Source organism: Trichechus manatus, unplaced genomic scaffold, assembly GCF_000243295.1.
Source record: "Trichechus manatus latirostris isolate Lorelei unplaced genomic scaffold, TriManLat1.0 scaffold00064, whole genome shotgun sequence".
Classification (NCBI taxonomy): Eukaryota; Metazoa; Chordata; class Mammalia; order Sirenia; family Trichechidae; genus Trichechus; species Trichechus manatus.
Genome location: NW_004444000.1, coordinates 6,739,811 through 6,811,077, shown reverse-complemented (window position 1 = coordinate 6,811,077; position 71,267 = coordinate 6,739,811). Strand labels below are relative to the sequence as shown.

Here is a 71,267-nt window from a genome sequence, read left to right as displayed (position 1 = left end):
ATGTCAATTTTCTCTGTCTCGGTTATTGTGCATGGCCGTGACCCTACGTTTACTACAACAGAGAGTGGATTCCTGGTTCTTACCTATCAGACCAGTGAGAACACCTTCCAGGCAGGCCAGATGTGATTTCTGCTTTCACTTTTGTGTGGGCATTCCCCTTGTATTGTCTTTGACATGCAGGTCTTTGTGATATCCATCTGTATGTATGCAAGCATTCCTGCAGTTTTACCTGCTTCATTTTTTCTTGGTCCTAATTATCCTATCTTTTGGAATCTTTGGGACTTCACTCAGCATTTGGGAAAACATTAGTTCATATTCTTGAGCCCACTTTGATTCCCTAACTCTTGTGAAGTGCTAGCTACTCTGGTTATTTTTCCTACTTTCCTCTGGATGATCATGTTGCCAGTCCCATTATCTGTAACACTGATTGGTTGTTCTTGTTGTTGAGTAGGCTCTGACTCATGGTGACCCACATGTACAACAGAACAAAAATGTCGCCCCGCCTTGCACCATCTTTATAATCATTGGTATGCTTGAGCCCATTGTTGTGGCTACTGTATATTTTGAGTGCCTTCCAACTTAGGGGGCTCATCTTCCAGCACTGTATTGGACAATATTCTGTTGTGATCCATAGGGTTTTCATTGGCTAATTTTCAGAAGTAGATCTTCAGCTCTTTCTTCCTTGTCTGTCTTAGTCTGGAAGCTCTGCTGAAATCTGTCCACCCTGGGTGACCCTGCTGGTAATTGAATTACTAGCGCCACAGCCTCCAGCATCACAGCAACACACAATTCACCACAGTACGACAAACTGACAGGTGGATATTGATCTAATACAAACTTTAGCACAATATTGTCATTGACTTGCTTGCTAAAGAGATTTTAGTTGATTCTAATACACTGAGAAACAAAAACACAAGCAAACCTTTTTGTCCCTGACGCTTGTATTTTCAGTGACTAACTGCCAAGTGTTGAGCTCGGTGTTGGGCACACAAACTTGGGATGATCCCTACTCTCTTGAGGTATTGTCTAATGGGGCAAGACACATGATATGGTCTAATATGGGCGAGACACACGGATAAGCTTGTCCAGGGTTCTGAGTGGAACGCATCTGCAATTGCTACTGTCACAGACCAGTAAGAGTTACTTGCACATTTGTGAGTGATAACGAAGAGGCTTAGGTTATGCTTGCCTGACCATTTTATGGCCAGTAGGTGTCACTGTTGGGACTTGGGATTTATCCTCTTTTTTTTTTTTTTTTTAACTCCACTGTTTTCAGAGCATCTTTCTCAAAAGTTAGACATTTCTACTATCGGGTTGCGCAAGTCTGAGACAGCTGTCCTTCAAAGTTGGACAAATAAAAGAGCTAAGTGTTCACTATATTTCTTAATATAGAGAAAGCTGAAGGAGGTGGTCCTGTGCCTCATCTTTTTAACATAACTTGTGCTTCTCTTTCCTGTGGTCCTTTCTTCACCTCGATTTCTGGTCTTTCTCAGACTCGTTTCTCTCAGTTCAGAGAGTCTAGCAGTGTAGGGTAGCTGGCCAAGCTGAGACGTGTCCAGGACCTGCGACCACCTTCCTCCTGAGGATGCCTTGGCCTCTAGGACGCCATTCCCTCTGGTTAATTACTAATGCATACATTTTCCTCTCATCTTCACTGTTGATTTTAGCCACCAGGTGGGAGTCTCATCACATTTACTTTTTATGGGTGCTACAAGAAGAGAGTTTGAAAAGCTCTAAACAATCAACCACTTCTAATAATGAATTTTCCTATTATTATTATTATTTTTGTTTATTGTTGTAGTTTAAGTGAAAGTTTACATTTCAAGTTAGTCTCTTATACAAAAATGTATGCATACAGTGTTATGTGACCCTAGTTGCTCTCCCCATACTGTGACAGCACACTCCTCCTTTCCACCCCTGATTTCCCATGTCCATTCAACCAGCTCCTGACCCTTTCTGCCTTCCCATCTCACCTCCAGACAGAAGCTGTGCATTTAGACTCTAATAATATATTTTTCGTATTGTACCAACTTACAAAGTGGCATCCATTTCTCCTTGTTTTAGAAAGAAAGAAGGGAGGGAAGGAGGAAAGGAGCTGGAATCTTCAAAATGGAGGGCAGTTTCTCAGAGCAGATGAAATGCTTGTTCAAGGCCATCCAATAACTTAGACCCCAGATTGGGAGTAGCACTAAGCAAAGCTCTGCCCTTTGGCCTCAAAGGATGAGCACAAATGGATGCTTGTATGTACACATGCATGTGAAGTATCTGGTTTTTATAAACGTGCTCACAGTGAATTAGAACATGAAGTGCTAAGAAGAATGCCTGGCATATGCAGTTAAAAAACCAGTTGCCCTCAAGTCAACTCGGACTCATGGTGACTCCATGGGTGTCAGAGTAGAACTGCATGCCATCGGATTAAAAAAAAAAATTATTGTGTTTTTGGTGAAAGTTTACACAGTAAATTAGGTTCCCATTTGACAATTTCTATACAAATTGTTCAGTTACCTTTTTTTACAAGGTGTCAACATTCTCTTTAATTGTGTTCTGGTTGTTCCATTTCCAGTATTCTAGTTTCCCTGCCCCTTTATCTTCTCAGCTTTGCTTTAGAGTAATTGTTGATCTTTCGGTCTCATATAGATGGCTTTTTATTAGAGCACCATACTTACAGGTGATATCTTTTATTTTGTGCAGCATTTTGTTGTTTCACTAAAAGGTGATCTCAAAGGATAGTTTCAGTTCAAGGTTCAAAAGAGTGTCTTGGAGTCCTCCAGTCTCAACTGGTCCAGTTAGTCTGAACTTTTTTAAGAATTTGAGTTTTTCTCCCATTTTGTCTGGGACCATGGATTGTAATCCCATTCAGAACAGTCGGTAGTGGTAGCTGGGTACCATCTACTTCTTCTGATCTCAGGGTAGATGAGGCCATGGCTTGTGTAGGCTGTTAGGCTTGTAGACTTGTTTCTTCTCTGAGACTTTGGTTTTCTTCTTAGACTCTTTTGCTCCTGATGAGTACAGACTAGTAGTTGTATCTTAGATGGCCGCTCACAAACTTTTAAGACCAGGACACTACTCACTTCACTAGGATGCAGAAAATGAACTTTGTGAACTCTCTTATACCAATTAACTGAGTTGTTCCATGAGACTAATGTCCTAAGCCTTCAAACCTAGAAAACCAATCTAGCAAGGTGGTTGGTTATATCTGAGGAGTATCTGTAGTTGTGTCTTCTATGAATATATGTGCCTGCATGCACATATTTGTACTCATGCATACATAAAGGTACTTCTATCTGTGGGCACATATATATACGCCTGTACTTAGCCATATGCCTCTATGCCAACACACATACATATGTGACCATACATTCATTTTCTGGATATTGTTGGTGTTGTTGTCATCTTATATATATAAAATTTTTTAGTACAAGCATCCTTTTCTTTTGAGTGCATCTCAGGTACATCATTTACTTGGGTTGAGCTGTTCTCTCTACGTCCATGTTCGGTGACACTTTTCCCATCACCAAAAAAAAAAAAAAAAAGTATCTGTGATCTAGCGTGTGATCCCCCCTCCTTCCACCCCTCCCTGGTAACCACCAATGAACATTGGTCTCTTTATATGTATCTATTCTTGTCTTCTTATAAAAGAGGGATCATACAGTATTTGTCTTTAACTGATTGACTTATTTCACTTAGCATTGTGTCCTCCAGGTCCATCCATGTTATAATATGTTTCACAGACTCATCATTATTATTCATGGTTACATAGTATTCCATTGTATGTATGTACCCCATTTTGCTTATCCATTTATCCATTGATGGGCACTTAGGCTGTTTCCATTTTTTTGTTATTGTGAATAATTTCATAGGGTTTTCAATGGCTGATTTTTCCAGAGTAGATCACTAGGCCTTTCTTCCAAGGTGCCTCTGGTGGACTTGAACTTCCAACTTTTTGGTTAGCAGCCAAGTGCATTAAGTGTTTCCACCACCCAGGGGCTCCACCTGGCATGTGGTACTACGCAGATTTTTGCTGTTTCCTATCATCATCATCATCATCATCATCATCGTATACTCCCACCTGGCCTGGTAGAATAGTTGTAAGGTAACTGGACTTTTTCTTGGCACCTCTCCCCTCATCTTCAGAGTCTTCCTTCTTCTAGAGTTGCCCAGGGCTCCTGGGCACCTGACCTTCTGCTCTCATGGACAGAAGGTGATCCATTAAGTTATGAACTTTGGTTTGATAGCAAAGCTTACTATGCTTATTTAAAATTTAAGAGACCTGAGGAAGGGGAACCAAAAGAAAGAAACAACTAATGATAGAATTTCAGACATTGTGGCTCGAGCATCAGGGAGAAATCTAGGCCCCTAAGTAATACCTGTCCTACCTACACCTGACACTTAAAGATTGGCTGTGCTCACAAATCCACAGAATTTTGCAAAGGTAGGAAGGACTTTCCCTCATTGGAAGTATACAAGCAATGTCACCTGTAGGAAAGTTAGAAGGGAAGTCTTCGATTGGTGAGAGATAATATTAGAAAATCTTTAAAACCCCATCCATTCTAATTTTCAAATATTTTTGAGTAGTGGAGGAAATGGGTATTTTTTTGATTCTGAATAAGAAACCCAGTGTTTTTGTTTTTTTGCTTGCAGACAGCTAGGCCTGGTGCAAACTGTGCGGCTGTATACCTATCCCACTTCTTGAGATTATAGGAGTTCTTTTCTTTTTTTCAGAACATTCTTTCCTACAGTTCCTTCTGTCTGGAGGCTCATCATGTTTGTTGGCATTAGAGGATTTTCAACAGAGGCATAGAAATTGGAAGGGGCTGAAACCTATAAGATCCTTTTCTCTAACCTCTTACTTTACAGATGGGAAATTTGAGACCTAGCAAGATTGGCATTTGCCCAGAGTCACGCAGCTGGTTAGCAGCAGATTCAGGGCTAGAACTTGGGTTCTTGGTTCAGTCTTCTCTCCATGCCATATCTACTTCCACTTTCTCACGTAGAGCAGAACCTGAGGCTCAGGGACTTTGAGTGACACGGCCAAGGTCACAGAGCCGTCTAGTGGCAGGGCTGGCAATGGAACCTGGGTCCATGGAGTACGATGCGACTTCCTGCTCCAATTCAGCATCTTCCCTAACCCAACTGACAATGTTATTTTCATTCAGGCCACTTGATTTTTGTTTATTTGTTTTTCTTTCTTCAGTAAAAGATCCTTTTATTATGGAAGAATTCCAAGTATTTAGAATTTAGGCATATTTAGTGACTTTTGGAAACCCTGGTGGCGTAGTGGTTAAGAGCTACGGCCACTAACCAAAAGGTTCGAATCCACCAGATGCTCCTTGGAAACTCTGTGGGGCGGTTCTACTCTGTCCTATAGGGTCACTATGAGTCGGAATCAACTTGAAGGCCATGGGTTTGGTGTTTGGTTTTGACTAAGAAGTGTTTCACCTGTGTGGAACTGTCTAAGAATGCAAAAGCATCTTCATATTGGCTTAAAAGATGATGGAGAAATAGGAAAGGCCTTAGGACTTAGGAAGAGAGTGGGATTTGGAACAGCCTTGTGGCAGGGAAGGAAGGGAATAGGGATGGAGATGGGCTGGTACACTTGCATGGAAAAGCATTTTAATCCAAACTTTGAAGGCTTCTCCCCCATCTTGCCTCTTGTGTACACACACACACACACACACACACATTTTTTGTTTGTTTGTGGTGGTGATGGGAGAAGCAATAACCTTTCCACTTCTCTTCTTCCTTATTTTTCTTCTCTTGCTCTCATCTCTGCGGCTCCCTCCCCCATCTTCCGTCTTCTCCTTTGACTTTCCTCAGTTTTCTCCTGTTTTTGAATTTTCTTCCTCTCTTTTCCCTTTTCAGTTCCCTGTTCTCTGTGTTTTTACTTTCAGTAATTCCATAAACCTACTGTGTGCCAAAAATGGTCTTAGGTACATGCTGTTGTTGTTAGATGTGCGGAGTCTGTTCTTTCTCATAACGACCACATGTACAACAGAATGAAACACTGCCCAGTCCTACACCATCCTCACAATTGTTACTATGTTTGAGCCCATTTTTGCAGTCATTGTGTCAACCCATCTCATTGAGCGTCTTCCTCTTTTTCCCTGACCCTCTACTTTACCAAGCATGATGTCCTTCTCCAGGGATGGGTCTCACCTGATAACCTGTTCAAAGTGAGATGAAGTCTCTCCATCCTCACTTCTAAGGAGCATTCTGGCTGTACTTCTTTCAAGACAGATTTGTTTGTTCTTCTGGCAGTCCAAGGTATATTCAATATTCTTTGCCAACAACACAATTCAAAGGCGTCAATTCTTCTTTGGCCTTCCTTATTTTGTTGTCCAACTTTCACATGCGTATGAGGTGATTAAAATATCATGGCTTGGGTCAGGCACACCTTAGTCCTCAAAGTGACATCTTTGCTTTTTAACACTTTAAAGAGGTATTTTGCAGCAGATTTGCCCAATGCAATATGTTGTTTGATTTCTTGACTGCTGCTTCCATGGGCGTTGATTGCGAATCCAAGTAAAAAGAAATTCTTGATAACTTCGATATTTTCTCCTTGGTACAAGGGGCAAAGAAATGCAAAAGACACTTTCTGTGTTCTGATCATCTTTTTCATCAAGAAAGCTCCTAGTCCAGTGGAAGAGAAATATAGAAAGCCAAATAATTATAATATAATGTTGTAAGTAAATGTAGTCACCTGACTTACAATGGGGTTCTGTTCTGACAACTCCATCATAAGTCAGTTCTGATGTAAGATGAATACTTCGTTTTTTTTTAGTTTTCATTATTATTACCTTTTATTATCAGTGTCTTTTTAAATCCAACCTTTATTTGTATTTGAGTGTTGGAACCATTACATATAAACTTACAGATATATTTTAATACATATGTACATAAAAAAATACATGAATCATAAAAATTTACTCCGACGATGAGGAAGAGTTGGACGACATCAGCTTTTTGTCAGTTGTGGTAATAACTCCACTTGTGGAAGGTTCTGGATCATCTGGATTATCCCTGGGAATGGGGATGGTGTTTCTAGTCAGAAAATTAGTAAGGTCCTTTCCTTTTTTTCTTCATATACTTCGTGGTAACATCTTACTGCTTCCTGAATCTGCTAATCAACTGTAACAAAGTGACCAGCATCTGGGTCCACGTTTTCAAGCAACTGAAGCCCCTAATTTAGTTTAGAAAAACTCCAGCTAATACTTTCACTGTAAAAATTTTTGACAACTTCTCTCTTTCCTCTTCTATATTATTTTTTTCTTCAGTACTTCTTTCCTCTTCAAAATCCATTAAGTCCTGATCTGTCAATTCTCTTGCTTCACGATCTATGAGCTGTTCCACATCAGCATTATCAAGTTCTAAATTCAGCGTTCTTGCCATATGGACGATGTTTCCACCAATCACTTCCATCCTATTATCCTGATCAAATGCTTGGAGTGTGTTCACATAGCTCAGCAATTCTTTCCACCTTCCCTGCATACATTTTCCCATAACTTCTTCCCAGGAAGACACAATATTCTCAATATACTGATGGTCATTAAATGCGGTTCGTCATAACTCGAATATGTTGTAAGTCAGGGATCACCTGTACAGGAAAGGTGAATGTTAGGGTTGTATCCTTTCACTATACCTATTCAATCTATATGCTGAGCGAATAATCTGAGAAGCTGGACTATATGAAGAAAACGAGGCATCAGGATTGGAGGAAGACTCATTAACAACCTGCGTTATGCAGATGACACAACCTTGCTTGCTAAAAGTGAAGAGGACTTGAAGCACTTACCGATGAAGATCAAAGACCACAGCCTTCAGTATGGATTAGACCTCAACATAAAGAAAACAAAAACCCTCACAACTGGACCAATAAGCAACATCATGATAAATGGAGAAAAGATTGAAGTTGTCGAGGATTTTATTTTACTTGAATCCATAATCAACACCCATGGAAGCAGCAGTCAAGAAATCAAAAGATGCATTGTGTTAGGCAAATCTGCTGCAAAAGACCTCTTTAAAGTGTTAAAAAGCAAAGATGTCACCTTGAAGACTAAGGTGCACCTGACCTAAGCCATGGTGTTTTCAATCACCTCATATGCATGCAAAAGCTGGACAATGAATAAGGAAGACTGAAGAAGAATTGATGCCTTAAATTGTGGTCTTGGAGAATAATATTGAATATACCACGGACTTCCAAAAGAATGAACAAATCTATCTTGGAAGAAGTACAACCAGAATGGTCCTTAGAAGCAAGGATGGTGAGACTTCGTTCTCACATACTTTGGACATGTTATCAGGAGGGATCCGTCCCCGGAGAAGGACATCATGCCTGGTAAAGCAGAGGGTCAAGGAAAAAGAGGAAGACCCTCAACGAGATGGATTGACACAGTAGCTGCAACAGTGGGCTCAAGCATAGCAATGATTGTGAGGATGGTGCAGGACCTGGCAGTGTTTCGTTCTGTTGTACATAGGGTTGCTAGGAGTTGGAACTGACTCGATGGCACCTAACAACAGCTACCTGTACAGTAACAGAGCTATATGCAAAAAGTCTGGTATACAGAGTAGGATTGAATCAATTAATAAGTTATGAGAATTCAGATAAGATAGTGAAGTCTGTGTTTTGGCGAGCAAGGATCAAGTTAGGAAAGGTTCCATTTGAGTTATATATATATATATATTTTTTTTTAAACAGTGGTTAGATGCCACAAAGTAGGTGGCAATGCCTTAACCATATGCATGTTGTAAGGCCCAAGGGCCTCTTCCATCCTTGTCAAGGGGAGTGCTAACCTTCTCTCCTTTCATACAACACTTGAGTTATATTTTTATTGGATTTTAATGAATGAAGTTCACTATGTACTGGAGGAGGAAAAGCCAGTTCGGAAAGGTAGATGAAGATTATATATATATTTATAAACTTACAAATGTATTTTAATACATACGTACATACATAAATATATACATGAAGACATTAAAGAATCTGGTACGTTTGTGAAAGGAAAGGAGTTTGGTCAATCTAGCAGGTCTGGAGTATAAGGTGCTGCCAAGGATGGCAGGTAGTAAAGCTAGAAAGTCAGCTGGGGCCAGTGTGTGAGGGGTTTGTCTGTTACCCTGAGTTCTCTGAATTTTCTCCCAGGGGGCAATGCAGACTCACTAAAGACTTTTAAGCAGAGAAATGATGCGACCATATTTGTCTTTTCTAAAGACAACTCTAGCGATTATGTAGACTAAGGGTTACGTTAAGGGAGAGATTGGAGGAATGGAGACCTGTTAGGACGTTATTTCAAGGAAGATGATGTGGGCTCGAGCTAAGGAAGTGGCAGTGAACATGGAGAGAAATACACTAGATTCCCCCACACCCGCCTTTTTTTCAATTGTACTTTAGATGAAGGTTTACAGAACAAATCACCTTCTCATTAAACAGTTAGTGCACACGTTATTTTGTGACATTGGTTACCAACCCCATGACATGTCAACACTCTCTTCTTCTTGACCCTGGGTTCCCTTTACCAGCTTTCCTGTCCCCTCCTGCCTTCTAGTCCTTGCCCCTGGGCTGGTGTGCCCCTTTAGTCTCATTTGGTTTTATGGGCCTGTCTAATCTTTGGCTGAAGGGTGATCCTCAGGAATGACTTCATTACTGAGCTAAAAGGGAGTCTGGGGGCCCTACTCTCGGGGTTTCTCCAGTCTCTGTCAGGCCAGTAAGTCTGGCCTTTCTTTGTGAGTTAGAATTTGTTCTATATTTTTCTCCAGCTCTGTCTGGGACCCTCTACTATGATCCCTGTTAGAGCAGTTGGTGGTGGTAGCTGGGCACCATATAGTTGTACTGGTCTCAGTCTGGTGGAGGCTGTGGTAGTTGTGGTCCATTAGTCCTTCGGACAAATCTTTCCCTTGTATCTTTGGTTTTCTTCATTTTTCCTTGCTCCCAATGTGGTGAGATCAGTGGAGTATCTTAGATTGTCGCTCACAGGATTTTAAGACCCCAGGAGCTACTCCCCAAAGTAGAATGTAGAACATTTTCTTTATAAACTATGTTATGCCAATTGAACTTGATGCTCCCCGAGACTATGATCCCTACAGCTCTCAGCTCACTAATTTGGTCCCTCAGGGAGTTTGGATGTGTCTATGGAGCTTCCATGACCTTTCCTTGGACAAGTTGTGCTGGCTTCCCCAATTTTGTGTACTGTCTTACTCTTCACCAAAGTTACCACTTATCTATTATCTATTTAGTTTTTTTCCATCTTCACTCCTCCCCTCTCTCATAGCCATCAAAGATTGTTTCTTTTTTGTGTAAACCTTTTCATGAGTTTTTATAGTAGTGGTCTCATACAATATTTGTCCTTTTGTGATTGACTTATTTCACTCAGCATAATGCCATCCAGATTCTTCCATGTTGTGAGACGCTCAACGGATTCATCATTGTTCTTTATCGTTGCATAATACTCCATTGGGAGCCATGATGTAGTGGTTAAGAGCTCAGCTGTTAACCAAAAGGTTTGCAGTTCAAATCCACCAGCCACTCCTTGGAAACCCTATGGGACAGTTCTACTCTGTCCTATAGGTTGCTATGAGTTGGAATTGACTCAATGGCAATGGCTTTGGTTTTTTTTTTTTTTTAGTATTCCATTGTGTGTATGTACCATAGTTGGTTTATCCACTCATCTGTTGATGGGCGTCTAGGTTCTTTCCATCTTTTTGCTTATGTCTATTCATGTGACCGCTCTTATTTCTCCAGGATATATTCCTAGGAGTGGGATTGCTGGATCATATGGTATTTCTATTTCTAGCTTTCTAAGGAAGTGCCGTATCGTTTTCCAAAATGGTTGTACCATTTTGCATTCCTACCAGCAGTGCATAAGAGTTCCTATCTCCCCGCAGCCTGTCCAACATTTGTTATTATTTTCTGTTTTTTTGATTAGTGCCAGTAATGCTGAGATGATATCTCATTGTGCTTTTGATTAGCTTTTCTCTAATGGCTAGTGATCGCGAGCATTTCCTCATATGTCTGTTGGCCTCTTGAATGTCTTCTTTGGTGAAGTGTCTGTTCATTTGCTTTGCCCATTTTTTAACTGGAATATTTGTCTTTTTGTTGTAGAGATGTTGGATTTTCCTGTAGATTTTAGAGATTAGACCTTTGTCAGATTTGTCATAGCCAAAACTTTTTACCCAGTCTGTAGGTTCTCTTTTTACTCTTGAAGTCTTTCGATGAGTGTGTTTAATTTTTTAGAAGATTCCAGTTATCTAGCTTATCTTCTGGAGTTTGTGTGTTGTTAGTTATGGTGGGTATCCTGTTAATACTGTGTATTAGGTCCTCTAGCATTGATCCTGTTTTTCTGCTATGATTTTATAGTTTTTGGTTTTATATTTAGGTCTTTGATCCATTTTGAATTAGTTTTTGTGTATGGTGTGAGGTATGGGTCCTGTTACTTTTTTTTTTTGCAGATGGACATCCAATTTTGCCAGCGCCATTTGTTAAAAAGACTATCTTTCCCCCATTTGATGGATTTTGGGCCCTTGTCAAAGATCAGGTGACTGTAGGTGGATAGATTTACATCTGGGTTCTTGATTCTGTTCCATTGGTCAATGTATCTGTCGTTGAACCAGTACCAGGCTGTTTTGACTACCATAGCTGTATAGTAGGTTCTGAGCTCAGGTAGTATGTGTCCTCCTACTTTCTTCTTCTTCTTCAGTAGTGCTTTACTTATCCGGGGCCTCTTCCTTTTCCTTATAAAGTTAATGATTAGTTTTTCCATCTCTTTAAAGAATGCTGTTGGTATTTGGATCAGGATTGCATTGTGTTGATAGTTTGCTTTGGGTAGAATTCACATTTGCACAGTGTTGAGTCTACCTATCTATGAGCAAACCAAGGAACAAAATCGCATGAATTGTTTGGTTGTACGTAAGCAGCCTCAGCAGCTACTCTTTTTTTTTCTTTCTTTTTTGGTCATTGTAAATGTCTCTCTCACAGAACTTTTTACAGGTGTACAACTTATTGACACAATTACAATATCAGCTGTTCAACACTACCCTTAATGCAATTTTTCCATCACGGTTAACCCCCCTTTTGCCCCCACCCTCCCATCCCTCGTAACCGCTAAAAAGCTTTGTTCTCTATACATTTGCATTTTCTTGTATTTTTATATAAGTGAGGTCGGTCAGACAATATTTGTCCTTTTGTGATTGGCTTATTTCACTGAGCATGTCCGCTCCATACATACTGTAGCATGTATCAAGATTTCATTTCTACTAGTGACTGAGTAGTATTCCATTGTATGTATGCAGCACATTTTTTTTTGTGTGTAGACTTTTTCTTGAGTTTTTTACAGTAGACATCTCATACAATATTTGTCCTTTTGTGATTGACTTATTTCACTCAACATAATGTCCTCCAGCTTCATCCATGTTATGAGATGCTTCACAGATTCATCATTGTTCTTTATTGTTGCATAATACTCCATTGTGTGTGTGTACCATAGTTTGTTTATCCATTCATCTGTTGATGGGCATCTAGGTTGTTTCCATCTTTTTGCTATTGCGAACAATGCTTCAGTGAACATGGGTGTGCATATGTCTATTTGTGTGATGGCTCTTATTTCTCTGGGATATATTCCTAGGGGTGGGATTGCTAGATCATATGGTATTTCTATTTCTAGCTTTCTAAGGAAGTGACATATCATTTTCCAAAACGGTTGTATCATTTTGCATTTCCACCAGCAGTGTATAAGAATTCTGTTCTCTCCACAGCCTCTCCAAGTATGCAGCACATTTTGTTTATCCATTCTTCTATTGATGGGCATTTAGGTTGTTTTCACTTTTTGGCTATTGTGAATAGTGCTGCAATGAACATTGGTGTACAAGTTCTTCCTGAGTCTCTGCCTTCAAGTCTTTCGGGTGTATATACCTAGGAGTGGAATTGCTGGGTCATATGGTAGTCCTATGTTTAGTTTTTTTTAGGAACTACCACACTGTTTTCCACAATGGCTGTACCATTTTGCATTCCCATCAGCACTGGGTAAGGGTTCCAATTTCCTCACATCCTCGCCAACATTTATTATTTTCTGTTTTTCTTTTTTGGTATCTTAGCCTTCCTAGCTAGAATGAAGTGGTATCTCACTGTGGTTTTGATTTGCATCTCTCTGATGGCTAATGACACTGAGCATCTTTTTATGTGTTTGGTGGCCATTGGAATGTCCTCTTTGGCAAAATGTCTATTCAAGTCCTTTGCCCATTTTATTATTGGGTTATTTGTCATTTTGTTGTTAATTTGTCAAAGTTTTATATACATTTTGGTTATTAGATTCTTAGCAGACGTATGGTTTTGGAAGATATTCTCTCAGTCAGCAACTTGTTTTTCACTTTTTTGGTAAAGGCTTTTGATGAACAAAAGTTTTTAATTTTTATGAGGTTCCATTTATTTATTTTGTCTTGTGCTGTTTGTGCTTTGTTTATTATATTAGAGAATCGATTTTTGAAAGCTAGGCCTGACAGCATTGCCCCTGCTTGTTCTTTTAATAATTCTATGGTTTCAGTTTTCACATCCATGTCCTTAGTCCATTTTGAATTTATTTCTGTGTATAGTGTGAAGCATGGATCCTGTTTCATTTTTACGCATGTGGAAATCCAGTTTTCTCAGCACCATTTACTGAGGAGACTCTTCTTTCCCCATTGAATGGACTTAACACCCTTGTCAAGATTCAATTGACCATAAATATATGGGTTTATTTCGGGACTCTCAGTTCTATTCCAGTGGTCTATTCATCTATTGTTATATCAGTACTAGGCTGTTTTGATTACTGTAGCTTTATAGTATGCTTTAAAATCGGAAAGTGTGAGCCTTCCTGCTTTGTTCTTCTCTTTCAACATTGTTTTGCCATTCCATATCAAGTTGAGGATTGTTTTTTCTATTTCTGTAAAGAAGGGTGTTGGAAATTTGACTGAGATTGCATTGAAGCTACAGATCACTTTGAGTGGTATTGACATTTTAACAATGTTAAGTCTTCCAATCCATGAACATGGAGCATCTTTCCATTTATTTAACTCCTGTTTAATCTCTTTCAGCAGTGTTTTATAGTTTTTATTGTATAAGTCTTTCACTCCCTGGTTAGATTTATTCCTAGGTATTTTATTCTCTTAGATACTATTGCAAATGGAATTGTTTTCCTGATTTCCCTTTCGGATTTCTCATTGCTGGTTATAGAAAACCAACTGATTTTTGTTTGTTGACCTTGTACCCTGAAACTTTGCTGAATTCCTCTATTAGCTCAAGGAGATTTCTTGTGTACTCTTTGGGGTTTTCTATATATGGGATCATATCATCTGCACATACAGTTTTCATTGGCTAATTTTTGGTAGATTTCCAGGCCTTTCTTCCTAGTCTGCCTCAGGTGGGAAGCTGTGCTGAAATCTGTTTACAGTGTGTCACCATGCTGATATTTGAAATCCAGTGGCATAGCTTCCAGCATCACAGCAATATGCAAGCCACACAGTACGACAAACACAGATGGGTGGTAGTCCGTAAAATTAGAGGTTCTCTTTGTTTTTTAAAAATTCTACCCATCTTCTCAGCTTTCCCTATTCCTTCACTTTTCTCTGTTTTCACAAGCCCAAGAGCACTGGTGAAATCTGCCCCATGAATCACCATTCTTGCTGTCTCCCACTCACCCACCAACCTGTGACGTTAGCAGAAGCAGGAAGCACCCTTGGTTGTCCCTTATGGAATGCAGTGAATTTCACCCTGATTGGTTCTCCCAGATGGTCTGCTGGCTAATCTGAAATGTCATGGTGGGAGGTACTGATGTGAAGGAGGAGATTCTTGGCTCGCATGTGTGATGGTTAATGTTATGTGTTAAGTTAGCTGGACTGTGATTCTCAGTGGTTTGGCAGACATTGGACTCCTTGTTATTCCATAACATAACATAATGTAATCACTTCCAAGATGAGATCTGATATAAGGTAATCACCTCCATGATGAGGTCTGCTATGAGCAGCCAATCAGTTAAAAAGGGAGTTTCCTTGGGTGTGTGGCCTGCCTCCAGTATATAAATGGATGTTCCAGCTAGCCTCACTCTCACTCTGGATCCTGCATCTGACTCATCATCATCTGACCCCCGGTTTTGGGATGTGAGCCAGCAGCCTGCTGACTGATCTGATGATTTGGGGTTTGTCAGCCCCTGCAACCATGTGAGTCAGGAGAAGCCTCCAGCCTGACACCTGACCCATGGATTTTGGGACTTTCCAGCCTTTACAACTATGTGAGCCATTTCCTTGAATTAAATCTCTCTCTGTATATTGTCCTCTTCACTGGTTTTTCTCCTCTAGAGAACTCAGCCACATCTTGTACTGAAAATGGTTCTAGAGGAACAAAATCATAAGGATGAGTTTTCTGAATTTGTTTTCAAGTCTAGGGATGACATAGCCTCCAGTAGTAAAGGAAGTACTGCTAATCCATGGATTAGCATGAGGTGGCGATAGAAATACACAAAATATCACTGCCAATGGCTCAAATATTTGTGAGAGACAAGGCTCTGGGTGACTGCATATTTGATACTTTTCTACAGTTTTGTCAGAATGAGAAGTATAAGGAAGCTGGTTGGTTGATCCTACTTTCACTAGACAAAATGGTGAAGGAAAGAGATGAGCTCAGAGCATCGGAGTCACAGCTCAAGCACTGAATAAAAGACCTGAAATTTGCCACTTGTGCCCTGAAAAAAAGCCTAATTTCTTGTATTAAGAGCTGATAGTGCTGAAAACCAAGCCCAGAATCTTACCGTTTAAGAGTGGCTGAATTACAATGCCAGTTGAATTCCCAAACTCAAATGGTGTCTGAAGTTAAAGTGAGGGAATTGATTGGGAATAAATGAGATCCTGAAACTTGGGATGAGACATATGGGCAGATAATCAGGAAGCTGGGGACATTGAGCCACTAAATTTCATTGAATCATTCCTGTCAACAGAACCGGCCCTTTTATTCCCATCTGAAGAGACTATTCCATCTTTGTGTGTGAAGCCACCTTCCCCAGTAAAACCATTATCACTTCCACCATCATTTGATGCGATTAACCCAGCTGTGCCTGAAGAGGGTTTGTCCAGCCTCCGCAACTGCGTGAGCCATCTCCTTGAATTAAATCTCTCTCTATATGTTTATATATATATATGTTTCACTGGTTTTGCTCCTCTAGAGAACCCAGCCAAAGACACGTGGGGAGCAAAAGGGGAGGGAGAGAGGAATCTTTACTTCGAGTGACTTAACTTTGTGGCCTCAACAACCTCAGCTTGAAAGTATTGGACAAGTTACTGAGATGCGACTGCCAGGTTGGCTAAGAAGTGACATTGCTGGATCCCGTCACCTCTTGGCTGTGCACAGTGACAAGGAGGCTGCACAGAGGTATGAGTAGGAGGAAGAAAGAGAGGCAAAACATGAAATGCTTTTTGAAGGAGATGCCATCTGGCTTTTCAGCAGAGCATTGGCGGGAACCCAAGCAGGGGGGACAGTGGGGTCTGCTGGGCACCTCGTGATTGGCTCTGTGACCCATATTCAGCTGCAAATTGGGCCTGAGCCAGGGCAGCCAGAGGCAGCTTTTCTCCTACTACTGGCATGGGTAAAGGGCTAATTTTATGTTCTTCTTTACTTAAACACTAGCAGTTTTGGCCCTCTATTTTCCAATGCCCTTAAGCCTCATGCTTATTGAGTCATGAATGCTCAATTGGAAATTCATCTATCACCTTGGGCTCCCTGCTCCCACCTCTGCTGTTCAAGATACTCACTCACATTGCCCACTTACTTCTCCACTTCCAGAGAGAAACAGAGAGGTGAGAAGCCTGGAGTGAGTTGATGCACCTTGGCTAGGCTAATAAAAGGTAGAGACAGATGAGGTGCAATTCCACGAAACATTTCTCAATGAGATGCTAGACAAAAACTTTGAGAGCAATAGCTTAATAAGTGAGACATCTATCTTGGCGTTGTTGGGCTCAGGAAGACGTGATGGTTGAGACCAGGATGAATAGATGGAATCTGCTGTTGTGCATGTGGCTTGTTTCTGGAGGTCCTGGTTTATGAGAATTGTGTCCCCTAGGACTGGGCTTTGCACAACCTGCCCAACTATTGATGGTGGTTCTGCCTGGGAAGGTCATTTTATTATCCCTTTTGTCTTTCCCTGTTAAAGCCCCTTCCCTTGCTGGCTGCTGTCTGAAATTCTTTCATTGGAACTTTGTTTTGAAAAAGACTTTCATCCTTTTAAGGTGTAAATATACCTGAAAGTAAAACATTGTAAATCTGTTGTCAGTTATTTCCATTTTAATGTAAATGAAAGCTCTGGCAGCAAATTTGGAAAAAGGAGAGTGAGAATGCATGAGAAAAATTAGAGCAACAGAAAAAGTGGTGGTGGTGGGAGAGGGGCAAAGACAAGCGGCCTAGAGGGTGGACGGGGAGTGGGTGTGCTTGGAGGAGACAAGGAAGGAGGAACAGGAATGCGGATGGAAGGGCTCCCTGCCTCTGAGTTTCCACAGGCTAAATGCCTACCCATTGTTTTATTTAGATGAAGAGAGTAAGAGCCTCCCCTCCCCTCAGTTTTTCTTGACAGAACAAATCAAATAAATTGCAAACTCCTGAAGGACAAGACCTGTATCACTTTCTAGTTATAACAATTCTAAATAATGCCGCTCTAAATAAACACATCTGTGACTTCGATATTTCCTTATTGATGACAATAAGAACACTTTCTATTTCATAAGTAAGGAACTGAAAGCTCCAGAAGACTGGGTCATTTAACTAAAAAATAAACAAACATACAAAAATAAGCAAGTTGCTGTTGAGTTGATTCCAACCCATGGTGAACTCATGTGTGTCAGAGTAGAACTGTGCTCCACAGGGTTTTCAATGGCTGTAATCTTTTGGAAGTAGATCATCAGGCCTTTCTTCTGAGGAGCCCCTGGGTGGATTCGAGCCACCAACATTTCAGTTAGTAGCTATCTTAGTCATCTAGTGCTACTATAACAGAAATATACAAGTGCATGGCTTTAACAAAAAGAAGTTTGTTCTCTCACAGTCTAGGAGGCTATAGTTATAACAAGTCCGAATTCAGGGTGCCAGCTCCAGGGGGAAGTCTTTCTCTGTCTGTTGGCTCTGGAGGAAGGTCCTTGTCATCAATCTTCCCTGGTCGAGGAGCTTCTCTGTGCAGGAACCCTTGGTCCAAAGGACATGCTATTCTCCTGGTTCTTGTTTTTTGGTGGTATGAGGTCTCCATGTCTCTCTGCTTGCTTCAGTCTTTTATATCTCAAAAGACATTGACTTAAAACACAACCTAATCTTATAGATTGAGGCCTGCCTCATTAACATAACTACCTCTAATGGTGCCTCATTAACATCATAGAGGTAGGATTTACAACACATAGAATAATCACATCAGATCACAACATGGTGGACAATCACACAGTATTGGGAATCATGGCCTAGCCAAATTGACACACATTTTTGGCAGACACAATTCAATCCATGACTGTAGCTTAGTGCTTAATCACTTGTGCCACTCAGGGACTAGGGTCATTTAACTAGCATCTCCAAAATCTGTAATTTGGGGCACTGACCTGGACTGGTTCCTGCCCCAGACTGCTCTGTCATATAAGGGCTGGTGTTTGAGGCTCAGGTCTTGGCTCAGCCTTATCTGATTTTCAAGTATTTTAACAATTTATCCTGTGTGTTATTAAAAGAAGTGGAGGCCTTTCCTCTTCTTTGGGCGTAGCTAGCTCTTGCTAAACCTCTAAAAAGTTGAAGAATGGGCTTTTGAGAGACTGCAAATCTCCCAAAGTTGTATGCAGAGTTGTGTGTGTGTGAGTGTGTGCCAAAGAGTTTTTCAGTGTTCATGATGTTCTCAAAGGGACCTGTGGCCCCCAACGGGTTCAGAATTGTGGCAGTAGATAAGGTAAATCCTCTTAGTGCCAGAGCACAGAGGGAAGAAAAAGGGAAGTAAATTTGAATGCATTGGAAAAAATGCTGTTTTAATGCAAATTAAATAATATTCCTCTGTTATGGGTGTTTTCTGTGGCTTCTTATAAAAGCTCCAAAGACAGTAGACCCAGTCACTTTGGGGCCATAAAGTTGTTGTTGTTGTTGTTTTAAATTATTGTACTTTAGATGAAGGTTTAAAGAACAAACTACCTTCTCATTAAACAGTTAGTACCCATATTGTTTTGTGACATTGGTTACCAACCCCACAACACGTCAACACTCTCCCTTCTCGACTTTGGGTTCCCTATTACCAGCTTTCTTGTCCCCTCCTGCCCTCTAGTCCTTGCCCTTGGGCTGGTGTGCCCCTTTAGTCTCTTTTTGTTTTATAGGCCTATCTAATCTTTGGCTGAAGGGTGAACCTCAGGAGTGACTACTGTACTGAGTTAAAAGCGTGTCCAGGAGCCCTACTCTCAGGGTTTCTTCAGTCTCTGTCAGGCCAGTAAGTCTGGTCTTTTTTTGTGAGTTAGAATTTTGTTCTATATTTTTCTCCATCTCTGTCTGGGATACTCTGTTGTAATCCCTGTCAGAGCAGTCGGTGGTGGTAGCCAGGCACCATCTAGTTGTGCTAGACTCAGTCTGGTGGAGGTTGTGGTAGTTGTGGTCCATTAGTCCTTCGGACAAATCTTTTCCTTGTATCTTTGGTTTTCTTTATTCTCCCTGCTCCCAATGTGGTGAGACCAGTGGGGTATCTTAGAGGGTTGCTCACAAGCTTTTAAGACCCCAGACACTAGTCACCAAAGTAGAATGTAGAACATATTCTTTATAAACTATGTTATGCCAATTGAGCTAGATGTTCCCCAAGACTATGATCCCCACAGCCCTCAGCTCAGTAATTCGGTTCCTCAGGGAGTTTGGATGTATCTATGGAACTTCTATGACCTTGCCTTGGACAAGTTGTGCTGACTTCCCCAGTATTGTGTACTATAAAGTTAATTGTTGACCCAGAGTAGGCTCAGCTTAAAGGCAACTCATTGAATTTTATTTAAGCTAATTTGTGTGTGTATGTATAAGGAGTGTGTGTATGGATGAGAGACTGGGAAAGAACTATGCATGGATGGGAGACATATTAGGACAGGGTAGGGTGTACTGTGATGTGGTGAGAAAGGACTGTGTGCACATAATGAAACAGGATGGTCTGGGGAGAAGAAAGGCAGGGACAACAGTGCTGGATTGGGATTTAATACAAGATGAATGTTTAATACAAGGTGAACGCTAGGCACTAAAAAGGTGATCTTTGACAAGTCACTTAACGTCTTTAAGATTTAGTTCTTCTTACCAAAAGTGGAGATGTTAATAATTCCTGTTCGCCCTCCCCCGGCAAGTGTTTTTGTGAGGGTAATCAGAGAATATATATCAACTAATTTATAAATCATACAATATTATATATATGTCAAGTATTTTTATTATGAAGGAGAATAAGTTGGAAGAAAACATGGTACTTGGGGGGATGATAGATTTTATCTTGGTGCCTTGTCCACCATTCTGAAGAAGTAGTCTAGAGGTGGTCTTTTACTATTGATTGGGATGAAAGACCTGAGTCCCTAGTTCAAGCTCAATCTTGAAGCTACCATTTTGGATGCCAATGGTGATGGAGAAAGTAGGTGATGGGACCAGTAAAGGAGATAGAAGGTCATTAGGCAGAAAGGATTGATTGCTTTCTAATTTAAGAGTCTAAGGATTTAATATCCATTTCATCTTCATTCTGGGCATTCCTATCTCAATCATTCTGAGAGCCGAAGGTGTGGGTGGACCCTGAACTGCCAAGAGCTCCAAAGTAATTAGCTTTGGTATGTGTGTGTAAATCTATAAAATACATTAGGGAACTGAGGAGCTTGAGATATGAGGGTGGTGGCTGTTATTTAAGACCATATGGTGGGGGAGTTTAGGGTGGGAGAAAGAGGCAGACTAGAACTATTATTTGGTGAGTTTCCCTAAGCTAAGTCAGGACCCTTTGTTCTAACCTCTTAGCATCCAAGAGAACAAGTACAGGAGTTAGGTTCCTGAGGGACATTTGTTTAAATTCTTAGTCCCAGAGGGAAAAAAAAAACAGAGTGGGTGGCTGAGAGGGAAGAACAGAGTTAAATACTTCCTCTGAACAACAAAGAATGGACCCAGGCCCAGGGCTATAATTCATGGGCCTTAGATGAGCCTCCAGCTGCTTCAGCTGTCTCCACATCTGGGACAAGATTGGCAAGGGCTCCAGCAGTTATGCAGCCAGTCGATGATGCAGCTCTGCAGAGTGACGCTCCCTGGGCCTTCAGGCAGCTTCCCAAGGCCTGCGACTTTCTACATGCTGCCTGCTTTGCCCATCTTTGTGACACAATTCCCATGAAGGGCAGATTAAATACATCTGGGGCTTTTAGGGATCTTTGACAAACAATGATAAAGAGGTAAAGCACAAAACACATTACATTCTTAAATCTATTTGCATGTTGCCATGTAAATACTGATCTAAATCCAAATATTATAAAGCCAATGATTTACAGTATCTGATCTTGAGGAGTTGAGAGACCTCTTTCAGCCACTCCCCCTACCCCCGTAAAAATCTTGCCTTGACCATTGAACTTGTTTCTTGTTTCTTCTTCCCCACCCCTATTTTCTCCTTAACTCTTCTCTTCTGATTTAGGGAAATACTCCAGGATGCTTGATTTTACAGATAGGCAGAAGGCACCCTTGGTTCTGATGATGGTGAATAGTCAGGATCTGAAAGAAGCAGAACCCAAATCTCCAAACAGAATCTTTGTGGCTGCCTCCTACTGACCTCAGTGCATCACCTTTTTGGGCTGATCTACCTGGCACCTCCTACACCCACCTGGCTCAGCAAAGCAGTCAACACCTATTGTGGGGACTACCCTGGAGCTGGATATAAAAGAAAAGGAATCCCTGCTTTTGATGAGTTTCTAGCCCACTGTGGCTGTAGCCTCATCTCAGGAAAAAGATTTAACATTTAACTAGCCAAGGGGCAGCAAGCTCAAGTGAATATGCATGTGTTAGACATCAAATACACATATGTCAAAGGATCTGAGGGAACAGAGCAGCCAGAGCTCTGTCAGTTAAATCAAATGGCTTCCTAGAGGAGGTGAAGGATATAGACATGCGTAGAAGAGGTTGGGAGGCCATTTCTATATGGGAGAAATGGTTTATGTAAAGATACACATGCTGAAATAGCAGCTTCTGAGCAGAGGAAGCCAGGCTGATTAATTCGGCCAGAGCCAGGTGTTCTTGTAAAGAGAGATGAGAAGGGAGTTTGGGAGATGGAGCAGAGCAGTGGGCTGGGGAGCTTTAAACAAGTCACTTTCTCTTTCTGGACCTCAGCTGCCTCAACGGTGAAATGAGGGTACTGAGCTACGTGACTGCTAAGGTTTCCATCAGAGAGGTGTAGGGAATGAATGAGTGTGGGAGCACCGTGTCAGACACTCAAAACTCTCCTGTGAGATAGCCTTATCCACGTTGTACAGATGAAATATCTCTCCCAAAATTTCACAGACAGCAAGTAACCAAGCTGAGGTTGGAATCAGGTTGATTAATTCGTTCAGTCTTTATGGAGTGCTCTTCTGTGCCAGACTCTGGGGATATAATGATGAGACCCCACTCTCATTCTGGTTGGGGAAAGACAGAAGTAAAGATCCAAGTGGACAAAATAGGCTTAGATGGAAGACAAAATAAAACATGGAATCATGATCTGGAGCTTTATGACTGGGTGGCCCAGGAAGGCCTCTCTGAGGAGATGATATTTGAGCTGAGACCTGAAGGGCAAGAAGGGGCCAGCCTAGTTGGTGATGGGCATAGAAGTCCAAGCTGACAGAACCTGCTAGGCCCCAGTCTTCCCCTGGGGAAGAGTCGCTTTTTATTCCCAAAGATCTTAAGATCACGGAGGACAGGGGAAACCTAAGGTTGGCGATTGCAGAGTCCTCACATGAAAGTAGGGCTGCAGAGGCAAATCCTTAAACAGAGCTACCAGAGGGTGTTCCCATTCGCTTTTCTCCCTTCCCTATTGGGAATACCAGAATGGATGGTGACAGTAATCATCTTAGAGGGCAAGTAAGGCTTCATTTTATAAAAATAATAGCTGTTAGTGATACTCACAGTAATGTTACACAAAGTTGCTGTTGAGTCACTTCCGACTCATGGTGACCTCACGTTTTTCAGAGCAGAACTGTGCTCCATAGAGTTTTCATGGCTGTGACTTTCCACACACTGTACTCTCCCTTTCACTTACAGAGGAAGAACACCTATCTCTGACTCATTCACATAACGAATTTCAGCTCCTTGCTTCTCAGTTAAGGAGGCGGTCCCAGTAGAATTATGGGCATTTGAGCCATCTTCCTGTTCCAAGGCCCCAGGAGGCTCTTCTAAGAATGGGCCCTTCATGGGGTGAAGATAATGGGCAAAAAGTGCTCTTCCCTGATGGACCAGTCCTAGCTTTCACATCCTTTCAACAATAGAGTTGTTATTTGAGCAGCATTCTTAAGACAGTTCAAAAATTCTTTCACACCACACCCCTTATGTGTAAAATCATTGCATACTCCCCTCTCCTGTCCTCTCCTCTTGTAAACTCAACTCAGATCCCTTTGGTTCTGGAAGGATTTTCTAGGTTTCAGGAGAGACTGGGAAAACTTGCCTTTCTCTACTTACCTTTCTGCCTTGTTGGAAGAAAGAAGTCAATTCTATGGAGAGATAAGGAGAATCTCAGGGACTAGAGCTTGAAATGGGGCGCCTCAGGATCTTCCCAAACTGGGTGGAAACCTGTGGATTGATGGCATCTCCTGCCTGGCCCACACTCAGCTTCCCGCTCCGATGCCGTGTTCAACACTTGGCCCAAGGGTCAAATGAGATAAACTCACGGAGGAAGCACCATCTGATATTTCTGTTGTCCACTGGTCCTTCTGCCCCTCCCCGTCAGGAAAATACACTCTTTCTCTCACCCCTTCAGTCCCAGCCTCTCCTCTTCATGTCCTCCGCAGGCACTAAATGTTTAACAGCCGCTCACCCTCCCCTGAAAGCCCTGATTGGTAGCATTGGTGGCGCAGTGGTTAAGTGCTCAGCTGCCAACTGAAATGTTGGTTGTTCAAACCCACCAGCTGCTCCATGGGAGAAAGATGTGACAGTCTGCTTCCATAAAGATGACAGCCTTGGAAACCCTATGGGGCAGTTGTACTCTGTCTTACAGGGTCTCTGTGAGTCAGACTAGACTTGATGGCAATGGTTTTTTTTTAAAAAAAATACTCCTAAACCAAAACCAAACCCATTGCAGTCTAACTGATTCTGTGTTACAGAGTATAACTGCTCTATAGGGTTTTCTTGGCTGTAATCTTTAAGGAGGCAGATTGCTAAGCCTTTCTTCTGCGGTGCCACTGGTGGGTTTGAAGAATTAACTTTTGGGTCAATAGTTGAGTGCAAACCACTTGTGGCATCCAGGGACCTCTGTAAACACTCTCACCAAGACCTATTTTAAGCTCCTACTGTGAAGTCGTTGAATGCGGAGCTGGGAAGAGATGCAGAGCAGCACACCACAGTGTAAGATTTCCACCTTCTGCTCTCCTTTCTGGGAGCTGTAGGCTGTCCCACAGGCTTGGTGCTTCTGGTGGTTCAAGAGAATGTTCTTATTGTTAGCTGCCGCTGAATCCATTCCAACTCATGATGACCCCATGTGTGCAGAGTAGAACCGCTCCATAAAGTTGTCAAGGCTGTGACCTTCAGAACCAGATCTCCAGGCCTGTCTTCCAAGGCAACTCTGGGTGGTTCAAACTGCCAACCTTTCGGCTAGGAGTCGAGCACTTAATTCTTTGTGCCACCCAGGGACTCCTGTTCAAAAGCATGGATAATAGTAAAATAATTTGTGATGTGGTTTGAGTATTCATTGCCTTTGCTTTTAATTTATTTAATTGCAAGTTTATATAATTTCATTTTCAACAATTGTGTGTTTAACTGCTGGCTGGCAAAATTCCTGAAAATCTAACATCTCCACCAGCTGGCCAGCACACCCCCACCTAGCCGGCAGACCACAGGCCCAGGCGGCCCTGGGGTCCAGAAGGGCCTTCCATGTCCCCAGGGAGTTGCCCTTCCGGCAACAGAACACTGACAGGGAATTTTTGGTTCTGGGGCTTTCAGGGGACCTTTGATTAAGAAATAGCTGGAATGTTGCCATTGGAGCGATGAGGTGGGACTGGCAGAAGGGGGCGAATGGTGGGGCTGCATTCCGAACTTCTGACCCGAACTGCCTTGAGATGAGAAGACCCAGGAAGCGGACAGATGTTTGGCAGGGCCAAAGTGACCGATGTATCGACGCTCTGTGGCACAGCCGGGGGCAAAACCTCCAGCGCCGGGCTTATCCCGCCAACCCACGCCTCCAACCTCAGCTCATCGCCACTCCCTCCCCGCCAAGTGGCTCTAGGCGCTGGAGGCGGGACCGAGTTCTCCGGTGGCCCTTGGAGGGCTGCGAGCTCTGGGAGGCTGGGAGGCGAGCGAGGGGAGGGGCGCTGGCTGGGCCGGCCAAAGAGGAGGGGTCCTTTAAGAGGCTCGCCCAGCCCCAGGCTTGCCGCGCTGCGAGTGGCTGCGGCTTGGAGCAGCGGCCCGGCGCTCCCGCTAGTTCTCGGCTACAAATCTTCGCCTTTGCACTTGACAGCGATTGTACTTGAGCTCCCTGGGCGCGCTTTGCCTGGAAAGGTACAGGTAGGAGGCGCGGGCTGCCCGGTGCACGCCCGTGGCTCCAGGAGAAGTTTCTCTCTCTCCCTCTCCTTTCTAGGAGCTGCGGGCGATCCTCGAGGGTTGGTGGTTTCGGTGGCCAGCTGCAAGGAGACGGTGTCGGCGACCGGTGAGCCGGGCCGAGCCCTTTCTCGAGCCGTAGCTGTGCGCGGCGGCGGCGCCATGCTTCTGCTGGGCATCTTAACCCTGACTCTCGCCGGGCGACCAGTCAGCGGCTTTGAGCCAGAAAGCGAAGTGGTCGTTCCGATCCGACTGGACCCGGACATCAACGGCCGCCACTACTACTGGCAGGGTCCCGAGGACGCCGGGGATCAGGGCCTCATTTTTCAGATCACAGCGTTTCAGGAGGACTTTTACCTCCACCTGACACCCGATACCCAGTTCCTGGCGCCTGCCTTCGCCACTGAGCACCTGGGCGTCCACCTCCAGGGACTGACCGGGAGCTCCCCAGACCTGCGACGGTGCTTCTACTCTGGGGACGTGAACGCCGAGCCGGGCTCTTTCGCCGTGGTGAGCCTGTGCGGGGGGCTACGCGGAGCCTTCGGTTACCGAGGCTCGGAGTATGTCATTAGTCCGTTGCCCAACGCCAGCGCGCCGGCGGCGCAGCGCAACAGCCAGGGCGCGCACCTCCTCCAGCGCCGGGGCGCCCCCGGCAGGTCCCCCGGAGACCCGACCTCCCGCTGCGGGGTGGCCTCGGGCTGGAACCCCGCCATCCTGCGGGCCCTGGACCCTTACAAGCTGCGGCGGACCAACTTAGGGGAGAGTCGCAGCCGGCGCAGGTCCGGGCGCGCAAAGCGCTTCGTGTCGATTCCGCGGTACGTGGAGACGCTGGTGGTGGCGGACGAGTCAATGGTCAAGTTCCACGGCGCAGACTTGGAACATTATCTGCTGACCCTGCTGGCCACGGCGGCCCGCCTTTACCGCCATCCCAGCATCCTCAACCCCATCAACATCGTCGTGGTCAAGGTGCTGCTTCTCGCGGACCGCGACGCCGGGCCCAAGGTCACGGGCAACGCAGCCCTGACGCTGCGCAACTTCTGCGCCTGGCAGAAGAAGCTGAACAAAGTGAGTGACAAGCACCCCGAGTACTGGGACACCGCCATCCTCTTCACAAGGCAGGTGAGTTGATCAGTCGCCTCTTTGGACCAGGGTAGCCCCATTATCTCCGGGTAACTGCCCAAAACAACTCTCCAAATCGCTTTTGTGTCGCTCAATGCCCCCGAGTTTAGTTTCGTTGATCTCATCCGGGTCCTCCTTTGGAGCTTCCAGAAAGGGCCCGGCTCAGCGGAGCTCCAGCTCACGTGCATCGGGGCGGTTTGAGGATAGCCTGCTCCTTGGGAAGGTGTTGGCCTGGGGCGGCCAATCAGTGCCTCCTAGATCAGGCACCTAGGGGCCAAAGCCCAGGAAGTTGCCGCCCCGGAGCTGCAGTTTGCCGCCAAGGTCGATAGGAGGCGCTCGGAGGATGGTGTTGGAGAGGGCGGGAAAGGCCCGCCCCTATCGCATTGGGACGTCTAAGTCCTGTCAAACACCTCCTCCGAGTCTTCTTTTCACTGGCTGTAGAACTGGAAGGTAATCCAAGCTTCCCAGTACAGCGCCTGGCGACATTTCTGGCGGGTAATATGTTCAGTTCTCGTCTCTCTGCCTGGGAAATCCTTGGACTGGGAAAGAGGAATCATTAGGGAAATTTTGTGGGTTGTAGTGAAAGGAGAGACTCAAGTACTGGGGTCATTCTCTCCTTCATTGCTGCTTTTCCTACGTCCATCTCAGCTGGGTCTGTCCTGTATTTTACGGGCTGCCAGTCGGTTCAGAGCAGGCAGGCTAGGTAGGGCACCTATTTGGAGCTGGGACTGTTTCACTTGGAATTTAGAGTTTGACCTGGAGTTGGGTTGGGAAAATCCCTCACAGTTTTCCCATATTCTTGTTAGTGGAAGATGATACGTTTGACCTGCTGTGTGCTACCCAGCGGAGCAGGCAAGGTTGCTTATGCCCACTATTCACTAAAACTTGACTGCAAGTCTGGAACTTTGGCCCCAAAGACCGCTCCAGAGACGCCATTTGTGGGGTTGGGAAGACTGAATATTGGGATTAGGAAGACGGCCACAGACTAAGAAGGCAGCTCTGCTTTTTGCAGTGAAATGGTGTGGGCTGTGAAATGCCCAGTCTGGCACTTGTTTGGCCACAAGGGACGTCCTGGGAGACCACAGCCAGGACCACACAGCCAAGACCAGAGGTGCTTGTAGGAACCAGGCCTTTACCTAATATCCCATCTCAAATAATCTGTGAATCTGTGCAAATTCAGATTTATAGATGCTGGAGTGATTGGGTACTCCGAGGTGTTTGGATTCTTGAGATTTCTCAGGTACAGGAGACTGGGAGGACAGGGGGCATCCAACCCTTCGGCTTTATCTACTTTTGGGGGCTGCGACTTGAATCTGTGCCGTGCTCTTCTTTTCTCATTATTATGCCCACAGCATTCTGGGGATGGCACAGCAGCCTGGGTTACCTCTGAGCTCTAACTCTCCATGGTTTCCAAATGGCCGGCCAGAGCTGAGCTGGTGCATGTGGGCTGGAGCTGGAGCCTCTGCACGAACCCATTTGGCACAGCCAGTCCCTTCCTGGAGCTGAACTTCCTCCATTTCCCAGCCTTCTCCTCCCACCACCTGGTTTCTCTAGGGAGGTCTTTGGCCTGAGTCTGTTTCCTTGCTCTCATTCTTCCAACTGAGGTCTGTAAGAGCTGCCACTGCCCAGCCCTGACATGGGGACTGAGTCATGAGGAAACTGCAAAGGAGGTGACTTCGACTTCTGTGCACAGACCAGCTCTGCAGTCAGTTTGCTGGCTGAGAACAGGATGTATTAATGGGCAAAGCAGCTGTTGCCCCATCCAATACCTGGGAGAGCCTTGCGAAGGTCATTCATTAGCTCTAAAGTAACAGATCTTAGTCTCTGCTGCCGGTGTCTCTGCTGACTCTTTGGAACCAGCCCCAGGAAGAGGACTCCTGCCGGGAATATGGGCCGTGCAATCTGGAGGACCTAGCGTTTGAAGAAGAAGCAATCAAACAGCATGACGACTTCTGTGTGCTAGACCCCCAGGGGGCTGTGCTGTCCCTGCATAATGGGTACAAGATGCATGACCACTTGAGTGAGAAGCAGTGATGTACTGCAAGATGTGACTTTTAGAAGCTATCCCATCCTCCGGAGTCAGGAGGGCAAAGCCAGAGAGTGGGGAGGCTGCTGCACGGGCAGGCTCTTCATCAAGGTATGTGCTTTCTGCTCTAGAGTAAAAATCCATCTCCACCTCCTCAGCACAGATGTCGGGGCTTGCTGCATTCTCAGAGGCTTAGGAACTTCTCATTCCTGAAATCCCTGGGGCAGGTACAGTATTCTGTGAGAAAACGTGTGCACAGCTGTGCTTTCTGACTGAGGCAGACCTGCCTGGAGAAGCAGTCGACTGCATCCTCCAACACAAGAAGAGGGACTTTTGTTTTATATCCTAATGGTCAGTAGTGATCTGTTAAATCAGATCGATGAGCTAGTCTGCTTAACCCTCTTTATTATCATGGTGTAAACAATGCTTTTTTAAGCTAAAATTATACTTCTGTATATGTATGTATCTCTATATCTATATATACACGTGTGTGTATGTCTGTGTGTGTGTGTATATATATATAGTTGTTGTTGTTAGGTGCCGTCAAGTCAGTTCTGACTCATAGTGACCCTGTGTAGAACAGAATACTGCCCGGTCCTGCACCATCCTCACAATCGTTGCTATGTTTAAGCCCATTGTTGCAGCCGCTGTGTCAATCCATCTCATTGAGGGTCTTCCTCTTTTACACACGCACACACACCTCAATATCTGTGTATACATACTTATTTGTTTGGATTAGAATTTTTAGAAATGTGCTTATTTTGTAATCATCTTTTGTCCGTAAGGGGTCTTGAACTGATGGACACCTTTAGAGTCACCCATTTCTTGGTTCCCCCAAAGACATCTGAGAAGGGACTAGTAACTCTTATGGACTGATCTTGCTCTTCCTGTGGTTTCCACAGTGAAGACTCCATGAGGAAGGGGTCTGGCTCGCTCAGATGGTGTTTCTCCTGTGGCAGAGATGAGTGCAGCCCCCCGGAGCTCTGGGTACCAGAGGTGGTTGGAAGGAGAGCTGCATGAGCAGCGTGCCCTGGGTGGATGGGTGCTCCTCCCTGACGGACAGCCGGGGTGCTATGTGTGCAAACCAGTTGGCCGGGCTCAGGTGGAAGCTGCTATCCTCTTGGCAGGCAGAAGGAGGGGTGTGGGGTGTTGAAATGCAGACACTGAGAAGTCAAGACCCAGGGAGGATACTGAACTGTCCTGAAAGGAGAAGACATTGATCAGACGGCAAGTATTTTGACAATTGGAAGTACTTATTTAAAGATTCAGAATAGCTTCATGAAGAAAGGGTGCACATCTGGTTTTGTGAAGCCATTGGCCTCCAGACAGCAGGGCAAGGTCAGCACAGAATGAGAACCAAGATCTTTGGAGAATTTGCGCCAGAGTCGTTCTGGGTGGACGTTTATTTCTATGGCGAGAAAAGTTTCTGTGGCTTCCTGTTGCTTTGGGCGCAGGAGCCAGATATTTGGTGCCCTGACTTAGTAGGACCTCATTTCTCTGTGACGTCTCTCTCCTTAGGTCCAGCGCTGCTGCCATTTGGGTAACCCTGTGTGGTAGACTGGCATTTATTTGCTGATGTATAATTCTTTATTAATATTCATGCAGCATCTCTTATTTTCAGGTACTGTCCTGGGCGAAAGGAGTCCCCGTGTGGCACAAGTAAGAGGAAGGAGTGGAATGTGATTGTTCCCTGGCTTGGAGGGTGATTACTCTTCTCCCTCCTTTTCTGACTTCACCAAATACGTCAGGCCAGTTCTAACATAGGAGGGTGGGAAGGACGGTGGAGGGAGGAGTGTGCCCTGGCATCTGTGCCTATTTTTTGAGAGTCAGGAAGGCAAGTGAGGCTTTCTCCTCCTCTGGGTTTTGCTCTCCTCTTTCCTTTGAACTTCTCTGTAGTTGTTCGCATTACTCTTTTGACCCTCAACCTCACCTTGCCTCGGTTGCATCGAACGACAGAAAGAATACAGGCTTGGAGGTGGGCAGGGCTGAGTTTGAATCCTGCTCTTTTACTTTCTATCAATGGACATTGAATGAGTTAGCTATTTGAACTTCACTTTCTTCATTCTGAAAATAGGGATGATGATGATGATGCTTAACTTCTAGGACTGTTGTGAGAAGGAGTTATTTAGTGGGCTAGAATAGGCACCTGATTGATGGCAACTATTATTATCACTTCGTAGATGCTCAATATATGTTTATTGTTGTTAAACTACCTACAGACCCCCTGCCAAGATTTAAATTTGTGATAGCCTGTTTAAAAGTATCCTGCCTCATTGCCTTGGCAAGTATACTTAGCACTTATCTGACTACATATTACTATTTTTGGGTTGGAGACATGAACTCCAACATTTGTCAAGCCCACGGATCTGCAAACTCCCTAAGGCACAGCCCTCTTTATCTCTCTGTAGCTCCATAGTATGGAACGTCTTGGTGTTGAGTAGACGTTCATGGAAGGAAGGCACTGAAATAGAGGAAAGGACTGCATCTGTAGCTGTGGCTGCGTGGATAGTGTGCTTCCCTTCCTGGGGATCCTTAATCCAACTTTCTAGGCTGTCAGACTCCAGGGTTGGGAGAGTTGGGTTCTTCTGGCATTTTGTCTTGGCTTTTTGCCATTGGGTCTTGCCCTATAGGTAGAAGGAGCCTAAGAGAGGAGCTAATCTGCCTGGAGTCAGCAGACAAGGTGCCCAGCAGGAACAGGGTCAGTGTGTCAGTGCAGGTGTGGGGCAGCGAGCCAGAGTCTTGCTCAACCAGTGCGGTGGTGGTGCAGAGACTGCGTGAAGAGCTTTTAGCACGTGACGCTGATGCTGACGCTGCCCTCTCCCCAGCTCTCTTGCTCAGGCCCACCAGCCTGGCCTGGACTCTGGGGAAGGGGCCGGGCATGGTCTTTGCCTCTGGAGCTCCTGCTTCCCTAGCCCTTCGTTCCTGGGAAGCTGGCTCTGGGGTGGATGTTACCCCGAAGCCATGTGGAGTAGTGATAAGAGCTCAGCTCTGAGCAGCACCTCCTGGGTTTCCACCCTGACTCTGTCCTCCTCTCTGTTTAAACCTGGGCTCACTGTTTGACCCTGGGGTACTTGTCTTCTCTGGGTCTTGCCTGTAAAACTGGGACTAATCATGGCATCTAAGCTCTTCCAACAGTGTCTAGCACATAGTAGTGGTTCAATGAATGTTGTTCGTTGTTAGCTGCCATCAAGTCGGCCCTGACTCATGGTGACCCCATGCACAAAGGAACTAACCGTTGTCCAGTCCTGTGCCATCCTCATGAAAACTGTTGTAATCTATAGGGTTTTCATTGGCTGATTTTTGGGAGTAGTTTTCCAGGCCTTTCTTCCTACTCTGTCTTAGTCTGGAAGCTCTGCTGAAACCTGTTTAGTATCATAGCAGCACACAAGCCTCCTCTGACAGACAGGTAGTGGCTGTGCATGAGGTGCATTGTCTGGGAATCGAACCCAGATCTCCTGCATGGAAGGTGAAAATTCTACCATTGAGCCACCATTGCCCCCTCATAAATGTTAACTGTTATCATTATAGTTGGTATGCACCTTCTGGTGAAGGATGATACAAGCTTTGAGTTCCTCTTTCTCATTGTGGTAACTCTTTCTCTTGTTACCTCAGTTTCTTGCTATAATCCCATCTCGTATATCTTGAGGGATTTATATTCTAGTGAAACCGGATAAGCTAAGTAACCAGCCCTCCTCTCCTGGGTGTGTTATCTTCTCCTTCTTCAGCAGGCAGCCTTAGTCACATTTCCCAGGCACCAAACTGCTAGATTTTTTTTGCTCGCAAAGCAAGGCCCTCCCCTCCATGGGGATTACAAACAGAAGTGGATCTGGGGCTGGATGAGGAAACGCAGCAGTGCATGGTGGAGATTCACATGAGAACAAGGTAAAAGCACAGCATTACTAGCAGTGCAGCTACTTTCACCGGTAATGATGATGTCCTGACTAGCGCAGTGTGTTGGCCTTGGTGTCAAAGAGCCTGGATTTAACTCCCAATTCTTCATTTTGTAGCTGTGTGAGTAATTTCAACTCACTGAGCCTCTGTTTCCTTATCTGTAAAACGAGAAAGAGTCTGAAGTTCTGTGATGATAATGCTTGTAATGCTATGATAAAGCCAGTTACTGTCGCGGAGATTCCAACTCATAGTGACCCTATGTGTGCAGAGTAGAACTGTGCTCCATAGGGTTTTCAGTGGCTGATCTTTTGGAAGTAGAAAGCCAGGCCTTTGTTCCAATGCACTTCTGGTGAACTTAAACCTCCAGCCTTCAGGTTTGTGGCTGAGCACTCAACTGTTCACACCACGCAGAGATCTCGAACGCTATGCCACGGCCGTGGAGCTAGCACTGGCTCTCATGCGTCGGACTTTCATGTAATGGGAAGTTGGCATGTATCTTCTGCCCCCTTTTTTTTTTCATTTCAATAGAAACTTCTTGTGTGCTTGATTTTTATGGGTTTCTCTTTCCCCATAATGCTGGAAAATACCGAACATCTCAGTACATGGCATGGAAAATGAGGGGAGGTGGGAAGGAGGCCTGGGAAGACAGGTGTTTGCAGGGAAGGTAGATGGGGGGAGTTGTGGTGGGTGGTGTGGGGGTGACATTGGTAAGCACGGATTAGCCACTGCAAGGTGCTGATCCTTATTTGTTTTCTTTTTTAATGTGGCTGCAACCCTAAAATATTATGGAAGGGAAACTTAGAAAAGGATAGTCCAGGAGGATTAGGTTCTTGCCCAAGATGATTCTTGGGTCTTCTGGAAAAGCAGCTGCAGCGACGGAGAGAAATGGCAAATCATCAGAAATCATGAAGCAGGTAGGGGCAGAGAAGTGCATCCACCCTCCAGCCAGAAGGAACCAGAACAGCTTCTATTTCTGCAGACAAGTGCCTGAGTGGAAGAGGTTAAAGCAATCTGAGTGCATCTGAGTTCATTCCTGAAGGGTGGAGGCATTCAGTGCTACAAATGAGGCATTTGTGCTGGGTATTTTCCAGGCCCTGCATGACTGCTGGAGGCCCTTGAACCGCTGAGACCCAGGGATTCTTCACTTGATCTCTCACGGGGAAGAGGGGCAGACAGAACTTTTACCCAAAGCAGCTGCGTCTTCCCACGATGAAAGCACTGGTTAGAGGAATGCACGGCGCAGCTACACCCTCACCCTCAGGAAATCTGCCGGCACATCCTTGTTCTTCTTGTTTGATCCAGGGAAACTGGGATTTCTTGTTGGAAAGAACAGGCTGCTCCTGGCTGGGAAGAGCCTGCAGCTGCACTCTTTGCTGGAGAGAGTCATCTGCCCTGGAAGAAGGAGGCTTTGACTTTAAGGACTCACAGCCGCGGAGGTGGGCTGAGGGGCGGCTGAGGTGCAGTGGCGGCTTAGATCCCCGTCAGCGCTCTGTCTGGTCTAGCGTCCTGCTGGGACAGAGTGAGCTCAGGACTCTTAATCCACACATGCGAGACCCAGGGAAGGCTGCTTCCCTTCTCTTTGAGCTCATTTTATCAACCACAGACGTAGGTCAGTAGACAAGATGTTCTTTGGAGTTCTTTCCACTCCGAAGGTTCATCGTTCTGCGTGTTCCTTTTATAACCTAGAGGACGAGAAGGGCAAGCATCCCGGATTGGGGAAGGAGCAGAAGGCTTAAGGGAGTGATTCATCAGGGTTCTAGTTGAGAATTAGCCCCTCCTCAAAGGAGGAAACTGAGGCCCTGAGGAAAGAAGTGAATTGCCCAGTCACACGACTACCTAGTGATGGGGCTAATCCAGAGTTTTAGGCTTTCTGATTCTTGTTCCTCAGCCATGCCTCTCTGACACAAGGCTAGTGGTGGGTGTGCGTGGAATCCCGGTGGCAATGCAGTGTGCTCCCCCAACTCTCCCTGCAGGCTGCAGACACCGGAATTGCAAAGACTTCCACCTCTGTGGGGCTTCTATGCTCTAGGGACCGGGGACATATGGCCCCATTGCCCACTCCTCCTTCACCATGCACTGCGCGAAACTTCGTCCCTTGCTTCTTCACCTCAGCCTCTTTCCCTCCATTCACAAGCTGGTCTGTGCACCCCACAATCGGTCCCTCACCAGTCGTTCCCTGCACTGTAGCTGCTGTTTTCCAGGGTTCAGAGCTCTGTGGGAGGAGAACTTTCTGGGAGATTGAGCCTTTGAAGTGGGAGGGGTTCTGGGTAAGAGAAGGGCATTTGAGGTCCCCCTGTGTGGGTCACAGTGGAAGAAGTGAGATGAGCAAGCCCAAGATCACAGGCCACGGATGGGTGCACACTCCACCTATATTCAACTCTGGGGTCCTCTGGGTTCATCTGATCACCCTCTCCCTTCTGCTGCTGGAATAACTGTTCACTCATTAGGAAGTGTGACTATCACCTGACTGTGTGAAGCCAAGTGCGACTGCTCAGGTGGCAAACTTCTGAGTGCTTTGAATTAATTTTTGCTGATTTTCTGTACTCTGACCACTTTTCCTCCTGTGCCCCCGGCCCCCACCGGCTCTGCTGCCCACCCTTCCCCCACGTCAGCATGTGTGTGTAAATGCACACACACACTCACGGTCCCAAGGAGAAACACGATGGAGAACAATGCTGTACGTGTGTGTTTATGTGGACACCTTGGCTCCCCCTCCTGTGCACTAACTCAGGAGTTGCTGTGATGTGGCGGGCATCGAACACTGAGCATGGCACCTTGCAGAGCCCGAGTCCATGTTTCTGCATGGCCTCTTAGCTGTGTGACTTGAACCGCCTTGAGCATGTGTTCCCTTGACTGTGAAAGGTGATAATAGTCGTAACTTCAGTGGGGTGTTGTGAGGATTAAATCAGGGAATACATGTAAGGTACATGCACAGTAGAAGCATTTAATACTTTATGGCTATGATTACCTATGCTAGGACCCTTAGTCTCCACCTTGGAAAAATCGTGGTAATCATAACGCCGTTGTGAGAGTTAAATGAGGTGATACACGTTCTAGCTTCTTGTAAACTGTACATTTCTCTACAATTAAAGGTGGAGATGCAGTGAGGAGAATGCTACCACCACCGACTCAACACATCCTCTCAAGAGGAGAAGAGTGTGGACAAGCATCTGATCCTATTTCCATCTCCTAGGCTCCTTACGTCTAGATGCTGCTGGTTTATAATGCTCAATAAACTCTGAGCTATCCACCCAGCAGCCCCATCCTGCCCTTCTGTATCCCCTGAAAATTCTTCCTGCCAGAGTTTACTGCTGGAAGCCCAAGGTTCTGTTTCAAGTTAAGCTTCAGTACAAATAAAAGGACCTTCTGCATAGGTGGAGTCCTGGTGGCGCAGAGGTTAAGAGCTACGACTGCTAACCAAAAGTCTGCAGTTCAAATCCAGTGACTGCTCCTTGGAAACCCTAGGGGGCAGTTCTACTCTGTCGTTAAAGGGTCACTATGAGTCAGAATCAACTTGCTGGCAATAGGTTTTTGGTGTCTGTGTAGGTCACAATTTATCTTTCTTCTTAGCAGCCATGGAAGCTGTGGCCCCTTGAGCTTCTGTAGCCATTAGTCTGTCTAGATGGGGGCTTGTCCCTGCTCCAGTTTGCCTGGCATGGAAGGTTCTGGGCTGGTGACTCTTTGGCTGAGAAACTGAACTTAATTCTTGGTTGTCCCAAAGGCAGTTACTCCAAAAGGGCCCAACTGCCCACAACTACTCTGGATGACAAGTGCCAGCCTTCCACTCACACTGGCTCAGCTGACTGCCACCAGGCTCTTGCCCAGCTATGGGCTTGGCTGTTCTTCTGCCTTGGAAGGCCACTTCTATATAAAGGAAGGGCCCTTGTAATTTACATTTGTACTTGATAGTTTCCTCCCACAGGTCCACCCTTGGTGGATTCGGGCAGAACTTTCTCAGTGAACCACTGAGGTTCATCCCGAGGCCTCCCCCCTCTGCCTGGGTTGCTTCTGTGACTCCCCACAGTCCCTAGGAAAAGGGCCTGGTGGAGAGGCGCTGGCCTGCTTGGGGCTCCTGAGGCCAAGTGGGACTCTCTGGTAAGGCATGTGACCGCCCTCAGGCCCTTCTGCTGTCGTCTCTAATGTCTGGGCTGTGCTCCCCACCCTGGCAGGACCTGTGTGGCGCCACCACCTGTGACACACTGGGCATGGCGGACGTGGGCACCATGTGCGACCCCAAGAGAAGCTGTTCTGTGATTGAGGATGATGGGCTGCCATCGGCCTTCACCACGGCCCATGAGCTGGGTGAGCTGGTAGGGGGCCACGGATGGAGGGAGGGATTCTCCTCCAGGGTTTTCACTGGGTACTCAGGGGGCCAAGGAAACATTTGCCTTTGCTGCCTCATACTCTGAAGCCTGAGGGATCCTTTCTTGGGCCGGGATCTGCCTTAGCAATAGCTTTGCTTTCTTCTCTCTGACTGCCCCAGCCCAGGTGGCCAGGGACATTGTCAGAGCACCTCTGCCCTCATATGGCCCCATCGATTAGGTACTATGCAGAGAATACGTGAAAGAAAAGAGAAGCCACATTGCTGTCCTCATCGTTTCCACAGCCTGATAGAAGGGACAGAACACACGAGGAAAGGATTTTGAGACATTTGCAAAGCAGTCAATTGATAGGTGGAAATGTTCAGCCTGATGACCCTTGACTTGGGCTTCTTGGCTCGCGCCCCACCCCCTTGCCTTTTCTTCTTATCCTGGCCTTCCTGCCCACTGAGCCCTCTTGCCTCACCCCACAGGCCACGTGTTCAACATGCCCCACGACAACGTGAAAGTGTGCGAGGAAGTGTTCGGGAAGCTCCGAGCCAACCACATGATGTCCCCAACCCTCATCCAAATTGACCGGGCCAGCCCCTGGTCAGCCTGTAGTGCTGCCATCATCACTGACTTCCTGGACAGCGGGCACGGTGAGCCAGGGCGACACAGAGGGGAGGGGCAGGCTGGAGGGATCTGCTGCTGTCACTGACGGCGGCTCTCGGCCCCTCTCTGGACCCATACTGTGTGTAACCCCCGAGAGTTGGGCTCCAAAATGGGTCCATTTCAGTTGTGCCTTGGTTCATTCTCTCCCTATCCTGAGATACTGGTTTAGCCTCACCTTGCCAGGCCCCCAGTAATGACCACCCTTGGCTCTCTGTTTAGGTGACTGCCTCCTGGACCAGCCCAACAAGCCTATCTCCCTGCCCGAGGACCTGCCGGGCACCAGCTACACCCTGAACCAGCAGTGCGAGCTGGCCTTTGGTGTGGGCTCCAAGCCCTGCCCCTACATGCAGTACTGCACTAAGCTGTGGTGCACCGGCAAGGCCAAGGGGCAGATGGTGTGTCAGACTCGCCACTTCCCCTGGGCAGACGGTACCAGCTGTGGTGAGGGCAAGTTCTGCCTCAAGGGGGTCTGTGTGGAGAGACACAACATCAATAAGTACAGGGTGAGTGCTGAAGCCTGCATGGGGGGCTGCGGGGAGGAGGGCAGCAGACCTCGGCGCTCTCCGCTTCCTTGGTCTGCAGGGACCCTGTCCCGTCACAGATTGCTGCACTGTGCCTTGATTTCCCTGTCTGTGGTCCTAGCCCCTTCCTAGCTCTGAGGGCTGGAGAGAAACGATAGGGCAGGTCAGAGAGCTGGTCAGGCCTTACACTCATGGGCAAGTGCCCTCGACAGAAGCAGGCTCTCAGCCCTGAGCGCTGTGCCTGTCTCACCTGGCAAGGTGCTCTGGCCCTGAAGCTGAGTGCTCAGTACTCACTGGCTCCTTGGTTTGTTCAGACATCTCTGGGTGTGCTCCGCGGGCGAGGAGCTGTGGACCACACAGATGATCAGGCTTGGTTCTGGCCGCCAGAGAAGTTTCAGTCGAGTTGGGGAGCTTCTAACTGGGATCCGAGCTGACATGAAGCAGAGCCCTGAGCAGACTTTTATCATTGGTTACATGTTGTTTTCAGCTGAAACAAAAGCAGTTTTTCTTGATAAATAGAAATAACAATCAACCCAAAATATATTCAAGACCCCAGGTATTCTCTGAATATAATAAAGACTTTATATTCTTCAGGTCTTAGGTTTGGGTATAAAGGGGTTTGCGATTTTCAGATGGTGAGAAGTCCTCCATTCTCCTCCTTGATCTTGGTGATGGCCCCCCTCCTCCGATCCCCACCTGCAGGTGGAGGAGGACTTGGCCCCGTGTTTTCTGTGGTCAGAGACAATATTGTAGAAAAGCATTTACTAAGCACCTTATCAGTCGCCCTGAGATGGGTGTGGTACAGAATGATTTAAAATATTTTTCTGTGCTTTGGGAATCTATACTTAAGTAAACCTTCAGATGTTACTAGGCAGCAATCTGCTGTGTTCAGGTTACTGTGTAAGATAGTGAGGTGGTTAGAAAAAGAAAGAAATCATAGGCCGTATCTCACAGGGCTCACAGTTTAGTGGGGAAGCTAAAAATGTATGATAGCATACAGGAAGACCCAAGGAGGAATGAGTTATGACGGAAGTATGAAAGCTATCATGAGAGAACGGGGGATGAGAGATTATTCACGACTGTTGTTGTTGCTACTGCTGTCACCTCAATTCCAACTCACGGCGACCCCATGTGTGTCAGAGTAGAACTGTGCTCCATAGTGTTTTCAACGGATAATTTTTCAGAAGTAGATTGCCACACCTTTCTTCTGAGGTGCATCTGGGTAGACTCCAACCTCCAACCTTTCAGGTAGCAGCCGAGCACGTTAATCCCTTGCACCACCTAGGGACTCCAATCATGATTATAGGAGTCTGAAAAAACTTTGGTGAAGAGGTGGGATTTGAACAGAGCCTTGAGGGATGAGTAGGATCTCAATAGGCAGAGATGGAGGAAAGGGCATTCTAGAAGGAGCAAATGGGAGCAGTGGTGGTTCAGTGGTAGGAAACTTGCCTTCCATGAGGGAGACTCAGGTTCAATTCCCAGCCACTGCACTTCACGCACAGCCACCACCTCTCTGTCAGTGGAGGCTTGCGTGTTGCTGTGATGCCGAACAGGTTTCAGTGGAGCTTCCAGACTAAGATGGACTAGGAAGAAAGGCCTGGTGATCTACTTCTGAAAATCAGCCAGTTAAAACCCTATAAATCACAACAGTTTGATCAGCAACCAATCATGGGATGGCTCAGGACCGGGTGCTTTTTGTTCCATTGTGCATGCGGTTGCCATGAATTGAGGGCCAGTTCGATGGCAGCTAAAGACAACCACAAGCAGGAGTAAAGGCAGGAGGCCAGAGATGTTCCTGGGTGGGTCTGAGGTGAGGGCTGGGAGATGAGGGGCTCTACTGGAAACAACTTTGGGAAGGTATTTGGGGCGAGACTGCATCACCTTGACTGCCAGGTGATGAGCTTAGATTGGAAGGTCCTGAGGACAGGTGAGTCAAGTGAGTGTCTGCTCTTGGGAAGGAGAGTCTGGAGGGTGAAGATACTAGTAAAGAGGATGTGGATGTAGGAAATGTGGTCTGAGAAGAACCGTCTTTCCTCTTGCTTTCTGGAAGTCTCAGCCCATCATCAGCAAAATCTACTCTATCCTCACCTTTTTCTGAACATTCCTGTCACCGTCTTGTTTTAACTGAAATCTGGCTCTCCTCAGAGGGTTCTGCCCTAATTCAGCAGGGTCAACCCACAAAGCTTATCCTTAGTCATAATTGCTGCCCCCCAACACCCTCAGTTTTCGGCATCCCACTCCCTGACCACCCAGACCCTCTCTTCCAGCTCACCCCCTCTAGTTTTAGACCCCAGCTATTCTTCAACCCTGTTAGGACCCTACCCTTGACCCTACCTCATACCCTTCTCATGTCCTCACTTCCCTCTTTACTGAGCTGAGATTCCATCCACTGTTATAACCACTTCTCTGCATACACTCTTAAGTCCCTTGCCCCTTTGCCTCTTCGTCATACTCACTTGGATAAGCCACCACCCTGGTTGAATCTCACTTTCTCCCCTACTTGATTATGCCAGCACAGGTGAATATGTCTGGGAAAACACAACCATGCTTACTTGTCTCAGTTGAAGTTCATGACCTTGAAACTTACCTGGGCCCCTAGTGCTGCCCAGCGGTCACATTTTAGTTCCCTAGTCCATTCACTCTCCCAATCTCCTAGCTATTATTTCACACCTCCAACTCTTTCCTACTGTTGCCAACTCTTTCTTCCTCATTTTCACTTTTGCTGGTGACCTTTCTACTTCACTGAAAATAAAAAGAAGCAGTTGAGGAATCAGAAGAGAACCTCCACCGGCTCCCATCACTACCTCCACCATCCTACCTGCATCTGTACCACACCTACCTGCATCCTGAACATGGGTGAGCCACCCTTGCCCTTACCTGGGCCATGCTCTGTGCTTTGCACTAGAATACCATCCCCCCTTGTCTATTCAGGGAAATCACTCTATCAATTCTCCCCTCTCTCCTGCAGTTTTTCTCTTCTCTTGAGTTGAAGCATTTCTATCAGGAAACAAACCTGCTGTAATTTCTTCTGTCTTGAGGAAACATTCACACAATCCTACTTCCCTTTCATGTATCAGTCTATTTCTCTGACCGAGTGTACAGCAAAACTCCTTGAAAGAGTTGCATAAACATGCTGTCTCCAATTCCCCTCGTCCCGTCTCTCTTGAATCCATTTCAGTCAGGCTTTCACTCTCATCATTCCTCCAAAATAACTCTTATTAAATCATCAAATGGTTTCTACTTTGCTAAATTCAGAGAGTAATTATCATGCCTCCTATTGCTTGGCCGATTAGAAGCATTTGACACAGTTGGTCACTTTCTTCGCTGGGAACACAGTCTTCATTGCCTCTTGACCTTCCTCCTCCTTTGCTGGTTGCCCGTTCTCGGTCTTGTTAACTGGTTCTTCCTCATATTCTCATTTTCTGAAGGTTGGCATGCTCCAGGGCTCATCCATAGTCCTCTCCTCGACCCATGCTCAGTCTCTTTGTTGATTCCTCTAGACCCATGACATTACACCCTCTTTGTATGCTGAAGACGCCCACATCTATATCTCCGGCACAGACCTCTCTCCTGAGCTACAGACTTGTGTGTCTAACTACACCTTGACATCTCCATTTGGATATCTAAAAAGCTCTGAAATATAACAGCTGTACAACTGAACGTTTGCTCATCTACCCTAAACCTGCTTCCGCTGCAGTATTCCCCCATTTTCGTCAACGGCAACTCCTTTTCCAGTTGTTCAGGTCAAAACCCTTTTTCTCTCACACTCCACAACTGGTACATCAGCAATTCCTGTTGACGCTATCTTCAAAATATGTCCAGAATCTGTTTCTCACCACCTCTCCTGCTGTATCTGGTCCACGCCTCTGTCTGCTGTCACCACCACCTCTCGTGAATTATTGCAATCACCCCCTAACTTACTCCTTACAGACTGTTCCCACCACAGAGCCAAGGGTTACCTTTTTTTTTTCAATTGTTGTGAAAATATAGATAACAAGACATTTGCCAATTCAACATTTTTCACGTGTGTCAGGGGCACCAAATACATCAATCATGTTGTGCAACCATTACCACTATCTGTTTCCAAGGGCTCCTTTTAAAATGTATGTCAGAACATGTCGCTTCTCTGCTTAGAATAGTTTTGGAGCTTTACACCTCACTCCAAGCGACAGCTCGACCCCTCAGTGGCCTCCATGGCCTGTCTCTCTGACTCCATCTCCTGCTTCTCTCCTCCTGCTTGATTTGCTTCTGGGACACTGGAAATCCCAAGTATGTTCCCTCCTCACGGCTTTGCTCTTGCTCCCCTGCTTGGGACCTCTGCCCTCATATCTGCACAGCTCCCTCCTGCACTTCCTGTAGGTCCTGTTCAAATGACCCCTCAGCCTCTGTACAGTGGCTCCTGACCCTGCACTGCAGAGCAGCCCACCCTTACTGCAGCCGCGTGTCCCTCCCCTGCCTTTAACCCCACCCAACAGCCTCTATGCACTATTTGTTTCTGATGGTCTGTCTTCCCCACTAGGATGACATCACTTAAAGGCAGGAACTCGCTTCAGGTGGTGCCTGGCCTGTAGTAGGAACTCAACAAATGTTTGTTGAATGAATGAGTGAGTGAATAGCCCATTGAACATATTTTGTATGAATGGGTGGGAAGAAGTGACACCAAGGTAAAAAAAAACCCACATAGTCTCAGGAGCCCCAGGAACAGTGTAAGATACTGAAGACAGCATGGAGAGAATGGGGCCCAGGCCCAGACTTCTTCAGTCTTTGGACACAGAAGTCGTTGCTGACTTTTGGGGGAGCAGCTTCCATGGTGCCGTGGGGACAAAACCCTTACTGCAAGGGATTGAGGAGTCAGAAGGTGGAAATAGCAAATATTGACGACTCTACACCTATGGGACAAAAGGAAGTAGGGCTCTGATTTGAGGAGAAAGCAGGGTTAAGGGAAAGTGATTTTTAAAGGATAACACCAACTTGCAACAATGAAGCAAAAACAATCTGATGTGAGAACAGATAGAATAAATATACTGAACATATACACAAGTTAAAGTATTTATGCAACGTGCAGTCAGTTCCTGATTAGCTCCATGTGGCTTATTCACTTTATGGATTATTGTGACAGACTTTTAATCCCAGGCTTGTCCAGTGAGGCTGCTTCCTCTATTGCCCAACTAATGTGTGTTTAGGGAATGAAAACTCACTTTACTGTCATCTTAAGAAAAACATAATGAAGTCTATAAACTTTCTATTCCCTCTCCACCCTCTTAAAAAAAACACAACACTGCATAGTTCACCAAAGCCAAATAGAGTTTTACAATTGTTTAGTAATCTGTTATCTATATCTCTTCCTAACACAAACATTAGAACCACTTACAGGAAAAGTCTCTCAAATTCATCCCTTGATTGAGATTAAGATCTGTCTGTCTTGGTGAAAAGTCTGAACGATAGAACATTTACAAATAAAAATATTCAGATACCTACGGTTACATAAGATCTCTGGGTGAATCAAATGGTTTGCGCTTGAATACTAACTTAAAGGTTGGCGGTTCAAACCCACCCAGCCATAAAGATTACAGCTAGGAAGACCCTGTGGAGTGGTTCTATGCTGTAACACATGGGGTCGCCATGAGTCAGAATTAACTTGATGGCGACTTTTTTTCTTTTTTTTAATGGTTACATAGCTTATTATTAGAAAGGATAGGGGCTGGCCAGACCTTAAATTTAGAGACTCTTGAAAATACACTAATAAATAAATAACAGTAACTTTGAATTTCTGCTCTGTGGCAAGCATGGTGCTAGGAATTTTCAGGCATGTTTATATCAACTTCAGACCTGAATATTTTTAGCTCCATTTTTGCAGATGAAGCGCTTGAAACTTAAGAGGTAGCTCCTTGCTCAGGAATGCCCATCTGGTAAGGACAGAGCTGGTTGTAAAACTTGTCAACCTGACTCTATAGCCCAATGAGCCTCTTTTGTCTCTTCTGAGCTGCCTCATCTATAACTAGGAGAAACTCATATTTGCTAATCAATAAGTTGAAATGGAGCCCTGGTGGTGTAGTGGTTAAGAGCTCAGCTGCTAACCAAAAGGTCAACAGTTCGAATCCACCAACTGCTCCTTGGAAGCCTTATGGGGTAGTTCTACTCTGTCCTGAAGGGTTGCTATGAGCCAGAATCAACTCGACGGCAGTGGGTACGGGTCGGCTGAAATGCTGTGTGGGCTCTATGCACACTGATAATTGGCTCATGATTTTCCTTTTCATGATAACACAGTGAATTTTATTCCAGTGGGATGGGAACTTGGATGTATGGAGGCTGGACCAGTGTGGCTTTTCTATAGGCTAAGGGTGCTGGTGTGGAACCCGGGACTCCTGCAAGAAAATAACAGATCTTTTCTCACAGGTGGACGGCTCCTGGGCCAAATGGGAGCCTTATGGCCCCTGTTCACGGACCTGCGGTGGGGGCGTGCAGCTGGCCCGCCGGCATTGCGGCAACCCAGCCCCTGCCAATGGGGGCAAATACTGCGAGGGAGTGAGGGTGAAATACCGATCTTGCAGCCTGGAGCCGTGCCCCAGCTCAGGTGAGGAGGGCTGGGCAGCAGTGGCCTGGGCACAGGGGAGGCGAGGCTGGGGATCAGCCCTCCCCAACACCCGTGTGACCACAAAGTGCCTGCAGTCAAGGTTCTAACCTCTAGGGCAAAGCCTGGAAAGGGAGCATTGCAGAGACCTCTCAGGATTGTTCCTCTGTCTGCTCATCGTTGGCCGAGGTGTTTTCCCCTGGCTGGTTAGACTGCTAGAGTCAAGGCATGAGACGTTGGCTGTCCTCTTATTTAAGTACCGACAAGCCCATCTTCATAAGCAGGAATTCTTAATCCAGGGCCCATGAACTTGAGTGGCGGAAGAATACATCTCTCTTTTTACCAACCCCTTTATCTAAATTTCAGTATTTCCCTGAATTAGAAATGCAGGCTACAGTAGTAGTAGCATTAGTATCCGTGACTGTCACTGGTAGGAATCGTGCCTATTTTTATATTACGTTTCAGTTGTTACAGATATCTCAGAATGGCATCTGTGCTCCTCACAACTTCAAAATTACAGTAGTTACCAGGCTCATGACTGAATCTTGTTATTTAGTGCATTAATAAAGAAGCCCATATATCACAAATATGCTTTAAAATATATTGATGGTTGTATATCAGTATAATTACTATTATTTATAATCTTATGTAAGTTATTTCATGCATTTGGTTACATTAAAAATAGTTCTGCTACACTGCTGAAGGGGTCTGCAGCATAGACAAAGTCTAAGATACCTGTCACAGGGGAGTTGAAGGCTAGATTGTGGGAAGGTGGCGCATTGCTCGGGGGCTGCCGTATCACCCGTATGCTGACCCTTTGGGGCCAGCCTGCTTTAGTCCTTGGAGGTGGGGAGGCTGTGGCTTCCGTGAGAAGGATCACAAGTCTCAGGGTGGGATGAGCTGCCTGGAACCCCAGGGAAGCTGGCACCCCTGGGAGGGATGCTCTCCTTTGCCCACCTTTGCCTACCCACGAGCCCCTTCCTATAGCTTCTGGTTTTGCTTTCTCCTTCCCCAGCTTCTGGCAAGAGCTTTCGGGAGGAACAGTGTGAGGCTTTCAATGGCTACAACCACAGCACCAACCGGCTCACCCTGGCTGTGGCCTGGGTGCCTAAGTACTCAGGCGTATCTCCCCGGGACAAGTGCAAGCTCATCTGCAGAGCCAATGGCACTGGCTACTTCTACGTGCTGGCTCCCAAGGTGAGCATCTGGGCAGGAGGCAGGGTGGGGCTGGGGCTCTGGGGGACCCTCCAGCTGAGCGCCCCTCTTCCATCTCCCCCGGCACGGCATGGCACTGCAGGTGGTGGACGGCACTCCGTGCACTCTGGACTCCACCTCCGTCTGCGTCCAAGGCAAGTGCATCAAGGCTGGCTGCGACGGAAACCTGGGCTCCAAGAAGAAGTTCGACAAGTGCGGGGTGTGTGGCGGTGACAACAAGAGCTGCAAGAAGGTGACAGGAGTCTTCACCAAGCCCATGTGAGTTCTGCGCCCTGGAGGGGGCAGGCAGGGAGCAAGGGGAGGGACAGTGAATGGGATTCCTCCCAGGCCTTGGGAGCCTGGACGAGACTGAGATAAATGCCAGATCCTGGCCAGTGCCTTTGCTGTGGAGGCCACTCATGCCTTTCTAGGGCTTGTATGAGCTCACTCATTCATTCATTCACTCATTCAACAATGATGGATTAAAGACTAATGCTCAGGGTGGACACCATTTAACAGAAGATGATAGGGATATGGCAGGCAGGACTGGTTAAGAGTTAAGAGTCAGTCTGTCTAGATTTCAGGTATAAAACAGACCTGACTTCAAATCTCAGTGCACCATTTTGTGGATGATCTTGGGCAGGTGATACAATCTGTACAGTTCTAGATTTCCTCACCTGTAAAGTGGGCATAACGCTACTACATTTCATGTAGGGCTGTTGTGAGGATTAAGTGATCTAATCCAAGCAACGTGCTTAGCATTGTACCTGGTGCCAAGCACATGCTCAATAAATGTTAATGATGTTAATGAAACATGACTATAACTGGAGGCCACCACCCTGTCCCCAGGCCGGAGGCCCTAACCTTGGGGACTGGGTCGAGGAGAGAATGGCAGTAAACTGCAGAGATGTGAGCGGCTAGGACTGAAGGGGATTCCCCTTCTTGGGGAAACATACTGGGATCCCGTTGAAGGTGACCATTTCTGGGGCCTGTCTATTCTCCTCTCAAGCCTGGAGCTCCCTAGCTCTGATGCTGAGCACATTCCTGTTCACTGTTAGGGGGATGCACTCCTTTGAAAGTCCTGACCCATTTTCTGGAAGAAGGTGGGGCAGGCAAAGCCCCTGAGGTCTCAGTTGGCGGAGAGGTTATGGAGTCCCAGATGCTGATGACTGGAAGGCTAGATGGTCGTCCAGGAAACTCGGCTCTCACTCCTCAGCTCTCACCTCTGCTGAGCCCCTAGGTCCTTATCTCAGGAGCTTGGGCACTGCAGGTGGATGGTGTTCTAGAATGTTCTTTCACAAGGAACACGGGGGTGTTCAAGTGGGGAACTAAAAGTAAATACCGCCAGACCTCCTTCACTGATTAAGTAGCAAATATTCCATTCTAAGCCTGGAAGGAGCTGTAGAAATCATGTAGTCTAGCTCACTCACTGCACAGGTGAGAACATTGAAGCCCAGAGAAATTACCTCGCTTAAGCTCATACAGTGAGTCGGTCTGAGCCAGGGCTAGCTCTCCATTTCTCAGCTCCAGGGCCACTGCTGGCTTACTACAACAGGCTTCCTAGCCTTGGATTCAGGCAGTATGGATTTATCTTGCCCACCCCCCAATCATCATAGCTAATATTTATTGAGTGCTTACTGTGGGCCAGGCCCGATGCTAAATGCTTTATGTGCTTTAGCTTATTAATCCTTATTACAAGCTAATGCGCTATGTGCTGTTATGATGTCCATTTTACAGGTGAGGAAATGGAGGTCGAGAGAAGCTAAGAAACTCATCTAAGAGCAATGCTAAGCAAGGGGTAGGGATCTGACTGATCCCCAAATCTGTGCTTTTAGTTCCATGCTAGAACTCACCAAAGGATGAATTTACTGAAGAAAAGAGATCACGAGGCCATGTAGGCAGCTCGTTTCATTTTAGACTGTCTGACGACATGGAGTATACCAGCCTTCGTTGGTGCGCTTTGCAGGAGCTGATGCAGCCTGCAACAGAGCCTGGGAACTCTTTATACTCTGCCATCTGGTGACCCAGCCCCAGGGCTTGTGATAGGGGAACCCGTTATGAGTGTACAGGGGAATGACGTCTCCTGTCCTATGTCCGGGTGTCTGTTTAACACATACCCCCACCCCCCCTTTTCCCAACTGCAGGCACGGCTACAATTTTGTGGTGGCCATCCCTGCAGGCGCCTCCAGCATTGACATCCGCCAGCGGGGCTACAAGGGGCTGATTGCGGATGACAACTACCTGGCCCTGAAGAATGGCCAAGGCAAGTACCTGCTCAATGGGCACTTTGTGGTGTCTGCTGTGGAGCGGGACCTGGTGGTTAAAGGCAGCCTGCTCCGGTACAGTGGCACGGGGACCGCGGTGGAGAGCCTGCAGGCATCACGGCCCATCCTGGAGCCCCTGACTGTGGAAGTCTTGTCCGTGGGGAAGATGACGCCGCCCCGGGTCCGCTATTCCTTCTACCTGCCCAAAGAGCCCTGGGAGGACAAGTCCTCCCACCGCAAGGACCACCGGAGCCCCGCCGTGCTGCACAACAGTGTCCTCAGCCTCTCCAACCAAGTGGAGCAGCCAGACAGTGGGCACCCCGCTCGCTGGGTGGCGGGCAGCTGGGGGCCTTGCTCTGTGAGCTGTGGTGGGGGCCTGCAGACTCGGGCAGTGGACTGCCGTGGCTCCCTGGGGCAGCTCTCAGGCTCTGCCTGTGATGTGGCCCATCGGCCGGTGGAGACAAGGGCCTGTGGGGAGCCCTGTCCAGCCTGGGAGATTGGGGCCTGGTCACCTTGCTCCAAGAGCTGTGGCCAGGGATTTAAGAGACGTCCGCTCAAGTGTGTGGGCCAGGCAGGGCGGCTGCTGGCCCGAGACCAGTGCAACCTACTCCGCAAGCCCCAGGAACTGGACTTCTGCGTCTTCAGGCCATGCTGAACAGGACCACCCCTTTTTCCCCTCACTCTCCGCCCCACTGGTGCTGCCAGCATCTGGCCAGCTGGAATGGTGGGCAGTGGGCAGCTGCCAGGTGCCCACCCAGATGCCGCCCACATCCAGGGACAAGGATCGTGGACCAGGGTGTGAGGGTACCCGCTTCCTCCCTTGCCTAGGCAGGGGGCTGCTGACTTCAGTCTACCTCATGCCCGCTTCTCTGGTGCCCGGCGTCGGGGAGGGCTGAGAGGTGCATGCACTGGGCAGAGGCATTGAGGCCCAGATTCAGAGTGGCCTGGAGGACGGGCATCTCCCAGGCAGAACTTCAGGGACCATGGCCCCCTCAAGGGAGGCCACAGGCTGCTGGAAGAGCCATGGCCCGGCAGCTTGGCACCCTCAGGTGGCCTCAGAGGCCCTTAGGCCATCTCTGAACAAGACAGGTTTTTATGGTGCTTTCAGTCCACTTCCCTTTTCTGACTGACATAGGAATGAAAAAACAAAAACTGGCTGGAGAGAGAGGAAGCTGACTGGAGGGGAGAGTGGGACTAGTTATAATTGGTGCCTAGACCACTACCCCTTGGTAAGGAAGGGGTATGTGTGCAGAGGGAATCCTGAGGTTTCTCCTGTCCCTTCTACTCTCTGCCTCCCTTAGGGAACCACCGTCCTCTTCTTGGGATGTCCAGAATATCATGATGTGTAAGAGAGCTTTCCCTTGGGTGCTCTCTGTGGCTGTGTAGATAGAGGTAGAAACTCAGTAGGGACCCTGTGGTCTTCTGCAAGAGGGATCAGGCCATTAAAATAAGATGCTGGAACTTACAGGGGTGATGGACTCTTTGGATGAATTGGGGAGTCTGAGGAGAGCTCCCTACGGCCTGCTGTCACTGGGCCTGGGTGGGAGTGACCATCGAGCTCCAGCCCTGGCTTTGGGATGCCAAAGCCAGGTCTCACCTGGAATGCCTCCAGGTCATCTCACCTTGTGAGAAGGAGGCTCCGGTTCTAATGGCTTCTTCCTCCAGAGAGCACACGTAAGGCTGACACTTTTGGCTCTGTGTCACCTCAGAGAACCTTCGGAGTGGCCACAAGCCTGTACCCACAAAGAGGGGAGAGGGACATGTGAGAGGCCTAGGAGGGCGAGGGGCGGAACACCCACGTGCCTGCAGACTCTTCTTCACCCTTACGGCTTGGGGCTGTCTGGCCCTGGGCGTATATCACTCTGCAGCCCCAGGCCTTAGCTTCTCTAGTTGGAAAATGGGGTTCACTGCTACCTCAGGTTATGCTCTCTGGGAACTGGACCTTATCCCTCCCCAGGGGCAGTGGTGACCTGGTGCTTCTGCCAGACCACGTGTCTTGCTTCACAGATTAAGCCGCCCAGCACAGAGAGAGTTGCTTAATGCATGCTTTCCTGCTCCCTACAGCTGGGCCATCTGCTGGAGGCCACTCTGGACACAGAATCGCGTTTTTCGTGTTCCTTGGGGGAAGGTTCATGGAAGCACCAAGAATAAATGGCCTGACCCAGGGGCCCTTGGTAGCCGCCAATCGGGAAGTGCCGGAAACTTGTCTGTCTTAGAGATATGTTAGGGGAGTAGCAACCAGGGCATTTCCTAGAGCTCCAAGTGGGGAAAATATTTTGGGGTTAGAGACTATTTGGCCAAGCAGAGTATTCCTTGAGGGTACAGTTGCTCTGGCATGTATGTGGGACATTTTGTTTCTAAGTGTAGGTAGTGAGTTCTTGCTGTAGGGAGGAGTTTCCAGGACCTCAGTGGAGAACTGCAGTGGGGTGAGATCAAAGCAAGTGTCTTTCCTGCGGAAAGGGGTTCAGGCCTTTTATTTGGTTTTTCCTTAATAGTCTGAATCAATGATCAACCAGCCAACCAACCAACCAACCAGCCAACCAACCAACCAGCCAACCAGCCAACCAACCAACCAACCACATTAACCAGCCAACCAGCCAACCAACCAACTAATTAACCAAGCAAGCAGGCAAGCCTCTGGGATTGCCTGAGTCCCAGTCACATGGTCTGAAGCCCCAGGAGAAAGCTCCCACAGGAGGGCAGAGGTGTGAGGTTCTCTTAGGCAGGGCTGCAGTCACCCTTGAAGAGCAAGGCGAGGAGGAGGTAGGGAGTCCTCCTACTGACGCTGGTGACCATTGTGGGGCCCGAGGGACAAAAGGACCCAGGCCACCAGTGCAGAAATGGGGCCTTGGCAGCTGACGACAGCACTGCCCTGTGCTTAGTGTGTTCTCTCCAGGAGAGGAGAGGGTGGCACGGGTGCTGTGCAGGATGGGCAGGGAGGGGCGGGTGGGGGGACATGCCTCAGTGGGACTGACGGCCTCCAGCAGAGCGGCTTTAACTGTCAGTTACTTTACAAGTCATTTCAAGGAGGAACAAACAGCCTTTTCCTGACACAAGCCAGGCCTCAGTGCGCTTTTCTGTCAGTGATTTTTCCCTTTCAAAAAAGAAGTATGACCGAGACAATGTGAGAGGTTTGTCTTGTCTTTGAACATTTTGCTGATCCAGCTGTGCTGTCCAGGCCGAGCAAAGACTCAAGGGGCAGGTTTCTGGCGGTGGGATAACAAGTTAGGATGGTGTCTCGCATCACAGAAGGAGGACACTCTGGAGGCTCCAGCAACTTCCTTAGTGGGGTATGGGCCAAGAAGGACTTGGGCTCAGGCCCTTCTGCTTCCTTTGCCGGTCGTGTGCACTGCCTGGAGGAGCGTGACCCGAACTCTCTGCAGACCTTGTCGTGCTGGGGTGGGGGCTGGGAGGAGCTGAGGACAGTGTGAGGGACGTTAATGCCCCCCCGCCTGGGAGTGGCCTCCCAAATGTTCAGACACTGTCACCTATGGGTCTTCCCCCCTTCCCCTTTCGTGTTTGCTTCTTTTGCATTCCATCTGCTGCAGAAGGACAGGAGAACGGGGGTGCTGGCTGGCTGTGTATACTGTGTATACAAGGGGTTTGCTGCCGTGATGAGAGCAGCCTGCTCCTAATAAAGTGGTGTCTAAAACCCGTGTCCTGCCTCTGTGACCTCATCCCATCCACTCACTGATGAAACGCGTTTGCTTAACACCCGCCACGTGCCAGTGTGTGCTGGCTGATATGGATATGGCAGGGTCTAGGAGAGATTCCGGTGGCTCCAAGTAAACAGGCAGACAAGCAAACAAAAGACTAACTGCAGACTGAGGTCAGCGCTAAGAAGAAACAAACCCGAGGCTAAGACAAAAAACACTTAGGGATGCGTGCGTGCGTACGTGCGTGCGTGCGTACGTGCGTGCGTGTGCGTGTGGAGGGGGTTGAGTGACCAGGGACAGCCCTCTCAAAGAAAGCAGCAACTACCCTGAGCTCCAGGATGAGGTGGAGCAGCCTCTCAGGGGAGGGAGCATGCATAGGCATGGGGACCCCGGCCTCTATGGCTGTCCTGGGGGGAGAGGGGAGAGCGTGGCACAAGGAGAGGCCAGAGGGCCATCATGCAGGACTCCCAGGCACCTGTCTTAGGTTTCCCAAGGAAAAACTCCATTCTGTTTGGAGAATGTGTCTAATCTTCCTCCTTCTGGCTCAGTCCAACAACTGTAGCAAACACCCAGGCCAAGGAGGGGTGTGATGTATTTGAAAGACACCAGACTAGGAGGCCAGAAACGTGAGTGTTGACCCCAGGTCCGAGGTCTTCTCTCGGAACCTCATTTCCTATCCGCAAAGGCAGAAAAACACCATTTGCGGTCAAGTCGATGCTGATCGACCCCATGTGTGTCACAGTGGAACTGTGCTCCACAGGGTTTTCAATGGCTGATTTTCAGAAGCAAATCACCAGGACTTTCTTTTGAGGCAACTCTGGGTGGACTCGAACTGCCGACCTTCCGGTTAGCAGCCGAGCGGTAGCTGTTTGCACCACCCAGGGACTCTGCAAAGTGAGAAAGTTAGATTTAATGTTCCCGGACAGGGCTTCCAGCTTTCTAGGCACAATTGTGGCTTAAACTTTGGTTGATGACTCTTTGGTTTCAGGTTGGGGTTTCAAGATCAAAGGGCTTCTCTCATGTCCCTCCTCCAGAGCAAGGCTTGGGGGTGAATGGCTTCTTTGGGAGCCAGCAGTAGACTGAGAGTGACTCCTCGAGGTATACAGGTGGGATCCAGAGCAAAGCTTGGTCGAAGCTTTAGCACATGATACAAAGTCCCGGTGGAAGAAGGAGCAAGCCAGAGAGGCCAGGAAGGGGCCTGGAGGACTTTGGGTAATGTCTCAGCCAGAAAGGCAGCAATGTAAAGTCTCTGTAAAATTGTTCAAAACGTGGTGAAATTCCTGGGGTTGTTATTTTTAATATATGTATGTATAATACATATATAAATATATACTATATATATTTTATTGTGGTGGGTATACATATAACAAAATTTTTATTATTTCAACAGCCTTCACAGGTACAATTCAGTGACATTAATTATGTTCATCGTGTTGCTAAACCATCACCACGATCCATTTCCAGATTTTTCCATCCCCCGTAACAGAAGCTCAGTGCCCCTGTCATGGTTTGAATTATGTCCCCCCAAAAATGTGTGTATCAATTTGGCTGGGCCATGATTCCCAGAATTGTGTGGTTGGCCTCTGTTTTGTGATTGTAATTTTATGTTAAAGAGGATTAGGGTGGGATTGTAACACCATCTTTACCCAGGTCACATCCAATGTAAAGGGAGTTTCCCTGGGGTGTGGCCTGCACCACCTTTGATCTCTCAAGAGATAAAAGGAAAGGGAAGCAAGCAGAGAGTTGGGGACCTCATACCACCAAGAAAGCAGTGCTGGGGGAAGAGCGGGTCCTTTGGACCGGGGTCCCTGTGCAGAGAAGCTCCTAGTCTGGGGAAACACTGCAGAGAAGAAGGCCAACAGAGAGAAAAGCCTTCCCCTGGAGCTGATGCCCTGAATTTTACCCTACTTTGACTGTGAGGAAATAAATTTCTCTTCGTTAAAACCATCCACTTGTGGTGTTTCTGTTACAGCAGCACAAGATGACTAAGACAGCCCCCAAGGAATCATGTCCTCTTTCCCCCTCCCTCCAGCACCTGGTAACCACTAATAAACTTTGGTATCTGTAGATTTGCCTATTCTAGATTTTTCATATAAGCAGGATCCTAGAATATTTGTCCTTTTGTGACTGACTGATTTCACTCAGCATAATGTTGTCGAGGCTCAGCCATGTGCAGCCTGCGTCAGGACTTTATTCTGGGGTTATTATTTTGTGATCCCTCTGGTTTCCAACAGAGCAATGACAGAACCTTTATAAGGAGAAGACCCGGTGGGCTGGTTGTGGGTCAGCACAGGTAAGGGAATGGGGGTGCAGCTCACCCCGAAGTCGTCTCCGGCAGACAAACCAGGCGGCATTTTCGAGCTTTCTGGAGAAAGGAGGAGTGGTTTCCTAACCTCTCGGGCCTTTGAAGAGAGGCTGGAGCAATTTGCTGTCATCTATCCTCGGGTGCGGAATGCTTTCTGGCTGCAGTGGAGAAAAAGCCTCGATAATTGCAAAAAGGTCTCGAGTCTCTGGCTGTGCTGCTTCTGCACAGCAAGCGCCGGCTGGCGCGCAGGCCGAGCCGCATGCCAAGTGCGGCGTGTGTGACCCCGCGTCTTTCCGTCCTTTCTTGGCCTGCGACCAGCCCTCCTCGGTGAGTCAGCCCCGATGCCTGCAATCCTAGCAACACATCCCGGAAGGGCAGAGCACCTGCCTTCAGGCTCTTGACTTGCCACCGCGCCGCCCTCCGCCCACTGCAGCCCGAGCCGACTGCAGTGAAGTTTCCACTGCTGCAGTCAGGAGACTGGGAAGGCGAGAGCGTGCGCACAGCCAGCTTGGCCAGAAACGGCCGCCGCCACGGGCCTCTCCCGCCCAGGGCGCTGCAAGGCGTCCGCCCGTCCCACCGCCCTCTCTCTGCTCACCTCAAAAAAGCCTTCCACAGCTGTGTTCTTTTTTGTTTATTGTAGTTTAAGTGACAGTTTACATTTCAAGTTAGTTTCTCATACAAAAATTGATATATACATTGTTATGTGACCCTAATTGCTCTCCCTATACTGTGACAGCACACTCCTCCTTTCCACCCGATTTCCCGTGTCCATTCAACCATCTCCTGAGCCTCTCTGCCTTCCCATCTCACCTCCGGACCGGAGCTGCCCGTTTAGTCTCATGTATCTACTTGAGCTAAGAGGCACATTCTTCATGAGTATCACTTTATGTCCCACAGTCCAGTCCAATCTTTGAAGAGTTGGCCTCGGGAATTGTTTTAGTTCTGGGTTGACAGAGTCCGGGGGCCATGCTTTCCGGGGTCCCTCCGGTCTCAGTCAGACCATTAAGTCTGGTCTTTTTACTAGAATTTGAGTTCCGCACCCCACCTTTCTCCTGCTCCGTCAGGGACTCTCTGTTGCGTTCCCTGTTAGGGCGGTCATTGGTGGTCGCCGGGCACCATCTAGTTGTTCTGGTCTCAGGCTGAGAGAGTCTCTGGTCTATGTGGCCCCAGTGCTGTGTTCTTGAGGCCGCTTGTGCCTGTGGTCAGTAATGTCAGTCACATTCCAGGCATGGACCAGAATGTTGTTAAGCTGGGAGATGACAGTTGTGGCTTTCAGAGGCATTCCAAAGCAGAAACTATTTGTTCCAGAGGAGATCAATATTGCCTAAAAGGGCAAGATATGGGAGGCTAAGAGGGAAGGGAATCTCCTCACAAGAAAAATTGGATTTGGGAAGATTGTGGTAATATTTTCATGGTGGATAACTGGAGGCTGGTGAGGTTTCAGCAGCAGCTCCATGAGGTCCCTGAATTGTTACAAACACCCCCTCCTTTCCCTACCCTACCCCCACAGTTGGCCGCAATCCCGACAGTACACAGAGGTTTAGGCCACTGCTGCCTCGACTTCTGACTGACTGTCTAGACGACTTCATGGGATGAGACTCTAGTCCCTGCAGGGGGCCCCATCACTCTTCCAGGGGTCATCTAGCAGATGATCTGGATGTGGGTTTCTTTGTTGCTGTTTTGGGGGATTTTGAGGAAGGAGCTCTTGGGAGCCCTAAGGAAACGTGTTGAGGAAGCTGGGTGACCTCTTGAAGAACTGCATTCCAGCAGGCGCTGCAGTCATAGATTGTGGACCTGAGTTAGGAATTACACACAGCACCTACCCCGGGCCTGGGCTCAGTGGGCCGGCAGTGAGTATTTCCAAGATGAAGGCCTTCTCTGGACCATCCATCAAAACTTGAGGGATGGAAGAATGTAATCAATGTCACTAAATTGTACATTTAGAAACTGTTAAATTTGTGTAACAACAAAATACAATTTAGAAAAAAAAGAAAAAAACCAAGAGGACTGAAGGAGACTATCTTTTCTGAACTACGATGACACTTCTCTGTCATGGGCACTGTCCTAATCCACATAATCACCCATTCACTCTTCACGACAGCCCTCAAAGGGCTTACCAATGCAGTCTGACTGATGCTGAAACTGGTTTCAAAACGTGAAGGAACTTGTGCAACGTTACCCTGGAGAGTGGCAGGTCTGGCATTCAAGCTGAAGTTCCCTTCCTTCCAGAACTCGTCTTTTAAGTGTTCCGCTCTCCTTGAGGAATTCGTGTCAGAGTCTCTTGGTAAGGCAGGGAGATAATTATCTGCTCCTTTCCTCTGCCCTGAAAGATTTGTTGCAATGACTTAGGAGCATGTCCTTGAGGTAATGTTTCTTGGTTCCTAGTGGACCTATTAACAGAACCCAAACTTGCTCTAGATTCCTACAATCTCTCTTCAGAGGAAACCTGCTCAGTGGATTGGTTTCTTGGTATGTTTCCCCATGGAGCTTCTTCTGAGGATTTCAGGGTTGGCAGCTGGGTCCTGGAACCACCTTGCAACCAAATGAACCTAGTGTTCAGAAAGCTCAAATGGCTTAAGTTACTTCGAAGGTTAAAGGGCGGAAAAGAAGTGAGTAAAACTCTGGCAGTAGAGCCAGCAACCCAAGTGGCTCTTTGTTCTCCCTGGAAACCGCCAGAGTTTTTTTTTTTTTAATTATAATTTTTTTCCTTCGTTAAAATAATTATGAAATAATTAAGACATATAAAAGTACAAAGAATAATAAAATAAAACTCAGGTACTAATCACCCACCTTAAGGAATAAAACATCACCAATAGAAGTGAAGCTACCTGTGGATACCTCCCCAGCCATGCCCTTTCCTCCTCTGCCAGAGGTAACCATTATCTTGAACTTGATGTTTTTCTTATCTAGCCATTCCTTTATTCTTGCACTTCATATATCTGTGTCCTTGAATAATACAGTTTGCTTTGCAGATGTTTTAGCTGTCTATACAGGGTAGCTTTTTATATGCAGTCTTCTGCAACTTACTTTCTTTGCTTAATATTATGTTTGTGGAAGTCATTCATGTGGACACACGTAGATCTAGTTCACTTGTTTTTCAGTTTGATACATTACTTCATTATGTGCATATGAATGATGAGCATTTAATCATTTCCAGTATTTTGCTATCACAAACAATGCTGCTGTGAAAATTCTTGTTCATGTTTTCCTGTGCACGTATGTGAGAATTTTTAAGAATGGAATTTCTGGCCTATAGTTCATCTTCAACTTGATTAGTAGCTAGTTCCAAATTGTCTTCCAAAGTGGTTTTATCATACCCAGAGTTTTGCCAATTTGCCTTTCTTTTTTCAAGCTGCCTTCTCTACCTACTAGGGTTCTTGACCACCCCCCACTTCCTTCTGGATAGGATTCACACTTCTCATTCTCTCTCTCTCAGTCAGGGTCCCTGCAGGAAATGGATGGTACACTCAAATTAGGATAATTTACAGGCACTATTTACAAAGGTGGAGCCCTGGTGGTGCAGTGGTTAACAGCTTGGCTGCTAACCAAAAGGTCGGCAGTTGGAATCTACTAGCCGCTCCTTGGAAACCTGATAGGGCAGTTCTACTTTGTCCTATAGGGTCGCTATGAGTCGGAATTGACTTGAAGGAAATGGTTTTTTTTTTTGTTTATTTATAAAGGTGTGGGCAGGGGTTAGGGAAACCATAAAGGATACTGTGGCACCCTAGGCTAGTGACTGTGGGGCTCCTGAAGGGTGAGGCGAGGAAATTGTCAGGAGAATCAGAGATAGAGAGGAGACCTTTGATTGTGGGGTGCAGCTTTGGCTGCTTTGTCTAAAATGGGGGAAATAATAGTGCTTACCTCGTATAGCTATTGTGACCTGCTTCCATAAAGATTACAGCCAAAGAAATCCTATGGAGCAGTTCTACTCAGTAACACATAGGGTTGCCATGAGTCAGAATCGACTTGAGGGCACAAAGCAACACAACAACAAATACATATGTTTAGTAGAGTGCCTGGCATGTAGTTAGTACTTAGCAAATGCCAGCTAGTTATTACTCTAAACTAGGCATAAGTTACATTGGCTCAAGAAATCTCAAAGAATTTTCATAGTTGTTCCAATCTATGTTGAAATGTCAGTGGACTAAGGCTGTTTTTCTCATAGTTGTTTTCTTGGCATTTTTAAAAATAAGAAATGTGTGTCCTCATTTTTGTACTTGTCTGAGACTCTCGCTGTTGTCTTTTATCTGGCTCCTTGGAGGTCAGCGGGGACCCTGCTTTCTTGATATTGTAGAGTTGTTTATGGGAGAGGAATCTGTAAGTTTCAGGAGACTATATATCTGATTCTTTTTCTAAACTTTTATTATGAAGAAAATCAGGTATACAAAGCTTGAAAGAATAGAGTAATGGACAATTCATATATCCTGTACCTGTTGTTAGGTGCCTGTGATGGTTAAGATTGTGTGTCAACTTGGCTAGGCCATGATTCTCAGTGTTTATGTGTGATCATCCCCATGAGGGGATCTGCTGTGAGTAGCCAGTCAGATGAAAGGGATTTTCCTTGAACGTGTGGCCTGCATCCGAATATAGGTGGACGTTCTGGCTTTTGCCTGCTCTGCATCTTGCAGCTGGCTCCTGTTCATCTGACCTCTGGTCCTTGGGACTTAAGCTAGCAGTTTACCTGCTGACCTTGGGATTCATTGATCTTCACAGCCTGTAAGCAAGAGCCCTGCTCTCTGACCTGTTGATCTTGGGTTGCCCAGCCCCTGTGGCTGCGTGAATCAGGAGAAGCCTCTATCCTGATCCATGGACTTGGGATGTTCTAGCCTGTACAATTGAGTGAGCTGTTTCCTTGCTATAAATGTTTCTCTCTATATATTTATACACTTTACTGGTTTTGCTTCTCTAGAGAACCCAGCCTAAGACAGTGCTGTTGAGTCGATTCCGACTCATAGAGACCCACACAACAGAGTAGAACAGCCCCATAGTGTTTTCTAGATTGTAATCTTTATGGGAGCAGATTGGCAGGTCTTTCTCCTGCAGAGCTGCTGGGTGGTTTCTAACTGCCAACCTTTCGGTTAGCAATCGTGCGCTGTTGAGCGCTTAAACATTTGCGCCACTATGGCTCCTTATCCTCTGCTTGGAGAATGATTATTTTATCATATTTGCTTCATCTCTTTCATAGAGAGGCTTTATTACATCTTGTCAAACCATTTGGAAGTTGCAGACATCCTGACATTCCAACCCTGAATATTTCTGCATGCATTTCCTGAGAAATAATTAGGGAGATAATTTGAGGAGAGTTGAATCAACAACTGTTGACCAAGGTGTGGGCAGGGGGTAGGAAAACCACAAGGGATGGCCTTCTACATGTGCACAATGCCATTATCACACCTATGAAAATGAATAATTCTATGAAAGCCTCTAATAGCTAGTTCATATTCAGTTTTCCCCAATGGTTTCAAGAATGTCTTTTATACAGTCCAATCAAGGTTTTCACACTGAATTTAATTCCCTGATGGTTTTCTCCTTGTGCCTTTTGACTTTTCCCCCGCTCCCCTGTATTTTCTATAAACCAGAAGTTAGTTCTTGAGGCTTGGTTTAATTTAGGCTCAGTGTTGTTGGCCAGAGCATTATGTGGGTTATGCTGTGGTTCTTGGGGTGCACCACATCTAGAGGCTCATAATACCAGATGCCCAGTTGTCCTGAAGTGTTTGATCGATTGGTTTTCCTGACTCTTTGTAGGTGGCCCTGAGAAAATGTATGCTGTCCTGTTGTCTCTCATTCACGGAATGGAGTTCAGCCAGCCTCCTTCCTTTTGGTTTCCGCACTTCTTTGGAACTCCAAGGTCCTTCGCTCCTTGATCTTAAATACCTTAAAGACTGTATTTTTGTTAGTTGCTGACAAATTGGTTCTGACTCACTGAGACATCATGTACAGCAGAATGAAACACTGCTCGGTCCTGCACCATCCCCACGATTGTTGGTATGCTCAACTCCATTTTTGTGGCCATTGTGTATTTTGAGTGTCTTCCAACCTAGGGGGCTCATCTTCCAGCACTCTATCTAACAATATTCTTTTGTGATCAGTAGGGTTTTTCATTGGCTAAGTTTTGAATGTAGATCACCAGGCCTTTCTTCCTAATCTGTCTTAGTCTGGAAGCTCCTCTGAAACATGTCCACCATGGGTGACCCTGCTGGTATTTAAAATACCAGAAGCATAGCTTCCATCATCATAGCAACATGCAAGCCCCCAAAATATGACAAACTGACAGATGGGTAATGGAAGAATCTATTAGGGTGAAATAATAGGTGTGAACTGAATGGCCTTTCATGTCTTCAGTTTAAATTTATATTCAGTTATTAACTCACTTATTCCATAAACATCATTTACATATCTACCAGGTGTCAGGCACTAAGACTATGAAGAATATTTCCTTCTCTGCTTCCTTGACTGTGTCTGTGCTGATCTCTTCTTCTCTCACCTGTTGTTTCCTTTCAGTGTCCCTCTTGAGCTCCCCTTCCTCTTCTAGCTCTGAAAGGCTGATGCTCCTCTGAGCCCTCTGCTGGGCTCATTTCATACACTTTCCTTGGGGATCTATACACTCCCGTTGCTTCAGTTTCAACCAACCCATTGATGGCTCTCGAATGTGCACATATACGCCCCTCCTCCAGCTGTGCCCACCAAACTCCTCCAGCACAGACCAACATCTCATCATTCATTTAATTACATGCCTTGATTCTACCTCCTAAACATCTTTAACATCTGTCCCCCCCTTTCCATTGCACTGCTGCTGCATCCACTCAGGCCAGCATCCCATCTCACCTGGAGTACTTCAGTAACTTTGTACGTGTCCATCCCTTTCAGCCCTGCCCCCAGGAGTGATTTTCATTCTTGGAAGTTGATGCCCCATTTTGTGCTCTTCTGGCCCTCCGTGTCCTTCCGACGTTACACTAATTATTCGTCTGTCTTTTCAATTATACTCTAAGACCTTAATTGACCTTTTACTTAGTAAGTGCCTGGCACATAGTAACAATGGAATAATAATAGCCACCACTTAGCGTTAACTATATACAAACATTACGTTAAGGATTTTACCGGTATTATTTTGTTTATTCTTCATAACAATTTTAGTGCCTCCTTTTACATAAGAGGAAGCTGAAGGCCAAAGATGTTAGGAATCTTGTACAAGTTCCCCGAACTTTCAAGGGCAGAGTTAGAACTATGAACTCCACATTTATTGAATGAATCCAGAGTGAAATCATTTTCCTGCCCCTCAAGGGACTCAGATTTTAATGGGGGAGACAGGCATAAGCAAATGACTATGGTGCAGAGTGAGAAGTGTGTAATAGAGGGTATGCAGCGCGATGGGATTATTGTTGCTGTTATTAGCTGCCGCTGAGCTGGCGCCTGACTCATGGCAACCCCATGAACAACAGAACAAATCGCTGCCCAGTCCTGCGTCATCCCCTTGATTGGTTGAGGATTGGGCCGTTGTAATCCATAGAGTTTCACTGGCTGATTTTTGGAGGTAAATCGCTAGGTTTTCCTTCCTAGTCCATCTTAGTCTGGAAGCTCCATTGAAACCTATGGAGTATCATAGCAACGCCCAAGCCTCCACAGACAGACAGGTGATGTGCTTTGGCTGGGAATAGAAACCATGTCTCCTTCATGGAAGGCAAGAATTCTATCACTAAGCCACCAATGCCTGTCTATGGAATTATAGAAGAAAGTACAGTTATAATTGGAGCGGATCTTGGAAGACTTCACAGAGGAAATGATGCTTGAGCTGAGTCTTGTAGAATGAATACAATTCGTAGGTTAGACAAGGAGGGAAGGGCATTCCTCACAATGGGACCTGCAGGCACATGGCATGGAATGTCTAGGAATGGAAATAGCTCAGTGTGAAATGTAGAATGCATGAGAAAAAGTTGTGGGGGATGAGCCTTGAAGGATTTTAAATCAGACCTGCTACAAGTCTGGTGAGCTGGTGGTAAGCATGGACTGGAAGAGGAAAGGACTGTTGGCAGACAAATCAGATAAGAAGCTTCTTCAATAATATAGATTTAAGACCACAAAAGCCTGGAATAGGGCAGTGCAAATGGGTTGGAGAGACTGACATGGATTCCAGAAATCTGTGCTGAGGGTATGGCAATGAAAGAAGTGTTAGGGAAAGCTGAGGATTACTGTTTTCCATCTCAGTGACCCCTTTGCTTTACAAAGGGAATATAAAGCCAGGTCATTCCTTGACACAGGGATATGGCCATGCAATGAGGGGAGGGGAAAGTGGATATTCTTGATCTCCTCTTGGGATCATGTTGCTAAAATACAGCCCTCCAGGATTCAGAGGGTGGATGATTGACACTTTGCTTTCTTTCCTCCTGTTGCTCCTCACTTCCTACTACACCTCTTTACTCACTGCTTGTTCCTCACATCACACCCCCTACCTCTAAAATTTCTTTTCTGTGGTTCGCTTGGCACCAAGAAAACATAAAAGGAGACATGGGAGATTGAAAGTAGAAAGGATAGAGAGATCAGAGGGAAACAGATAGTCCACATACATTAGCATGAAAGCAACTGCGTGGTATTTCCAATGTATTTCAGCACAGGTCATATAAACAGATTTATTTTTTTTAATATACCCCCTGTATCTTTCAATTAACCATACATTGTGCATAATATATTTCAATACGCGTATCTCAGGATGGGAATAGCAGAAGCATATGTTAATGGAGTTATATTAACTCTAGGGACAATACCACTGGGTTACGAGATATTATGGCTCCGTATGTTTCGGTAACATATGTTACTCATAAGGAATCCTGCAGCTTTAATGTGTAACACGCTCTGGACTGGACTAGCAAGCCAATTGAAGACAGGCAGAAGAAAATGAGAATCTTCTGAATGAGAAGTTTTATATATTGTATCCGGGCAAGAAAACCCTCACAAAGCAATCGGGGTAAATCTTCTTGCAAGCCAAGTCTCCATCTGAAATGGAGCTAGATCCCAAGGTTCTTGTTGTTGTTGTTGTATGCCATCGGTCAATTTTCAACTCACAGCAACTCCATGTGACAGAGTAGAACTGCCCTATAGGATTTTCTAGGCTGTAATCTTTACAGGAGCAGATTGCCAGGTCTTTCTCCCACCGAGCCTCTGAGTGGGTTCGAACTGCTAACCTTTTGGTTACCAGCTGAGTGCTTGATCACTGTGCTACCAGGGCTCCCTCCCAAATGTCTAGGCCACTGCTATTCCCCCCCACCATCCTGGGAAAGTTTTAAACATAGAGCTTGCCTTTGAGATAATTATATAAACAGCTAATTGCTTAATGGGAAAGTGTCTTCTGGTTTCTGTGAGTCTAGGGCACTCTGCCTTGGTAAGTCACTTAGCTCTTCAGAAGCTACCTATTTATACATTACTCTGGTAGCCTGTACAAACACTGACCTGAGAATCAGGAGACGCAGTCTGTTGTCTTGACTCTGCCATCACAGCCAAATGATCTTGTGCAAACAACTTGTCTTCAGTACCTGTCCATTTCCTTGTTTTTAAATGAGGCATTGGACTTAATAATTAATTGTTGCTCTTGGTAGTTGCCATTGAGTTGGCTCTGACTCAGGGCGCCTTATCTATAACAGAATGGAACGTTGCCTGGTCTTAGACCATCTTCATGATCGTTAGTATGTTTGAGTCCATTGTTGTGGCCATTGTGTCAATCCATCTCACGGAGGGTTCCCCTCATTTTCCACTGACTCTCTACCAAACATGATGTCCTTTTCTAGCGATTGGTCTTTCCTGATGCTGTGTCCAAAGTAAGTAAACCAAAGTCTCACCATTTTTACTTCTAAGGAGCATACTGGTTGTATTGCTTCCAAGACCAATTTGTTCGTTCTTCTGGCAGTCCATGGCACATTCAATATTCTTTGCCACCACAATTTAAATGCATGTTCTTTTTCTCTCTTCCTTTTTTATTTTCCAGCTTTTGCCTGCACGACAACTAATTACATGGTCCCTTTCAAGCTCTAAGACTCGTCTGTTCCACAAATTGAGGATCTCAGCTCCAAGGTGATTTTCAGAAGCTCTTGTCTGTCACTTTTTCTGGATCAAAAGATGTATTTTTTCTGACCTTATGCTTTGGAAGCATCCATGCTCCTCCCTTCCTATTTGGAAGTTCCCCATCCAAGTCATGCCTATCTGCTATTCTATCTGTAGACAGCCTTTGGAAGGAGAATAAATATTTGAGAAATCTCAGCATATAAATTTGCTACTACCTCTGGAGTTCCCTTGGTTCTTCTTGACTTTTAAAGTAGTTTAGATGTCAGGCACCAGGAAAGTGACACTTAAATATTTCTTTCATTTCCTCCCTATGCCTAGAGTTTTGATGAAACCAAAATCAGTGTTGAACTCTGCGTCACTGCCCAGTGGGTAGCTCTCATCACTGCATTCTCTTTGAACTGGTTCTTGGGGAAAGAGACCTGGACTCTTTTTGGAAAGTGGGATAATAATAGTGCTTTCACTGCTGGTAACAGAGAATTTTCTACATCTAAACATGAAGTATTTATATGGTGCTATATGTTATATTTATAAGCTATAAGCATTTCTATGTTATATGTTGTTTATCTTCATAACACTCAATGAAGTAGGTTCTATTAGTATTCTTATTTTGCAGATAAGAACACTGAGGCTTAGAAAGTCGGTAAGTGACAACTGGCGTGGTAGGCTTTAGGGCTAGGAATGGTAAGAATGATTCCTCTAGGGCCTCTGATCTCACAGAAATTCTGAACAAGTTTCTGTCTTAACTCAAGCTCCGAGAAGAATGGATGTATTGTTGGACAGTATTTTCAGTTCAGTTGCATAAGTACTGATTTCAGTGTGTGCTTGGGTCAGTGGGGGAAATAAGAAAGAAGCCCAAGGCATGGTCCTCATCCTTAAATTGTTCGCAATCGAGTTGAGGGGATTGTGCATATACTAGGAGATAAGTAGTACAGAGTAGTCCAAAACGTTTCATAGAGGAAGTGGAGTTGAGATGCACAAAGAAAGCAGAGGTGGAATTTGGAGGCTAAACAAGATAGACAGGAGATTGCTAAGGCATGGAGGAACTGTGTCCTTCCTTGTTTTTCCTCTTCCTTCCCCCTTTTTAATATTTATTTTGTGCTCACTATATTCCAGGAATATGGAATAGGAGACCTGGGAACTGCACCCAAAGAGCTCACAGTCTAATGGAGAGACCGAATAATTAATTGTGGAATCGCCACATGTAGGCTGATAAGTATTTCAAAAAAGTATCTGCCAGTGTCACGATAGTCACCCTGATCAGCTCTGTTGGAGAAAGGTCAGAAAACATTTCACAGAGGAGAAAACTGTTCAACTGGGCCTCACAGAATAAATAGAAGGCCCATAGGTGAGCAGCTGAGGTATGTGAGGGCAACTGGAAGATGCTTGATAAATGGTTAATTTTCTTATTAAGCAGAAAATACTGTGTAGCAAGGTAGAAAATGTATACTTTATGATGGTGGAAGAAAACGTAAAGCTTCCTGTGAACACAGCTCAGAGCCTCTTTCAGGCTAACTCAGTCTCCCTGAGTCAGTAGAAAATCAGTCCTAACTTTATACTCTGTCTCAGGGCTGTTTCCCCCTTCCCCGATACCCTGGAGGCATATGTGTTTTCACGGTGGCGGGGGAGGCCCTCTAGTCTGCATGCTGCCCTCTGTGTTCCTGGAGTCTTCTGAGTGTGGTCGGTGTATTCTGTTCTTGGGAGACTTTACTGGTCTCTTGAGGCCGGGCTGGTCCTGCCTGGGCTTTTGTCATGCTGTGTATCAGTTATCCATTGCTGTGTAACAAACTACCACAAATGTAGCAGGTTAAAGGAACACATTTACTGTCTCACAGGGTCTGTGGGTCAGGAGTCCAGGTGTGGCCTGGTCAGGTCCTCTGCTTCAGGACCTCTCACAGTCTGCAGTCATGGTGTCGGCTGCGCTAGAGTCTCCTCTGAACCTCCACCAGGCAAGGATCTGCTTCCAAGCTCATGTGGTTGTTGGCAGGATTCAGTTCCTTGTGGGCTGTTGGACTGAGGGCTCAGCTTCTTGATGGCTGTGTGTGGAAGCCTCCCTCAGTTCCTTGCCATGTGGCCGTCTCCTATGGAGGCTTGTTTCACCAGAGTGTGTGATCCAAGAAGGCAATATGGTCGGCTAGCAAGATGGAAGTCACAATCTTATATAACGTAATAACGGAAGTAATTTGCTATATTCTACTGGCTGGAAATCAGTCACAGATCCTGCCCACACTCAAGGCACATTTATTTATTAGGGCTGCTGTAACAAAGTTCCACAAAATGGTGGTTTAAAATGACAGAAATTTATTGGGGAGGCTAGAAGTCTGAATTCAGGATGTCAGCAGGTCCATGTTCACTCCAAAGGCTAGAGGCTCGAGCTAGAGGCTCGTCTCTACCAGATTCTGGTAGCCCCAGGTGTTCACTGACTTGCAGCTGCAATGTCATTCCAGCCTCTGCCTCCATCTTCCAATGGCTGTTTTCCCTCTATGTCTGTCCCTGAGGCTCCTGTCTTCTTTTATAAGGACACCACTCAGATGGAACTAGGACATAGCCTAATCAAGTGTTACCTTATGTTAACTGATAACATTTTCAAAGACTCTTACTTTCAAACAAGGTCATGTTCATAGGTACCAAGTGTTAGGGCTTCAACATATCTTTTGGGGGACACAATTCAATCCATAACACAAGGGGAGGGGACTGCACAAGAATGTCAATATTAGGAAGCAGGAATAATTAGTGGTCATTTGAAAGTCTGTCTTCTACAGTTGAAACCCGCTTCTGCCATTTGCCTTCTGCTGTGAGGGCCCCACACTTGATCATGGCCTCATCCTGACCTGAGGCCTCTTTAGCACACTGTGTTCCCCCCTGAGCATGTGGGAACTCTGGGGTCTCTTGTGCACTACATGCTAGCCACACATCTAGGCCCTTCTGTTCACCCTTGCACATCCGCTACTCCCCCGCCATTGGGGATGGTTGGATATTCTCTTATTCTCCCTTAACCCATCAAGGTTTCTTGTCATCTTGCATTTCTGACTTTAATCAAGGGAGGAAGTAAGGGTGGGGGGCTGGAGAAGGGGGATGTTGGCTCTAGTCTTACCCTAGGAATGATCTATCTTCCTTCCATGGCTGAAGACTTTCTCTACCCTCCTCTTGTTAGGTGGAGACTCCAGACCCTGTGGTTTACGGAGACACTTTATAATCTGGCTGTTGATGTGTAAAGGAGAACCTTCAAATTATAGACACTTCTTTCCTTACACAATTAATCCTGGCTATCAAATCTATTTTTTCAATTGAAACTCAAAAATCTTATTTTGGAAGTCAAAGACTGAGTATGCCTTTTATTCTTTGCATTCCTACACTGTGGATCCCCACAAGGCAATAAATGCCTCTAGCTAAACTGGGAAAGGTCTCATACATGGAAGTCAACAATGGAAGTCCAACAATCTATTTTAAGGAATTTAAACTCTGCTACATCAGGAATATTAAGCTGAGCAAAGGTGCAAAGTAGGGATAACTGGGGGACAGTGGTGGTTTCAGGGGTAGAATTCTCGTCGTCCATTAAGGAGATCTGGGTTGGATTCCTGGCCAATGCACCTCATGGATAACCACCACCCATCTGTCAGTGGAGGCTTGTGTGTTGCTGTGATGCTGCACAGGTTTAAGCAGGGGTTTTAGACTAAGATAGACTAGGAAGAAAGGCCTTGTGATCTACTTCCAAAAATCAGCCAGTGAAAATCCTATGGACCATAGCAATCCACTCTTTTGTGCATGAGGCCTGCAAGTTGGTGGCCAACTCGATGGCAGCTAACAGCAACAGGGATATCTGAAACCTCTTTATGGGACGATGAAGAAGCTGGCTTAAAGCAGTGGGGCTGCACCTAAAAGGTCTGGTGGGCAAAAGTGGATATGAACCAAACCATGGAGGAATTGAATTTCTGCCCAAAAAGTTTAGGCTTTATGTTGAACCACATCAGTGGCAAGACTGGTTCCTAAACAAGGGAAGAACATTCTGAAATCCCATGGTATTGACTTTGTTAAGTAGGAGAAATAAAGAGAGAAGTGAGTATAAGCTTACACACTTTGTGCCAGAAATGAGTCTGTGTCGCTGACTCTTCTTTTTTTCTTTTTAGCTCCTTCTCTATGAAAAAGGTCAACTGCAGTAAAAAAAAAAAAAAAAAAAAAAAAAAAAGAAGCAACATAGAAAGGAGAGCAAGAAGCCAATATAGTACCAGGAAAGAAGAGTGATGAATTATCTAGCAAACACTGTGCATGCAAAACTCAAATCTCCCAGGCAGTACGCACTGACCTATGTTTGTTGTTGTTGTCAGTTACCGTTGAGTCAATTCCAACTCATGGTGACCCCATGTGTGCAGAGTAGAACTGCTCCATTGGGTTTTCCAGGCTGTGACCTTTTGGAAGGAGATCACCAGTCCTGTCTTCTGAGGCACCTCTGGGTGGTTTTGAACTGCCAACCTTTTAGCTAGTAGTTGACAACTTAATCATCTGTGCCAACCAGGGATTCCACTGACTTACAAAACATGCCTTTTATTTGACCTGGGAATTCCTTTTTGATGAAATCTATTCTATAGAAACACTCACTCACAAACGTGTAAGGATACACCTAAAGCATTGTTTGTAACCAAAAAGAAAGAAGAAAGAGGACTTAGATACCTAACAAAAGGTATTATTTAAGTCAATTATGGTACATTTATGTCTTAGGCTGGGATCTCTAGAGAAGCAAAACCAGTAAAGTGTATAAGTATATATATATATATATAGAGAGAGAGATTTATATCAAGGAAATGGCTCACACAATTGTAGAGGCTGGAATGTCCCAAGCCCACAGATCAGAATAGAGGCTTCTCCCGATTCCTGTAGCTGCAGGGGCTGGCGAACCCAAGATTGGCAGGTCAGAGAGCAGGGCTCTTGCTCACAGGCTGTGAAGATTGACATATCTCGAGATCAGCAGATAAGCTGATAGCTCAAGTCCCAAGAACTGGAGGTCGGATGAACATGAGGCAGCCACAGGATCCAGAGTGAGCAAAAAGCCAGAACTTCTGCTTATATTCAGATGCAGGCCACACCTGCAAGGAAACCCCCTTTCAACTGATTGGCTACTCACAGCAGATCCCGTCATGGGGGTGATTACGTATAAACACTGAGAATCATCGCCCAGCCAAGTTGACATACAATCTTAACCATCACAGTCCACCCCCTGTCAACTTGGCACATGTACACATCTCCTTAAACCATACATAATCTCTGAGTAAAGACAATTATAAAGTCAAACTTGTGCCTAACAAGATACAATTAACACACGTACAACTGAAAATGCGCTAGCCATGTTTACAACTTATATTTTATAAGTGAAGAAAACAAAAATATTTGATGTACACATACAAAGCAGAAATACTCATAACAATTACAGCCCTCGTCTCTGCAACTGGTCATGTGGTTGGAACTGGGATTTAGAACTATCTTCTTCCACCACTCATTCCATATTCCCTTTGCCCTCAGCAAGAACCTCAGCTGGTAGTGGTTCTTTGCCTGGTGGAGTGACCCAAACCTTCATTCCTGAAGGGTCTGGGCCATCAGTAGTTATGTGAGATTGAGTTGCTGTAGTTTTCCATTGACTTTAATCACAGGGCATGGTAGTACTAAGAGACCCCCGAAGGGATCTCCTGCATTCCAGACACTCTCTTCTTTACCTCCATTATGTAACATCAATCTGATTTCCGCTTGGTAAACAGGATCAATCACCCTAGACAATATGGTAACTCCCTTCTTTGCCTGTTGATCCAGAGGCATAAGAAGCCAAAAATGTCCAGGTGGCATTCTCAGCTTTCAGTTCAATGGACTTGTTGATGGATCTCCAGGTGGGAGCATTCCTCCCTTTGGAACGAAGACCTCTAGACCTGCAGAGCATAAGGTCATGGGGACAGGAAGCAAAAATCTTGTGTGTGGGTCACTAGGGGTAATAGTGAGTGATACCACTCCCATTTGCACTCCTTGATTCCTGGACTTAGGAATCCTGGCTATGGCAGAAACAACACCATATATTAGTCGCTGGTTTAGAGCATATACAGCCTCCTGCCCCAACCTTGCAAGGTATTGCCACCTAGCTGGCACTGTAATTGTGTCTTTAGAAGGCCATTCCATTGTTCTATCAAGCTAGCTGCTCCAGGATGATGGGAACATGGTAAGACCAGTAAATTCCATGAGCATGGGCCCACTGTCACACTTTATTTGCTGTGAAGTGAGTCTCTTGATCTGAGGCAATGCTATGTGGGTTAACATGATGGTGGATAAGACATTCTATAAGTCCATGGATGGTAGTTTTGGCAGAAGCTTTGCATGCAGGGAAGGCAAATCCATATCCAGAGTAAGGAAAAAACACTGCCCTTTCCATGATGGAAGTGGTCCAGTGTAATCAACTTGCCACCAAGTTACTGGCTGATCACCTTGAGGGATGGTCCCATATCGGGGACTCAGTGTTGGTCTCTGCTGCTGGAAGATTGGGCACTCAGCAGTGGCTATAGCCAAGTCAGCCTTGGTGAGTAAAGTCCATGTTGCTGAGCCCATACATAACCTCCATCCCTGCCATCATGGCCACTTTGTTTATGAGTCTATTGAGCAATGACAGGAGTAGCTGGGGAAAGAGGATGACTAGTTTCCACAGAACGCATCATCCTATCCACTTGATTGTTAAAATCATCCTCTGCTGAGCATTCACATGAGACACAAATATCTTCACTTCTCTGGCACATTCGGAGAGGTCTATCCACATACCGCTTCCCCATAAATCCTTGCCCCCAATTTTCCAATCATATTCCTTCCATGTCTCTGACTGTCCAGGCAAACCATTGGCCACAGGCCATGAATCAGTATACAGTTGCACACCTGGCCATTTCTCCTTCCAAGAAAAGTAAACAACTAGCTGCACTGCTCGAAGTTCTGTCCATTGGGAAGATTTCCCTTCACCATCATCCTTCAGGGAG

General features: G+C 46.2%; 2 protein-coding genes and 1 non-coding gene across 3 annotated transcripts in view; 1 reads left to right on the top strand and 2 right to left on the bottom strand.

The window, feature by feature from the left end:
- ADAMTS8 (ADAM metallopeptidase with thrombospondin type 1 motif 8) overlaps nucleotides 1–398 on the bottom strand; it is a 26,198-nt gene extending 25,800 nt beyond the window's left edge. Inside the window, exon 1 of the mRNA XM_004379382.2 lies at nucleotides 381–398. Coding sequence (XP_004379439.1) covers nucleotides 381–398 — 18 coding nt within the window. The remainder of the gene's footprint in view (nucleotides 1–380) is intronic.
- Nucleotides 399–8,686: 8,288 nt separating this feature from the next.
- Nucleotides 8,687–8,812, bottom strand: LOC111821096 (U6atac minor spliceosomal RNA). Its single transcript, XR_002824576.1, has one exon. It is a non-coding gene; the product is annotated as a U6atac minor spliceosomal RNA (small nuclear RNA).
- A 17,055-nt stretch (nucleotides 8,813–25,867) lies between these two features.
- On the top strand, nucleotides 25,868–48,919 carry ADAMTS15 (ADAM metallopeptidase with thrombospondin type 1 motif 15). Its single transcript, XM_004379319.1, has 8 exons — nucleotides 25,868–26,824; nucleotides 36,911–37,043; nucleotides 37,534–37,701; nucleotides 37,934–38,217; nucleotides 44,632–44,809; nucleotides 45,822–46,003; nucleotides 46,104–46,279; nucleotides 48,145–48,919. The coding sequence occupies exons 1-8, from the start codon at nucleotides 25,868–25,870 to the stop codon at nucleotides 48,917–48,919; spliced, it is 2,853 nt and encodes a 950-aa protein (XP_004379376.1).
- The last annotated feature ends 22,348 nt before the right edge of the window (nucleotides 48,920–71,267 follow it).

Coding starts and splice junctions, on each gene's coding strand:
- ADAMTS15 (XM_004379319.1), top strand. CDS start 25,868: ATGCTTCTGCTGGGCATCTTAACCCTGACTCTCGCCGGGCGACCAGTC. Junction 44,810..45,821: donor GGAGCCGTGCCCCAGCTCAG/GTGAGGAGGGCT, acceptor CTCCTTCCCCAG/CTTCTGGCAAGAGCTTTCGG. Junction 46,004..46,103: donor TCTACGTGCTGGCTCCCAAG/GTGAGCATCTGG, acceptor ATGGCACTGCAG/GTGGTGGACGGCACTCCGTG.